The sequence below is a fragment of the Rana temporaria genome, chromosome 1 (assembly GCF_905171775.1).
Source record: "Rana temporaria chromosome 1, aRanTem1.1, whole genome shotgun sequence".
NCBI lineage: Eukaryota > Metazoa > Chordata > Amphibia > Anura > Ranidae > Rana > Rana temporaria.
Genome location: NC_053489.1, coordinates 2,134,406 through 2,195,635, shown reverse-complemented (window position 1 = coordinate 2,195,635; position 61,230 = coordinate 2,134,406). Strand labels below are relative to the sequence as shown.

The 61,230-nt window shown below is 50.6% G+C and overlaps 1 protein-coding gene across 1 annotated transcript; it reads left to right on the top strand.

Annotated features, from left to right (window-relative positions):
* The first annotated feature begins 9,544 nt into the window (after window positions 1–9,544).
* LOC120920458 (E3 ubiquitin/ISG15 ligase TRIM25-like) lies at window positions 9,545–30,610 on the top strand. The gene is made up of 2 exons (XM_040332602.1): window positions 9,545–9,859; window positions 28,516–30,610. Exon 2 carries the CDS (start codon window positions 28,518–28,520, stop codon window positions 30,252–30,254), a length of 1,737 nt encoding a protein of 578 aa, XP_040188536.1. The 5' UTR covers window positions 9,545–9,859; window positions 28,516–28,517; the 3' UTR covers window positions 30,255–30,610.
* Window positions 30,611–61,230: the final 30,620 nt, after the last annotated feature.

The following is a 61,230-nucleotide window of genomic DNA, read 5'->3' as shown; positions in this document are numbered from 1 at the left end:
GACATACATGTGGGGGGGGGCTGATGACTCTGATGGGGACATACATGTGGGGGGGGGCTCTGATGACTCTGATGGGGACACAAATGTGGGGGGGTGATGACTCTGATGGGGACATACATGTGGGGGGGGGCTGATGACTGATGGGGACATAAATGTGGGGGGGGGGGGTGATGACTCTGATGGGGACATACATGTAGGGGGGGGGGCTGATGACTGATGGGGACATACATGTGGGGGGGGGGGGCTGATGACTGATGGGGACATAAATGTAGGGGGGGGGGTGATGACTCTGATGGGGACACAAATGTGGGGGGGGGGGGCTGATGACTCTGATGGGGACATACATGTGGGGGGGGGCTGATGACTGATGGGGACATAAATGTGGGGGGGGGGGGTGATGACTCTGATGGGGACACAAATATCTGTGGGGTCTGATGGGGACACACATGTGGGGGGGGGCCTGATGATTCTGATGGGGACATAAATGTGGGGGGGGGGTGATGACTCTGATGGGGACACAAATATCTGTGGGGTTTGATGGGGACACAAATGTGGGGGTGCTGGTGGCTCTTATGGGGACACAAACATGTGAGGAGGGGGGCTGATGGCTCTAATGGTGACACAAATATGCAGGCGGGGGTGGGCTGTGATGGGGACACCGTGCAGGAAGACTCGGATGAATGATGGGGGGGGGGGGGGCTCTAATGGGGACACCAATTTGTGGGGATAGCCTGATGAGTGATGGGGACACAGATGATTGGGGACACAGATGATTGGGGACACCGATGGGGACACAGATGAATGGAAGGACTGATGGGGACACAGATGGATGGGGACACAGATGAATGGGGACACAGATGGATGTGGACACAGATGAATGGGGACACAGATGGATGGGGACACAGATGGATGGGGACACAGATGGATGGGGACACAGATGAATGGGGGCACAGATGAATGGGGACACAGATGAATGGGGGCACAGATGAATGGGGACACAGATGGATGGGGACACAGATGGATGGGGACACAGATGGATGGGGACACAGATGGATGGGGACACAGATGAATGGGGACACAGATGGATGTGGACACAGATGAATGGGGACACAGATAATTGGGGACACAGATGAATGGGGAGACTGATGGGGACACAGATGAATGGGGAGACTGATGGGGACACAGATGGATGGGGACACAGATGGATGGGGACACAGATGGATGGGGACACAGATGGATGTGGACACAGATGAATGGGGAGACTGATGGGGACACAGATGAATGGGGACACAGATGGATGTGGACACAGATGAATGGGGACACAGATAATTGGGGACACAGATGGATGTGGACACAGATGAATGGGGACACAGATGGGGACACAGATGAATGGGGACACAGATGAATGGGGACACAGATAATTGGGGACACAGATGGATGTGGACACAGATGGATGGGGACACAGATGGATGTGGACACAGATGGATGGGGGCACAGATGAATGGGGACACAGATGAATGGGGACACAGATGATGGGGACACAGATAATTGGGGACACAGATGGATGTGGACACAGATGGATGTGGACACAGATGGATGGGGGCACAGATGAATGGGGACACAGATGAATGGGGACACAGATGAATGGGGAGACTGATGGGGACACAGATGAATGGGGACACAGATGAATGGGGACACAGATGAATGGGGAGACTGATGGGGACACAGATGATGGGGACACAGATGATTGGGGACACAGATGATTGGGGACACAGATGATTGGGGACACAGATGATGGGGACACAGATGAATGGGGACACAGATGAATGGGGACACAGATGAATGGGAAGACTGATGGGGATACAGATGAATGGGGACACAGATGGATGGGGACACAGATGGATGGGGACACAGATGGATGGGGACACAGATGAATGGGGACACAGATGGGGACACAGATGAATGGGGAGACTGATGGGGACACAGATGATGGGGACACAGATGAATGGGGACACATGATGGGGACACAGATGTATGGGAAGACTGATGGGGACACAGATGAATGGGAAGACTGATGGGGACACAGATGAATGGGGACACAGATGGATGGGGACACAGATGGATGGGGACACAGATGGATGGGGACACAGATGAATGGGGAGACTGATGGGGACACAGATGAATGGAGAGACTGATGGGGACACAGATGATGGTGACACAGATGGATGGGGACACAGATGGATGGGGACACAGATGAATGGGGAGACTGATGGGGACACAGATGATGGGGACACAGATGAATGGGGACACATGATGGGGACACAGATGTATGGGAAGACTGATGGGGACACAGATGAATGGGAAGACTGATGGGGACACAGATGAATGGGGACACAGATGGATGGGGACACAGATGGATGGGGACACAGATGAATGGGGAGACTGATGGGGACACAGATGAATGGGGACACAGATGGATGGGGACACAGATGGATGGGGACACAGATGAATGGGGAGACTGATGGGGACACAGATGAATGGGGAGACTGATGGGGACACAGATGAATGGGGACACAGATGGATGGGGACACAGATGGATGGGGACACAGATGGATGGGGACACAGATGAATGGGGAGACTGATGGGGACACAGATGAATGGGGAGACTGATGGGGACACAGATGAATGGAGAGACTGATGGGGACACAGATGATGGTGACACAGATGGATGGGGACACAGATGGATGGGGACACAGATGGATGGGGACACAGATGGATGGGCACACAGATGGATGGGGACACAGATGGATGGGCACACAGATGGATGGGCACACAGATGGATGGGCACACAGATGGATGGGGACACAGATGGATGGGCACACAGATGGATGGGCACACAGATGGATGGGCACACAGATGGATGGGGACACAGATGGATGGGGACACGGATGTAAAGCCTCATGCACGCTGGAAGTTTAGCCCCGCTGCATGATGCTCCAGCGTTTAGGTGCCAGCAAAGAATATAGGAGCACCATCCAGTCCTGCTGTCAGCAGTAAGTCAAATTCTATTCTATTCTTCTTCTACTGTGGATTTATTTATAAATTATGTTTCCGGCCCGCGAATATGTGTGAAATATAGAATGTGGCCCTCGAAGTAAAAAGTTTGGAGACCCCTGCTATAGACCCACAAGGGCCTGCTGAGTACATAAATAACCTGATTGATAGTACAATATCAATTAAAAATTTTTTTTCCTGTAACAGACAGCAGATACTGCAACAGGGATCGCAACCAGGTTGGTAAAACCCTATATATTTCGCCCGGTTGGGCTTCTTCAGGGGTGTGGTTGAGATCAGGGTTTCGATTCTAGTGATGAAATACAAAAAAATATAAGTTTACAAACATTCAAGAACATATACATAAATGAATAGTATTATCGCTCTGCCAGTATACATCACAAAGTGCCAACCTGCTGGTCCGTAGTGGGGATAAAAGGAAGGGGTGCAGACACACCCTGGTCACATCACATGTCAGATGGATAAGACCGGATGACAAAGGTTGACAGCCAAGACAGGGGGAATCCCAGGCAGGGAAAACAATAGCCCAATGTAGGACACTGCCGCGGATGGAGGTCACACAATCCCCGACCACCGGAGAGGCTGGGGGGTACACAGAGGACACAGGAACCAGCTATGAAGAAAGAGTGGTGTTATCAAAACATATTCAATGAAATGCCTACAGGAAATATGTATAAAGGGTAATGAGTAGAATGTTTACTCACAGTGCTTAGATAAGCATACAGAGCATCTGTGAGAATATCCACCTAAGTAGGACGCAGTTGGTTCACCAGACCTATACAAAGCTGGTTCAAAAAACATAATATATGAGAATCAGACGGATAGGGTTTTACCAACCTGGTTGCGATCCCTGTTGCAGTATCTGCTGTCTGTTACAGGAAATTTTTTTTTTAATTGATATTGTACTATCAATCAGGTTATTTATGTACTCAGCAGGCCCTTGTGGGTCTATAGTGTGCTGTATAGCTTGATGCTATATTGTCTTTTTTATTAAATTATTAAAATTTACATTACTAATCCATATATGTTTATTTTGAGCACCGCTACAGTCCCGCCATTGTTCTATCTTCCCTTATCTTCCTTCATGTTGTATTTTTCCCCGGCAGAGGCGCCTCCATCCAGGTGACATACAGGAGAGATCGGCTCCGGGGGAGGGGAGGGGGCGGGGTTTATCTTCAAGGTAAGTTCCAGTCTATTCCTGGGGACAAGTAAACAGGAACACTCACAGGAGACTCGAAGGTCACAAGAAGAGGACGGGGAAGGAAGGAAAAGATAATTCCACTTTTTCCACCACCAGTGGAGACCAGGGGCTAGATTCAGGTGGGGCGCGCATTGTTACGGCGGCGCAGCGTATCGTATTTACGCTACGCCGCCGTAAGTTAGAGGCAAGTGATGTATTCACAAAGCACTTGCCTCCTAAGTTACGGCGGCGTAGCGTAAATGGGGCCGGTGTAAGCGCGCGTAATTCAAATGAGGATGAGGGGGCGTGTTTTATGTAAATTCTTGGTGACCCGACGTGATTGACGTTTTTCCCGAACGGCGCATGCGCCGTCCGTGGAATTTCCCAGTGTGCATTGCTCCAAAGTACGCCGCAAGGACGTCATTGGTTTCGATGTGAGCGTAAATTATGTCCTGCCCTATTCGCAAATTACTTACGCAAACAACATAAAAAATTCAAAATTCGACGCGGGAAGGACGTCCATACTTAACATTGCGTGCGCCTCATAGAAGCAGGAGCAACGTTACGCCAGGAAAGCCTTACGCAAACAACGTAAAAAAATTGCACCGGGCGCACGTACGTTTGTGAATCGGCGTATCTAGGTCATTTGCATATTCTACGCCGAAAACGACGGAAGCGCCACCTAGCTGCCAGCGTAAGTATGCACCCTAAGATACGACGGCGTAATTCAATGCTGAATCTAGCCCCAGATCTTCAGACATTTCCACATTCTGAGTAATGAATGAATGAAGGAATGATTGAGGTGGATGGATGGAGACAGGGTCCATCCATCCATCCATCCCACCCTGTCTCCATCCATCCACCCTGTCTCCATCCATCCATCCCACCCTGTCTCCATCCATCCATCCATCTATCCATCCATCCATCCCCTTGGCCCGTCTGAACCTGCCCCCCGGCCCATCTGACCCTGCCCCCCAGCTCTTCTGATCCTGCCCCCTCGGCCCGTCTGACCCTGCCCCCTTGGCCCGTCTGACCCTGCCCCCTTGGCCCGTCTGACCCTGCCCCCCTGGCCCGTCTGACCCTGCCCCCTTGGCCCGTCTGACCCTGCCCCCTTGGCCTGTCTGACCCTGCCCCCTTGGCCCGTCTGACCCTGCCCCCTTGGCCCGTCTGACCCTGCCCCCCGGCCCATCTGACCCTGCCCCCTTGGCCCGTCTGACCCTGCCCCCTCTCCCTCCTCCCGACAGGAGGAGGGAGAGGAGGAGGAGGGAGAGGAGGGTGAAGAGGGAGAGGAGGAAGAGGAGGGGAGGAGGGAGAGGAGGAGGGAGAGGAGGAGGGAGACGAGGAGGAGGAGGAGGAGGAGGGAGAGGAGGAGGAGGGAGAGGAGGAGGAGGAGGTAGAGATGGGAAAGGGAGAGGAGGGGGAGGAGGTAGAGATGGGAGATGGAGAGGAGGGGGGGAGGAGGGAGAGGAGGAGGAGGGAGGAGAGGAGGAGGGGAGGAGGGAGAGATGGGAGAGGAGGGGAGGAGGGAGAGGAGGGAGAGGAGGAGGAGGAGGGAGAGATGGGAAAGGGAGAGGAGGGGGAGGAGGGAGAGGAGGAGGAGGAGAGGGGGGGAGAGGAGGAGGAGGGAAGGAGGAGAAGGAGAGGGAGGGGGGAGGAGGGGAGGAGGGAGAGGAGGAGGGAGAGATGGGAAAGGGAGAGGAGGAGGAGGAGGGAGAGATGGGAAAGGGAGAGGAGGGGGAGGAGGGAGAGGAGGAGGAGAGGGGGGAGAGGAGGAGGAGGGAAGGAGGAGGAGGAGGAGAGGGAGGGGGAGGAGGGGAGGAGGGAGAGGAGGGAGAGGAGGAGGAGAGGGGGGAGAGGAGGAGGAGGAGGAGGAGAGGGAGGGGGGAGGAGGGGAGGAGGGAGAGATGGGAAAGGGAGAGGAGGAGGAGGGAGAGATGGGAAAGGGAGAGGAGGGAGAGATGGGAAAGGGAGAGGAGGAGGAGGAGGGAGAGATGGGAAAGGGAGAGGAGGGGGAGGAGGGAGAGGAGGAGGAGGAGGGAAGGAGGAGGAGGAGGAGAGGGAGGGAGAGGAGGGGGGAGGAGGGAGAGGAGGAGGAGAGGGGGGGAGGAGGAGGAGGGAAGGAGGAGGAGGAGGAGAGGGAGGGGGGAGGAGGGGAGGAGGGAGAGGAGGAGGGAGAGATGGGAAAGGGAGAGGAGGAGGAGGGAGAGATGGGAAAGGGAGAGGAGGGAGAGATGGGAAAGGGAGAGGAGGAGGAGGAGGGAGAGATGGGAAAGGGAGAGGAGGGGGAGGAGGGAGAGGAGGAGGAGAGGGGGGGGAGAGGAGGAGGAGGGAAGGAGGAGGAGGAGGGGACAATACACAGAGCCCCCTCACACCTGTACACACATATCTATACACACACAGCCCCCCCCCCAGTACACAGAGCTCCCCCCCACACCTGTACACACACGTCCGTTGCTGACCTGGCTTTTGTCCTGACCACGTTTGAATGCTACCTGCCCTGACCTTGGCTTGCCTCTAGACTCTTCTTACCTCCTGCTATTATGCCCAAGACTTTGTTGCTGACCTCTGCCTGCATCCTGACCATTCTGTGCCTGCTGTTCATGCCTACATCTCACCGTCCGTTGCTGACCCGGCTTGTCCTGACCACGTTTGAATGCTACCTGTCCTGGCCTTGGCTTGCCTCTAGACTCTGCTTACCTCCTGCTATTCTGCCTGATCCTGTGTTGCCAACCTCTGCCTGCATCCTGACCATTCTCTGCCTTCGGTTTATGCTTACATCTTGCTGTGGGTTGCTGATTCGGCTTGTCCTGACCTGCCCTGACCTTCGATTGCCTCTAGACTCTTCTTACCTCCTGCTATTATGCCTGAGCCTTTGTTGCCAACCTCTGCCTGCATCCTGACCATTCTCTGCCTGCTGTTTATGCCTACATCTGACCGTCCGTTGCTGATCCGGCTTGTCTTAACCATGTTTGAATGCTACCTGTCCTGACCTTGGCTTGCCTCTAGACTCTGCTTACCTTCTGCTATTCTGCCTGATCCTGTGTTTCCTGCATCCTGACCGGTCTCTGCCTGCTGTTTATGTCTGTATCTGACCATGCTTTGCTGACCCGGCTTGTCTTTATCATGTCTGAACACTACCTGCCTTGACCTTGGCTTGCCTCTAGACTCTGCTTACCTCCTGCTATTCTGCCTGATCCTGTAGTGTCAACCTCTGTCTGAATCCTGACCATTCTCTGCCTTCTGTTTATGCCTGCATCCTGACCATTCTTTGCTGACCCAGCTTGTCCTGACCATGTTTGAATGCTACCTGTCCTGACCGTGGCTTGCCTCTAGACTCTGCTTACCTCCTGCTATTATGGCTGATCCTTTTTGTGCCGACCTCTGCCTGCATCCTTGTATACACTTGTGTGTATAAATGCAGTCCCACTTTTGTGTATGAATGCAGTCCCACTTTTGTCTATGAATGCAGCCCCACTTTGTATATTAATGCAGCCCCACTTTTGTATATAAATGCAGCCCCACTTTTGTATATAAATGCAGTCCCACTTTTGTATATAAATTCAGTCCCACTTTTGTATATAAATGCAGCCCCACTTTTGTATATAAATGCAGTCCCACTTTTGTATATTAATGCAGCCCCACTTTGTATATTAATGCAGCCCCACTTTTGTATATAAATTCAGTCCCACTTTTGTATATAAATGCAGTCCCACTGTTGTATATAAATTCAGTCCCACTTTTGTATATAAATGCAGTCCCACTTTTGTCTATGAATGCAGCCCCACTTTTGTATATAAATTCAGTCCCACTTTGTATATTAATGCAGCCCCACTTTTGTCTATGAATGCAGCCCCACTTTTATCTATGAATGCAGTCCCACTTGTGTGTATAAATGAAGTCCCACTTTTGTGTATGAATGCAGTCCCACTTTTGTCTATAAAATGCAGGCCCACTTTTGTATATAAATGCAGCCCCGCTTTTGTATAATAATGCAGCCCCACTTTGTATATTAATGCAGCCCCACTTTTGTCTATGAATGCAGTCCCACTTGTGTGTATAAATGCAGTCCCACTTTTGTGTATGAATGCAGTCCCACTTTTGTCTATAAAATGCAGGCCCACTTTTGTATATAAATGCAGCCCTGCTTTTGTATATAAATGCAGTCCCACTTTTGTATATTAATGCAGCCCCACTTTTGTATATTAATGCAGCCCCACTGTATATATAAATGCAGCCCCACTATATGTATATTAATGCAGCCCCACTTTTGTATATTAATGCAGCCCCACTTTGTATATTAATGCAGCCCCACTTTTGTCTATGAATGCAGTCCCATTTGTGTATATAAATGCAGTCCCACTTTTGTATATGAATGCAGCCCCACTTTGTATATGAATGCAGTCCCACTTTGTATATGAATGCAGCCCCACTTTGTATATGAATGCAGCCCCACTTTTGTATATGAATGAAGCCCCACTGTGCATGGCACTCACCATGGCATTGCCTCGATCACACACAGCAGGTATCTCCTCTCCCGACGTGTGTCATGGAACAAACAGGAGCTGTAGGTCTGTGTTCGGCAGGGCAGTGTGCTCTAGCAAGGTCCCCCCCTAGACGGGCTTGTGTGAGACAAAACACTGATTCAATCAGTGTTCCATCTCCATCTACTATCACACGAGCAGGTCTAGCACAGGCAGCACAGCCGAACACAGACCCAGATCTCACACACAGCGAGAGATGCCCGGTGTCATACACGCAGGAGAGAGGGGGAGCGCTGCAGTCAGCTACAGCTCAAAGCAGCCTCAGGACAGGCAGCCTACCGGGCTGGGCCAGTCCGGCCCTGGTGATGAGAGAGAGAGAGAGTGAGAGACTCGGCAGCGGCAGCTGCAGGCACCGCAAAGCAGTTTTAAAAAAAAAATTATAAAAATATATATATATATTTTTTTTTTAAAGCCAATGTGACATGATTGTCTCGAGGGGGGAAATTGCCCTGTTGCCCCCCCTGGATCCGCCATTGCCGTGCTCTCGTGGCCACTGTCGCAGCATCGGTGGTCCCCGAGCCGTGGCTGTACCAGAAGCCTCCCTCTACACGTCAGGCTCTACCACAAGGTACGTGACGGTATTTCTTTGTGTTGTGTCTCATTGTCCCTCCTGCACACCCACCTTCTCCAATAAATGGCCGCCCGTTGGGTTCTGTGTGGCCCCCCTCCATGTCCTCTCGCTCTGCGCTCCTAGTTCCTCACATGGTGTCTACTTTGGGAGCCCAGGAATAGTTGTCAGTTTACATTTTTCCTGTACTAGTGTATTATTGCAGGGAGGATGATGTTTTATTGGCGAGCCACCAAGGAGGAGGAGGAGCCCAACGTCTGGCAGGAACCCAGAAGAACGCCGTGGAAGAAGGGGGCGGAAGCTGCAAGTCTCAGTCTGCCGGGGAAGACGGAACAAGTGGAGCAACAAAAGCACATTACTGCTCTGTGAGTTGTAGGACTGTGTCTGGATCTGGGAGAGCTGACCATTCTGGGCTTTTCCGACTGTCCGGCCCGATCTGCAAAGAGAGCGTTCGCTACGGGGGCTGGAAACAGGGCGGGGCCACCCTCCGAACAGGTAAGCGGGATCGCGTTCCTATCTGGTGGCTCCTTCAGGGATTATTGCTCCACATACCTGCTAATTATATGATAATCACTCTGGTATCGTAGTGGGAGGCACTCTGCAGTGCCTGGAAAAAGTATTCATACCCCTTAAAAATGTCCACATCTTGTCATGTTACAACCAAAGACGTAAATGTATTTTTTGGGGATTTTATGTGAGAGACCAACACAAAGGCCCGGATTCACGTATCGCGTAGAATCGCGTATCTTTGTGCGGGCGTAACGTATCCTATTTACGTTACGCCTCCGCAATTTTTACAGGCAAGTGCCGTATTCTCAAACGAAAGTTGCGGCGGCGTAGCGTAAATAGGCCGGCGTAAGCCCGCCTAATTCAAATGTGGTAGATGTGGGCGTGTGCTATGTCAATCTTATGTGACCCCACGTAAAAATGACGTTTTTTACGAACGGCGCATGCGCCGTCCGTGAAAGTATCCCAGTGCGCATTGCTCCAAATTAACCCGCAAGAAGCCAATGCTTTCGACGTGAACGTAAATGACGCCCAGCCCTATTCGCGAATGACTTACGCAAACGACGTAAAATTTTCAAAATTCGACGCGGGAACGACGTCCATACTTAACATTGGTACGCCGCATCTACGCCTCATATAGCAGGGGTAACTATACGCCGGGAAAAGCCTAACGTAAACAGCGTATCTGTACTGCGTCGGCCGGGCGTATGTTCGTAAATTCGCGTATCTAGCTGATTTACATATTTCTAGGCGTAAATCAGCGTACACGCCCCTAGTGGCCAGCGTAAATATGCAGTTAAGATCCGACGGCGTAAGAGACTTACGCCGGTCGGATCTATTACAAATCTATGCGTAACTGATTGTAAGAATCAGGCGCATAGATACGACCGCTCAGACTCAGAGATACGACAGCGTAACTTGTACGTGAATCCGGGCCAAAGTGTCACATAATTGTGAAGTGGAAGGAAAATGATACAAATAAATCTGTGAAAAGTGTGGGGGGGAGGGGCATTTGTATGGCGCCCCCCCGGAGTCAATACTTTGTAGAACCCCCTTTCTCTACAAGTCTTTTTGGGGGTGTCTCTACCAGCTTTGCACATCTAGAGAGGGACATTTCTGCCCATTCTTCTTCTTCTCTGTAAAATATCTCAAGCTCTGTCAGATTGGATGGAGAGCGTCTCTGATCAGCAATTTTCAAGTCTTGCCACAGATCCTCAATGGGATTTAGGTCTGGACTGTGACTGGGCCATTCTAACACATGAATAGGCTTTGATCTAAACCATTCCATTGTAGCTCTGGCTGTACTTTAGGGTCGTTGTCCTGCTGGAAGGTGAACCTTCCCCCCGGGCTCAAGTCTTTTGCAGACTCTAAGGCCCCGTACTCACGACCAAACATGTCTGCTGAAACTGGTCCGCAGACCAGTTTCAGCAGACATGTTTGGCCGTGTGTTGGCCCGAGCGGACCATTTTGGGACGGATCAGACAGGTTTCCAGCGGACAACTGTTTCCCGGACTTGTTTTAAAACAGTCCGCTGGAAACCTGTCCGCCCGGACATGTACGGTCGTCTGTACAGACCTACCGTACATGTCCTGCCGCCCGCATCCCTCGCATGCGTCGAATGACTTCGACGCATGCGTGGAAGCATTTTTAAGGCGGCCCGCCCACGTCGCCGCGTCATTGTCGCGGCGACACCGCGTCATCGACGCGGCGACACCGCGGACACGCCCCGCGTAATGTTTACGCGCGGGCTTCTGTTCGATGGTGTGTATAGCCATCGAACAGAAGTCCCCGGGCAGTCCCCGGCCAGACATGTCCGATGGAAACGGTCTGCAGACCGTTTTCATCGGACATGTCCTGCCGTGAGTACTCGGCCTGAAGGGTATTGTTCTAAGATTGTCCTGTATTTGTCTCCATCCATCTTCCCATCAACTCTGACCAGCTTCCCTGTCCCTGCTGAAGAAAAGCATCCCCACCACATGATGCTGCCACCACCATGTTTCACGGTGGGGATGGTGTGTTCAGGGTGATGTGCAGTGTTAGTTTTCCCCCCACACACAGTAAAATGTTGGTGTCATGTGACCAGAGCACCTTCCCGCACATGTTTGCTGTGTCCCCTCCCCCACATGGCTTCTCACAAACTACAAACAGGACTTCTTATGTCTTTCTCCAATGTCTTTCTTCTTGTCACTCTTCCATAAAGGGCAGATTTGTGGAGAGACCACTAATAGTTGTCCTGTGGACAGATTCTCCCCCCTGAGCTGTGCAGCTCCTCCAGAGTTACCATGGGCCTCTTGGCTGCTTCTCTGATGAACGCTCTCCTTGCCCGGCCCGGTCAGTTTAGGTGGACGGCCATGTCTTGGTAGGTTTGCAGTTGTGCCATACTCTTTCCATTTTCCGATGATGGATTGAACAGAAGCTCTGTGAGATCTTCAAAGCTTGGGAGATTTTTTTTATAACCTAACCCTGCTTTATACTTCTCCACAACTTTATCCCTGACCTGTCTGGTGTGTTCATCGGCCTTAATGATGCTGTTTGTTCACTAAGGTTCTCTAACAAACCTCTGAGGGCTTCACAGAACAGCTGTATTTATACTGAGATGAAATGACACACAGGTGGGACTTTATTTACTAATTAGGTGACTTCTGAAGGCGATTGGTTCCCCTAGACTTTAGTTATCAGAGTAAAGGGGGCGCCATACAAATGCCCCTCCCCCCACACACTTTTCATATATTTATTTGTATCGTTTATCACTTTCCTTCCTCTTCACAATTATGTGACACTTTGTGTTGGTCTATCACATAAAATCCCAATAAAATACATTCACGTTTTTGGATGTAACATGACAAAATGTGGAAAATTTCAAGGGGTATGAATACTTTTTCAAGGCACTGTATAGTACCATTGATCCTATGTGAAGAATAGGCACTCAAGGAAGGCATGACGTTTCTCGTGCATACATATGCGCATGCGCAGACTGGCAACTGGCCGGGCAGATGTGCGTAGTCGTAGGCGTAGGCCCACTCGCACGTCCAGGTGTCACTAGTGCTGGTGCTATTAGACAGGCTGTGGTGCGGACTCATCGCTGTTTGCTTTGCAGCTTCTGTGTTGATTCCTGTGCTGACCTCTCATCCTGACCCCGGCTTGCTTCTGACCTGCGTTTTCCTGCTACCTGCCCCGACCTCGGCTTGTCTCTGGATTCTGCTTCTGCCCCCTTTTTTTTATTCCTGATCTATCTCCTGTTGCTGACTTGGCTTGTGACCCGACTATCCCGCTGTCTGCTCTCTATGCCTGATCTGCTAGACCTAGTGGCGGCTGGTGCTCAAAATTTTTGGGGGGACGCAAACAAACTGAAAAAAAAAACCCATCAATTGCCGCCACTGTGCCCATCAAACGCAGCCACTGTGCCCATAAAACGCAGACACTGTGCCTACCAAATGCAGCCACTGTGACCATCAAACGCAGCCACTGTGACCATCAAATGCAGCCACTGTGACCATCAAATGCAGACACTGTGCCCATCAAACAGACACTGTACCCATCAAACGCAGCCACTGTGCCATCAAACGCAGACACTGTGCCCATTCAACGCAGACACTGTGCCCATCAAACGCAGACACTGTGCCCATCAAACGCAGATACTGTGCCCATCAAACGCAGCCACTGTGCCCATCAAACGCAGTCACTGTGCCCATCAATCGCAGCCACCGTGCCCATCAAACGCAGACACTGTTCCCATCAAACGCAGACACTGTGCCTATCAAATGCAGCCACTGTGACCATCAAACGCAGCCACTGTGACCATCAAACGCAGTCACTGTGCCCATCAAACGCAGCCACTGTGCCATCAAACGCTGCCACTGTACCCATCAAACGCAGACACTGTGCCCATCAAACAGACACTGTACCCATCAAACCCAGCCACTGTGCCATCAAATGCAGACACTGTGCCCATCAAACGCAGCCACTGTGCCCATCAAACGCAGCCACTGTGCCATCAAACGCAGACACTGTGCCCATCAAACGCAGACACTGTGCCCATCAAACGCAGCCACTGTGCCATCAAATGCAGACACTGTGCCCATCAAACGCAGCCACTGTGCCCATCAAACGCAGCCACTGTGCCATCAAACGCAGACACTGTGCCCATCAAACGCAGACACTGTGCCCATCAAACGCAGACACTGTGCCCATCAAACGCAGCCACTGTACCCATCAAACGCAGACACTGTGCCCATCAAACAGACACTGTGCCCATCAAACGCAGCTACTGTGCCCATCAAACGCAGCCATCAATTGCCGCTACTGTGCCCATCAAATGCAGCCACTGTGCCCATCAAACGCAGCCACTGTACCCATCAAACAGACACTGTGCCCATCAAACGCAGCCACTGTGCCCATCAAACGCAGTCACTGTGCCCATCAATCGCAGCCACCGTGCCCATCAAACGCAGACACTGTTCCCATCAAACGCAGACACTGTTCCCATCAAACGCAGCCACTGTGCCATGAAATGCAGCCACTGTGCCCATCAAACGCAGCCATCAATTGCCGCTACTGTGCCCATCAGATGCTGCCCGGCACTTACCAGTCTAGGAGCGGGTCAGCGGTGGTCTCCTGCACGTCCCCCGTGTCTTCTTCCATCCTCTCTTAGGCGCCTGACGTTTCAGCCAATCAGGTGACAGGTACCAGACCCGGCAACCTGATTGGCTGAGAGGCGGATTCAGTGTTAGCAAAGCGAATTCCTTGTGAACAGCGAATGCCCAGCATGGCGCCCGCTGTTCACATTTTTGGGCGCCTATTAGAGCCTAGGGCTCCAATCAGGTGCTTCCAAAGAACACCCCCGCCGGTGTAATTCAGGTGCCCGAAAAAGGGGCGGGACACCTGAATAGGGGTTGGCATCAGCGACCATTGATAGATTCATGCAATCCACAGAGAGGGGGGGGCGGCGCTCCTGCGCCCCCTTTATGGACGCACCGCCACTGGCCCGACCGTTACCGCCCCGGCTCGTCTGACCCTGCGCCCCGCTCGCCCATCCTGCTACAGCTCTTCAATCCAGCAAGCTCTCATCTGGCTCCTGCTTCCAGCTGCTTACCCAACCAAGCTCAGTGCCAGCTCATCTGCCAACGGCCAGACCTGCTGCTGCCACACCCACCTGCCGAAGGCTGCCATGCCGGCTACAGGACTGCATGGATCTCATATATAAGAGGACCTGTCATGCTTTTTTCTATTACAAGAGATGATTACATTCCTTGTAATAGGAATAGAAGTGACCCATTTTTTTTTAAAACAGTGTAAAAATAAATAAAATAAAGTAAAATAACTAAGAAAAAAAAAAAGCGCCCCGTCCCGACGAGCATACGCATACGTGAGCGGCGCCCGCATATGAAAACGCTGTTTAAACCACACAAGTGAGGTATGGTCGCGATCATTAGAGCGAGAGCAATAATTCTAGCCCTAGACCTCCTCCGTAACTCAAAACATGCAACCTGTAGAATTTTTTAAACGTCGCCTATGGAGATTTTTAAGGGCAAAAGTTTTACCGCAATTTTGAAGCGTGACGTGTTGGGTATCAATTTACTCGGCGTAACATTATCTTTCACATTATAAAAAAAAATGGGGATAACTTTACTGTTGTCTTATTTTTTAGTTAAAAAAAGTGTAATTTTCCCCCAAAAAAGTGCGCTTGTAAGACCTCTGCGCAAATGCGGTGTGACAAAAAGTATGGCAACGACCGCCATTTTATTCTCTAGGGTGTTATAAAATAAAATGTATAATGTTTGGGGGGTTCTAAGTAATTTTTTAGCAAAAATCTTTTTTTCTTAGTTTCTGCCAGTAATTTTTTTTTTTCTCCTTCACCGATGTGCACTGATGAGGCGCCACTGAAGGGGCACTGGTTAGGTGGCACTGATGAGGTGGCACTGAAGGGCACTGATTAGGTGGCACTGATGAGGCGCCACTGAAGGGGCACTGGTTAGGTGGCACTGATGAGGTGGCACTGAAGGGCACTGATTAGGTGGCACTGATGAGACGGCACTGAAGGGCACTGGTTATGTGGCACTGAAGGGCACTGGTTAGGTGGCACTGATGAGGTGGCACTGAAGGGCACTGGTTAGGTGGCACTAATGAGGCGGCACTGAAGGGCACTGGTTAGGTGGCACTGATGAGGCGGCACTGAATGGCACTGGTTAGGTGGCACTAATGAGGCGGCACTGAAGGGCACTGGTTAGGTGGCACTGATGAGGCAGCACTGAAGGGCACTGGTTAGGTGGCACCAGGGGCGGACTGACCACTGAGTTACTCAGGCGCCGCCCGAAGGGCCCCATGTCACTAGGGGACCCCACCAGGGTTGCCAGGCTCAGTAAAACCAGGGACAGTATGTAAAAATCTATGGCCCAGATTCAGAAAGAATTGCGCTCTATTTGCGGAGGCGCAGGGCAACGATTTTGCCCTGCGCCCCCGCAAATATTTTGCGCTGCCCTCGATTCACGGAGCAGTACCTCCGTAAATTGCGAGGGCGCGCCGGCAAAATGATTCCCGCCGGGGGCGGGAATCATTTAAATTAGGCGCGCTCCCGCGCCGAGCGTAGAGCGCATGCTCCGTCGGGAAACTTTCCCGACGTGCAATGCGCCAAATGACGTCGCAAGGACGTCATTTGCTTCAAAGTGAACGTGAATGGCGTCCAGCGCCATTCGCGATTCACTTACGCAAACAACGTCAAATTCGAACGTCGCGACGCGGGAACGCCGGGTATAGTTTAGCATTGGCTGCCCCTGCTATTAGAAGGGGCAGCCTTACGCTAAACACGCCGTACGGAAACGACGTAACTTGCGTACGCAGGGGGCGCGCGACATTGTGAATCGGCGTAAGTATGCAATTTGCATACTACACGCTGACCACAATGGGAACGCCACCTAGCGGTCATCGCAAGAATGCAGCCTAAGATATGCGGGCATAAGAGCCTTATGCCACGCAGATTTTAGGCTGCAGTCGGCGTAACGAGTTCGCAGGTGCAATTGCTTACTGAATCTGGGCCTATGTTCTTTTTACATCTGTCCCTGATATGTCCGAAAATGACATGCTTTTGATGTGAAATCCCGAGATTTTAGCTGCTCCGCCTCTGCACTGCCTCCTGGCGTGGTGGCCATCTGTAAGCCCAGGGGCCCCATAGTCTTCTATTGCCCAGGGGCCCCATGAGTTGTCAGTCCGCCCCTGGGTGGCACTGATGAAGCGGCACTAAAGGTCACTGGTTAGGTGGCACTGATGAGGAGGCACTAATATGCCACACTGATGGGCACTGACTAGCATCACTAATGGTCAACGATTGGTAGAGCTGCACGATTCTGGGAAAAACAAAAAATTCTTTAGAATAAAGATCGTGATTCTCGCGGCGTAACGTCGTCATCTTTCACATTATAAAAACAATTGGGCTACTTTTACTGTTTTATTATTATTATTCAATAAAGTGGATTTTTTCCCCCCCAAAATATTGCATTTGAAGGACCGCTGCGCAAATATTGTGATTGTGTTATTTGAACCGGTTTGGCGAGTGTGAGTAATGATGGTTTGTACGCTGGAATTAGCATAACAGCGATGCGATCCGAGTGCCCGAGGCCGGGGGCGGGGCTCAGCCGTGAATGGATGAGAAGCCAACTTACATAAACCTAAAAATCCTGCCATAGAGACACGCAGAGGGGTGGATTCAGTAAGCAATTGCGTCTGCGTATCCATAGTTACGCAGCGCAATTGCTTAGTTGTGCCGGTGTAACGACTTTTCTGTGGGGTGGATTCAAGAAGCAATTGCGCCTGTGTAACCATAGTTACGCAGCGCAATTGCTTACTTGCCCCGGCGTAACAACTTCTCCTGATTCAGGCTCCTCGTTACGCCGACTGCAGCCTAAGATATGCGCAGCATAAGGCTCTTATGCCCGCATATCTTAGGCTGCATTCTTGCGATGGCCGCTAGGTGGCGTTCCCGTTGTGCTCAGTGTATAGTATGCAAATTGCATACTAACGCTGATTCACAACATTACGCGAGCCCTGCGTACGCAGTTTACGTCGTTTCCGTACGGCGTCTTTCGCGTAAGGCTACCCCTGCTATTAGCAGGGGCAGCCAATGTTACGTATACCCGTCGTTCCCGAGTTGCGAAATTTCAAATTTACGTAGTTTGCGTAAGTGATTAGTGAATGGCGCTGGACGCCATTCACGTTCACTTTGAAGCAAATGACGTCCTTGCGACGTCATTTGCCGCAATGCACGTCGGGAAAGTTTACCGACGGAGCATGCGCTCTACGATCGGCGCGGGAACGCGCCTAATTTAAATAATTTCTGCCCCCTACGTGATCATTTAAATTGCGCCCGCTTACACAATTTACGGAGCTACTGCTCCGTGAATCAAGGGCAGCGCAGTAATTTTGCGGGGGCGCAGGGCAAAAAAGTTACCCTGCGCCTCCGTAAAAAATGCGCAATTGTACTTGAATCTAGCCCTGTATTCAGAAAGCTCGTTACGCCGACTGCAGCCTAAGATATGACTGGTATAAGGCTCCTTATGCCGTCGTATCGCAGGCTGCATTCTTACGATGGCCGCTAGGTGGCGTTCCCGTAGTGGTCAGCGTAGAGTATGCAAATTGCATACTCACGCCGATTCACAACCCTACGCGCGCCCTGCGTACGCATTTTACGTCGTTTGCGTTTGTCGGGTTCCGCGTAAGGCTGCTCCTGCTATTAGCAGGGGCAGCCAATGCTAAGTATACCCGTCGTTCCCGCGTCGCGATGTTTGAAAATTACGTCGTTTGCGTAAGTGAATCGTGAATGGCGCTGGACGCCATTTACGTTCACGTTAAAGCAAATGACGTCCTTGCGACGTCATTTGCCGCAATGCACGTCGGGAAAGTTTCCCGACGGAGCATGCGCAGTACGTTCGGCGCGGGAACGCGCCTAATTTAAATGATCCACGCCCCCTACGGGATCATTTAAATTACGCGCGCTTACGCCGGCCATTTTTACGGAGCGCCTCCGCAAATTACGGAGCTACTGCTTCCTGAATCAAGCGTAGCGCAAGTAATTTACAGAGGCGTAGCGTAAAAACGTAACGCTGCGCCTCCGTAAGAAGTGCGCAGCAGTACCTGAATCTACCCCAGAGACACTATGGCCTAGATTTACGTAGGGCGGCATAACGTGGTGCGGGCGTAGCGTATCTTATTTACGCTACGCCGCCGCGTAGAGAGGCAAGTGCTGTATTCACAAAGCACTTGCAGCCTAAGTTACGGCGGCGTAACGTAAATGGGCCGGTGTAAGCGCGCCTAATTCAAAGTAGGCAGGTCGTGGGCGTGTTGTATTTAATTTAAGCGTGACCCCATGTGGATGCATGGCCGAACGAACGGCGCATGCTCAGTATCACGTTGTATTTACGCCCAAATATACGCTGGCTCAATGGCTGTGACGTGAACGTAACCTACGCACAGCCCCATTCGCGTACGACTTACGTAAACGTAGTAAAAAGATACGCTTGTTCCGACGTCCATACCTTGCATGGGCTGCGCCACCTAGAGACCAGCTTTATCTTTACGCCGGCGTATGTCTTGCGTAAACGGCGTAACTAATTGCGACGGGCGTACGTACGTTCGTGAATCGGCGTATCTTGCTCATTTACATATTCGACGCGGGAATCAACGGAAGCGCCACCTAGCGGCCAGCGTAATTATTGCACCCCAAGATACGACGGCGTAGGAGACGTACGCCGCTCGTATCTTGGCCAAATCTATGCGTAACTGATTCTATGAATCGGGCGCATAGATACGACGGCGGCCATTCGTAAAATCTGGAGATACGCCGTCGTAAGTCTTTGAGAATCTGGGCCTTTGTTTCCAATATTATACTTAGTCCCCCCTTTATATCAGCCCCCCCCCCCCACACCAGAAACCCCTCCTTTGATATAATGAGTCCCCTCCTTTCACAATACAGTTTTTTGTTAAATACTTGTAGCGCCCCGCCCCCACTGACCAGGCGCTACGCTGAATTTAGTGGGTGTCTGGGCCGAGAGTTGGGCTCAGACTTTAACCACTTAAGCCCCGGACCATTATGCAGGTTAAGGACCCGGCCAGTTTTTGCGATTCGGCACTGCGTGGCTTTAACTGACAATTGCGCGGTCGTGCGACGTGGCACCCAAACAAAATTGGCGTTCTTTTTTCCCCACAAATAGAGCTTTCTTTTGGTGGTATTTGATCACCTCTGCGGTTTTTATTTTTTGCGCTATAAACAAAAATAGAGCGACAATTTTTTAAAAAAAGAGGGCTAGATTCAGGTAGCTACGCTATAATTTACGGCGGCGCAGCGTAGTGTATTTACGCTACGCCTCCGCAAATTACAAGAGCAAGTGCAGTATTCACAAAACACTTGCTCCGTAAGTTGCAGCGGCGTAGTGTAAATGGGGCCGGCGTAATTCAAATGTGGAAGGGGGCGTGTTTTATGGTAATATGTGATGACCTGATGTGATTGACGTGATTTACGAACGGCGCATGCGCCATCCGTGTACATATCCCAGTGTGCATTGCTTCCAAGTACGGCGTAACGACGTATCGGTTTCGACGTGAACGTAAATTACGTCCAGTCCTATTCGCGAACGACTTACGCAAACGACGTAAATAATTCAAATCGCGACGCGGGAACGACGTCCATACTTAACATTGGCTGCGCCTCCTAATAGCAGGAGCAGCCTTACGCCGAAAAAGCCTTAACGCAAACGACGTAAAAAACAAACGCCGGGCGCACGTACGTTTGTAAATCGGCGTATCTAGGAAATTCGGATATTCTACGCCGACAACAACGGAAGCGCCCCTAGCGGCCAAAGTTATATTGCACACAATTCTACGCCGCCGCAATCAAGTTATGTCGGTGGAGGAAGCCTATTTTTTCAGCGTAACTGCCTTTGTGAATCGGCGTAATGCTACGCGGGCGCGGAATTCAAATTACTGAGGCGTATCTGGAGTATACGCCGCCGCAAAAGGTACCTGAATCTACCCCAATATTTTTTACTTTTTTCTATAATAAATATCCCCCAAAAAAGATATATAAAAAAAAAATGTCCTCAGTTTCATAACTGCGACATTATGGCGGACACATCGGACACGTTTGACACATTTTTGGGACCATTGTCATTTTCACAGCGAAAAATGCTATAAAAATGCTCTGATTACTGTGAAATGGGGTTAAGCGTGCCCTAAGGGTGGGATTCTTACTGTAGGGGGGCGTGGCTGTAGGCGTGGCGTCACTGATCGTCGTTCCCCATATCAGGGCACACACGATCAGTGTCACTGCCACATAGAAGAACGGGGAAGGTGTGTTTACACTCACCTCTCCCCGTTCTTCAGCGATCGGGTCTGCGGGTCCCGCGGGCGTGATCACGGAGCCTCGGACTGGGTCACGAGAGCGCCGCCGGCGCGACTGGGCTCTTAACCACTTCCCGACCTCCTCATGTACATTTACGTCGGCAGAATGGCACGGACAGGCACATCAACGTACCTGTACGTGCCTGCCTAGACGTGGGTGGGGGGTCCGATCGGGACCCCCCCCCGGTACATGCGGAGGTCGGGTCCGCTCGGGGAGCGATCCGGGACGACGGCGCGGCTATTTGTTTATAGCCATTCCGTCGCGATCGCTCCCCGGAGCTGAAGAACGGGGAGAGCCGTATGTAAACACGGCTTCCCCGTGCTTCACTGTGGCGGCGTATCGATCGTGTGATCCCTTTTATAGGGGAGACACAATCGATGGTGTCAGTCCTACAGCCACACCCCCCTACAGTTGTAAACACACACTAGGTGAACCCTAACTCCTACAGCGCCCCCTGTGTTTAACTCCCAAACTGCAACTGTCATTTTCACAATAAACAATGCAATTTAAATGCATTTTTTGCTGTAAAAATGCCAATGGTCCCAAAAATATGTCAAAATTGTCCGATGTGTCTGCCATAATGTCGCAGTCACGGAAAAAATCGCTGATCGCCGCCATTACTAGTAAAAAAAATAAAAAAAATAAAAATGCAAAAAAAACTATCCCCTATTTTGTAAACGCTATAAATTTTGCGCAAACCAACCGATAAACGATTATTGCGATTTTTTTTACCAAAAATAGGTAGAAGAATACGTATCGGCCTAAACTGATGAACAAAAAAAAATTATATATGTTTTTGGGGGATATTTATTATAGCAAAAAGTAAAAAATATTGCATTTTTTTTTAAATTGTCGCTCTATTTTTGTTTATAGCGCAAAAAATAAAAACCGCAGAGGTGATCAAATACCACCAAAAGAAAGCTCTATTTGTGGGAAAAAAGGACGCCAATTTTGTTTGGGAACCACGTCGCACGACCGCGCAATTGTCAGTTAAAGCGACGCAGTGCCGAACTGTAAAAACCCCTTGGGTCTTTAGCCAGCATATTGGTTCGGGGCTTAAGTGGTTAAAGGCAATGTACAGGTACGTGCCTGTGCCTAGCCGTGCCCTTCTGCCGACGTATATCGGCGTGAAGGGGTCCTTAAGTCGTTAATGATTTACGCTAAATCAGCCTCTGTTCTGGCTGTGGCCGTGCCTGAAAGGATTTTCCCACTGTTGCCTGTAGGTGGCGATACCACCACAGGCCAATGTTGGAACACGGGTAGGCTACAGTGTATTGAGTGTCTTTTCCCGGGAACAGCCCAGTGGGAGTAGTTCCCCGCTGGGCATGCTAGGAAAGGGTACTTAAGAGGCAGACGCCAATTTTTGGGGTCCTTCGCCTCGTGGCCCTCCTGGCGCGAGGTACGTGTCGTTGTGATTTTCAGTCTCTGGGCCACGTTGGCCCAAGGCTGCCTTTTTGCTAAGTAGGCACAGCTATCCTGGTTGGGGCCTACTACTGCAAAGAAAACCAGAGCTGTCCGTCTACTAGAGGAAGCTACTTAATGGAGGAAACCAGGGGAGGACCTGCCAAGGAGGAGACCAAGCGGAAGGCTAATGTCTCGTGATAGGCCTGGTGACCCTATTAAGGGGGATCTACAGATCAGGTTACCCTACAGTTTTGCCGGGTCAGCTTAAAGGCTCTTTAACTGTAAGGCTGAAAGTTCGGGGTGTAAAATCCTGTGGCAGAGGATTCCGGACTGTTCATTTTGCTCAAAACCAGTCTGTGGCAGAGACTGTTGCTGATTACTGTCCGTGCTCCATTCCGGCTGCTAGGCCAGGTGAGAGGGGCCTATCCGGGTGAGCAATGCCCACTTGAAAGGACGTGGTGAATGACTATTGGGACTTAGAAGTTTTTCTTCAGTGATCTGTACTGTGCACCTGAACTTCCCCTCCCCCTTCATCCTTCTACTTGACCAGTGTAGTCCAGAGGTACCCAACCTTATTTCTTACCGTTATACCACTTCTACTCCACCCCCCCATGCTTATCCTCTAGAATAATGAGACCACACCTTAGTTTTGGAGTAAAAATGGCCATAACAGCCTATTTATGTAACGTACACTGTAACGTAAAAACTCCAACTCAAATATAATCAAATATATATATACTTAATTAACACAATCTGTTGGTCTTTTCTGGCAACCCCCCAAACTCCAACACATCCATAACCAATACACTGCGGACCCATATAGCACATTAGGCCTCCAGCCATATAGTCTACTCGGAGACAACCCCCGCCCGCAGTGCAACCATTACGGTATTCCAACAATCTTTCAGCTGGAATACACCGGAGGGGCCCATACTACTGATTAGCCCCCCACCCCTTTTCATCACATTCATTACTGCCACCGTAAAAGACCAACAGAAAACACAGCCCCCAAGGATGACACCTCCACCTTAAGGGCCCCTCCACACCCGCAGGGCCCGTTGGATCACTTCCCGCGAACCCAGGGCCCAAAGATCAATCCCCACGTCCGAGAGAGGAACCCCATTCCTCCTCAAAAAAAAACGCCCAAATTTGACTCCAGCTCCAAATGCCTAATGACCAAACCCCCTTGGCGTGCCATAAACCTCCCCACCACCCGATTAACACCTATCCTGGCCCTGTTCATTCTTGCCACGGACCGAGCCCTGCGCCACTGTGTCCGGGCCACAATGTCCGACCACAGCAGGACAGTAGACGGAAAGGCCGCACGGAGGTTTATGATGTCCATTTTGACATCCGCGATCAGATCCCTGAACTTACGCACACCCAAATCGTTGCCCCTGCATGTATAATGAGCACATCGGGTGGTCTATCCCGCCGTGCGTAACGTTCCACGTCTAACAAAAACTCTACCCCCCATCATGCCTGGCACCACCAAACGGAAGCCTCCCTCCTTGAGATACCCCATTGTCTGCCAGCAGGTCTCACATCTGCTCTCCCGGCCCCCAACAGACATACGAGTGGCCAAGTATCCAGACGAGGCGTGCAGATCCTCCATCTGAAATGAGCAAATAAGACCCAATAGCACCCAGGTGATAACAACAGTAATACCCAAATCACAACCACCCTGCAAGGGTGACCCGCCCCCGTGCCTGTTCCCGGTGGCAAAACGGCTTCTTGTCTAATTTTTTTTATCAATCAACAACTAAATGTGTCAATACATAGGAAGGAATCTCCCAATCCTCCGCACCGCCGCTTCATCCGGGCCACACCTGGCAGCTTCAGTAGCCACCCCGATGCGAAAGGAGTGAGAAGCGAAAGCAGCACCCCCCAACCCGGCTTTCTGTAGCACTTCCGAAACACAGACACAAATTGGAACCGCCACAGCGGCCCCACCCCTGCCGGTCTAAATCTCACAAACTCCCTGACCGCCGACACCGGGCACACTCTTGACCCGGTAAGGAAAACAGTACCACGTCCACCCCTCTGCCTCTCTGGTCAGTTTTAAACTTACGCAACCTAACACACACCTTGTCCTCTGCCACTTGTACATCCTCCTCCAATTGCAGACAACCCACGTTCGATGTTCCTGGATACAAAATACACAATCCTCTATCTCACCTCGGGCCCATGGCTCGCGGCCCCCCAACTCGGTTCCCAAATCCAACCCCTCTCTCCATACCTTTGCGAAAGCCGTCCTTGTGGCCTTGCTTAACGACTGCCGGATCCATCCTGTGGCGATTCCAATGCCAGCTCCCAGATCCAGCCCAGGCAAGGCACCCCTTCTGCCTCCGCCGTCGGGGCCGGCTCTCTAAACTTGTCCCACTGAAATCGAGACAAGGAGTCAACAAGGAGACAGCTGAAGCACCGGCTAGTCGCTCAGCTCTTCCGGTGGGATGGGAGAGTCTGAGAAAGCCTTGAAAGGCGGCGGGAGGGGGGATGTCCCTTCCTGCTGTTTGTAAAAAGCATGCCAGCAGCTAATTGGCCGCTAGGATTGCTTTTACAAGAAAGTATAACCACACAAATTCCAGTGATGTACCATTAGGTCTGTGACAGACCTAGCCAGGACAGAGGACTGAATGCTGATTATGGGCCCTGGATTTTAAGGAAACAATACTCTTTGTGAGGTGTATGCCTGGGGACCTTGGAGTAATGTTATTTTGGACTCAAGTCCATGTCGCCCCAAAGCACACAGACTCCGGGAACCCTCTATATGCCATATTATAGTGATGGCTTCATAATGTTGGGGCTCATAGAAGATGCTGATGCCGTCATCTCCAGCCACCTGTCTGTCTGTTGTCTGCTATAATGTGTTTATTGTATATAGGTCTAGTGTGGGATCTAAGTCTTTCATCCATTGTTGTTTGTGTTAATTAACTCTGCTATTTTGTGAAGGAGTTCTGTGTTGATTTGTGATAATGTGTATTGTAGTTAGGGAGCTAGGAGACAGCAAGGCTAGGAACTGAAAGGTCATGCCTCTGAGTCTAGGGTTGCCACCTTTTCATCAAGCCAAACCTGAACACTTTAGCGGCGCACAGCAATTATAATTTTTTCCGCAGTTTACACTATAGGATTGTAAAAGACCTGGGACACCTTTGGGTGCCATAAGAAGTAGTATTGCAGCGCATGTAGTGTCATGTGATGAACAGTGGGTGTGACCAAATTGTGTTAATAATGGGAGAAGCTTAAGGAGTGTAGTTATATCAAACAAGGTCAGTCTGTCCCCCAGTACATCCCCCCCCCAGGTCAGTCTGTCCCCCAGTACATCTCTCCCCCAGGTCAGTCTGTCCCCCAGTACATCTCTCCCCCAGGTCAGTCTGTCCCCCCCGTATATCTCCCCCCAGGTCAGTCTGTCCCCCCCGTACATCTCCCCCCAGGTCAGTCTGTCCCCCCAGTACATCTCCCCCAGGTCAGTCTGTCCCCCAGTACATCTCCCCCCAGGTCAGTCTGTCCCCCAGTACATCTCCCCCCAGGTCAGTCTGTCCCCCAGTATATCTTTCCCCAGGTCAGTCTGTCCCCCCAGTACATCTCTCCCCCAGGTCAGTCTGTCCCCCAGTACATCTCCCCCCAGGTCAGTCTGTCCCCCAGTACATCTCTCCCCCAGGTCAGTCTGTCCCCCAGTACATCTCCCCCCAGGTCAGTCTGTCCCCCAGTATATCTTTCCCCAGGTCAGTCTGTCCCCCCAGTACATCTCTCCCCCAGGTCAGTCTGTCCCCCAGTACATCTCCCCCCAGGTCAGTCTGTCCCCCAGTACATCTCCCCCAGGTCAGTCTGTCCCCCCCAAGGTCAGTCTGTCCCCCAGTATAATCTCCCTGGGTCAGTCTGTCCCCCAGTATAATCTTCCTGGGTCAGTCTGTCCCCCAGTATAATCTCCCCGGGTCAGTCTGTCCCCCAGTATAATCTTCCCGGGTCAGTCTGTCCCCCAGTATAATCTTCCCGGGTCAGTCTGTCCCCCAGTATAATCTTCCTGGATCAGTCTGTCCCCCAGTATAATCTTCCCGGGTCAGTCTGTCCCCCAGTATAATCTTCCCGGGTCAGTCTGTCCCCCAGTATAATCTTCCCGGGTCAGTCTGTCCCCCAGTATAATCTTCCTGGATCAGTCTGTCCCCCAGTATAAACTTCCCGGATCAGTCTGTCCCCCAGTATAATCTTCCCGGGTCAGTCTGTCCCCCAGTATAATCTTCCCGGGTCAGTCTGTCCCCCAGTATAATCTTTCCAGGTCAGTCTGTCCCCCAGTATAATCTTTCCAGGTCAGTCTGTCCCCCAGTATAATCTTTCCAGGTCAGTCTGTCCCCCAGTATAATCTTCCTGGGTCAGTCTATCCCCCAGTATAATCTTTCCAGGTCAGTCTGTCCCCCAGTATAATCTTCCTGGGTCAGTCTATCCCCAGTATAATCTTCCCAGGTCAGTCTGTCCCCCAGTACAGTCCCCCCCAGGTCTATCTGTCCCCCAGTACAATCCCTCAGGCCAGTCTGTACCCCAGTTAAAGTGCCCCCCCCCACCAATATAATTAAAAGCACTGGAAGTCAACAGGAGTGGGAAGGGGGATAGGAGGACTGGTGCTACAGGGCTGCCACTGCTGTGTCCGGGTTTCAGGTGGACTAAACAGTCAGGGTGAATCCTGGACAGGTGGCAACCCTATCTGAGTCACCTAGGCTGTCTAAAGGATTATATAATTAGCTCACGTTAATTAGGTTTCTGGTTACAGTTTGTATTGGCATCCTTGTGTATATATTTGTGTGAGGTCTCAAATAAAAGGCTATTCCTGATGTACCCCAAGACTGGTGTTGTCTGGTGACTGGGTGGGATAGTGCTGGTTCTGGACAAAGGAAGCATGGACGGCCGACATAGTCCTGGGTTTGTCACAAGGTCGCTGGAGCTGAAGTGGTTGAGTTACTACACAGGTCTATACATGTGAGTGATTGGTAGCACAGCACTGTTATCATTTATATTGTTATATGCATGACTGTTTAGTGTTATTATAGCCGCATTCATAGAGAGTTACGCCGGCGTATCAGTAGATACGCCGTCGTAATTCTGAATCTACGCCGCAGTTAATTTAAGCGTATTCTGGAAACCAGATACGCTTAAATTAGGCTAAGATACGAGCGGCGTAAGTCTCCTACGCCGTCGTATCTTAAAGTGTAATTTGTAGGCTGGCCGCTAGGTGGCGCTTCCGTTGAGTTCGGCAGAGAGAATATGTAAATGACTAGATACGCCGATTCACGAACGTACGTGCGCCCGTCGCAGTAAAGATACGCCGTTTCCGTAAGAGATACGCCGCCTAAAGGTAAACATGCCCCCTAGGAGGCGTAGTCAATGTTAAGTATGGCCGTCGTTCCCGCGTCGAAATTTGAAAATTTTATGTCGTTTGCGTAAGTCGTCCGTGAATAGGGCTGGACGTAATTTACGTTCACGTCAAAACCAATACGTCCTTGCGGCGTACTTTGGAGCAATGCACACTGGGATATGTACACGGACGGCGCATGCGCCGTTCGTAAAAAACGTCAATCACGTCGGGTCACGAATAATTTACATAAAACACGCCCCCCATCCTCATTTGAATTAGGCGCGCTTACGCCGGCCACATTTACGCTACGCCGCCGTAAGTTAGGAGGCAAGTACTTTGTGAATACAGTACTTGCCTCTCTGACGTAAGGCGGCGTAGCGTAAATACGATACGCTACGCCGCCTTAAAGATGCGGCACTCTACTTGAATCTGGCCATCAGACTTTGTACATTGTTTTCTTATGAAATAAAGCTGACTAATCTTCTCGCTTTACTCTTCTGTCCTCAGTGATGGCGTCTTCTCGTCTGAAGGAGAATCTGGAATGTTCCGTCTGTCTGAACATTTATACGGATCCTGTGACCCTGAAATGCGGACACAACTTCTGCCGGGTCTGTATTGATAGCGTGCTGAACACACAGGAGGGGTCCGGAGGATATTCCTGTCCCGAATGCAGAGAGGTCTTCCAGGATCGGCCTGCACTGCACAGGAACATAACACTGCGTAACATAGTGGAGAATTTCCTGTCCACCCATCCAGATCCGGAGGAGTCCGGGGTCTTCTGTACTTACTGTATTCACACTCCTGTACCTGCCGCAAAATCCTGTCGGAGGTGTGAAGCTTATTTGTGTGACAATCACCTGAGAGTCCACAGCAAGTCGCCAGAACACGTCTTATGTGACCCCACCTCTTCCCTGGAGAACAGGAAGTGCTTAGTCCTCAAGAAGATCCTGGAGTATTACTGCACTGAGGACTCCTCCTGTATCTGTGTGTCCTGCAGGCTGAATGGAGAACATCGGGGACACCAGGTGGAGGCTCTGGACGAGGCCTCTGAGAAAAGAGAGGAAATCATAAATAACGCTGCACGAAAACTGAGGGAGGAGATGGACAATATTGTCCAGAGTCTGCAGGAACACAGGAGGGAAGTACAAGGAAAAGCAGACGGTGAAACCAAGAGAGTCACCGACCTGTTCAGAGACCTTATGAGGGATCCACAGAAACCAGACACAGGGGACTTGTGTGATACTGAGGATGGAGATGACGAGGAATCAGACACAGCGGACATGTGTCATACTGAGGATGGAGATGATGAGGACAAAGAGAGACACAATAAACTCCTCCATGATGGAGGGGATATGGATGTGGCGGGGGTCTCACACACAGGTTTATCTGAGACTGTGACAGGAGTCACTTTGGGTGGGGGGTTTGTGCATCTCAGCTTACCCTGTACCATGTCTGGGGTAAATGTAGAGAAATATCCAGGCACACATGTCCATCCATGTTCTACTACAGAGGGCAGAGGTCACATCAATGCTGAACCATTCAGTAGACATCCCCACCCCACCCCCACCATACAACCATCCAGTATACGTCGCCAACCCAACCCCACCATACAACCATCCAGTAAACGTCCCCAACCCTCCCCCACTATACGATACTCACATTGCCAGGCTGAAGGACCAAATAATGGGGGTGTACAGCAAACATCGGGGGTTACAGGCATATTACTGGATGTGAGCACAGCTGCTAACGATCTGGAGATATCAAGTGACAGGAAAACTGCCTCCTGGACATTTCATCGCCATCCCGGCCCAGAAACACCGAAGAGATTTCAGGATTTTTCTCAGGTGATGAGCCGACAGAGTTTCTCCTCAGGGCGACATTCCTGGATGGTGGATGTTGGGAGATCAGGTGAATGGGGAGTCGGGATGTGTTACCCTAGTATAGACAGAGGTGGAGATCAGTCACTGATTGGATATAATAAGAAGTCCTGGGCTGTGGGGAGGTGGTGCGATCGGTACTTAGCAATACACGACAGTAAGAAGACCCAATTACCCAACAAAATCTCCAGTTGCAGAGTCAGGATAGAGCTGGATTATGAGGCCGGGCGGATCTCCTTTTATGATCGGGGTGACCCGATCCGACACCTCCGCACCATCCACACCACCTTCACTGAGCCCCTCCATGCTGTGTTATATGTATGGGGAGTGGGAGGTGGTCTAGAGATATCAGGGGGGAACCCAATGTGAGAAACCCACCTGAATACTGGAGGTCTTCATGGGGCGAATAGTACGAGGCAGAGGACAACATTACAAAGCTACAGGCTTCAGGAGCCATCATCTTCATCCTAAACCTCACTTCACCACCTGGAGTGTCACTGACCAGGAGCAAGCATACCTATTACATATTTTGCATATCAAAAGTTTCTTTTTCTCTTTTTCATTTTTTTGGAGACATATTACCGAAAGTATTGGGACGCCACACCACATTGATGCCGTAATTTATGCAAAAGAAGCCCCGACCAAGTATTGAGTGCATACTATACTGTACATGGCCATACGTTTCAGTAAGCCAACATTTCTGTATTAAAAATCCTTTTTTTTTTTATTGGTCTTATTTAATATTCTAATTTTCGAAGATACCGAATTTGGGGTTTTTACTAGCTGTCAGCTATAATCTTCAAAATTAAAAGAAAGAAACGCTTGAAGATTATCACTCTGTGATACAGATACACCTGTACATGGCAGGGGGGAGCCAGTACTGGGGGTATGTGTTAGATTTGACAAAGGTCTTTTTTTAAGTCGAAAGTGGAGTATAAGAGCGAAATACCTTTTTAGTTGGTGATGGTCCCAGTAAGGTAATGCCACACCGGATTGGGAATTACATACAGGGGGCCAGATTCTCGTAGATCAGCGTATCTACGAGCGGGGCGTAGCGTATGCCATTAACACTACGCCGCCGCAACTTACTGGAGCAAGTGCCGTATTCTCCAAGCACTTGCTCCGTAATTTGCGGTGGCGTAGTCTAAATGGCCCGGCGTATCCCCGCGTAAATCAAAGGGGGCGGCTTGTATTTAAATTAAGCGCGCCCCGAGCCGAACGAACTGCGCATGCGCCGGCCTTAAACGTAGGCCACTGCGCATGCTCCGTAGTACGCCGCAAATACATTGGTTTGCGACGTGAACGTAATTAACGCACAGCCCTATTCGCGACGAGTTACGTAAACAACGGAAAAACCCGACGCCCTCCCGACGGCCATACTTAACATGGCATACGGCGGACTGACGTAAGGTTACCCCTCATATAGCAGGGGTAACCTTACGCTTACGGAAACGACGTAAACTACGGCGAAGCGGCGCAAAAACGTTAGGGAATCGATGTATTCGGCTCATTTGCATATGCAACGCTGAAATCGACGTAAAAGCCACCTAGCGGCCAGCATAGTATTGCATTTAGGATCCGACAGTGTAAGTGACTTACACCAGTCGGATTCTAGCCTAATTCTGGCGTATTTTGTTTTGAGAATACAAATCAATGATACGCCGGCGGGATTTTCGAATTACGCCGGTGTATCTGTAGATACACCGGCGTAATTCTTTTGAGAATCTGGCCCAGGGTGTTAGTAAGGTTAGAGATACAACGCCAGATTCACAAAGAGATACGACGGCGTATCTCCTGATCCGCCGTCGCATCTCTGAGATCCGACGGTCGGATCTATGCGACTGATTCATAAGAATCAGTTCCGCATAGATCTCCCTAAGATCCGACTGGTGTAAGTGACTTACACCGTCGGATCTTAGGCTGCAATATCCCGCCGGCCGCTAGGTGTCGCTTTGTTTTTTTTACGCGAGGAATATGCAAATTCCGATTTCCGCCGATTCAGAAACGAACGCCCGCCCGTCGCTTTTTTTTACGTCGTTTGCGTTCGGCTTTTTCCGGCGGATAGTTACCCCTGCTATATGAGGGGTAGCTAATGTTAAGTATGGCCGTCGTTCCCGCGCCGAGTTTCAAATTTTTACGTCGTTTGCGTAAGTCGGTCGGGAATACGGATGGCCGGAATTTATGTTGCCGCCGAAAACAATGACGTCCTAGCGACGTCATTTGGAGCATGCGCACTGGGAAATATCGCCGGCGGGGCATGTGCAGTTAAATCGGCGCGGGAACACGCCTGATTTAAATTGTACACTCCCCCTAGCCGCGGAATTAGAATTCTGCCGGGGGAGTTACAATCCGCCGGCGCAAGTTTGGAGGTAAGTGCTTTGTGAATACTGCACTAGCCTCGCAAAAGTGCGCTGGCGGATCGTAAATCACATAGATTACGCGGATCTAAAGATCCGCTAATCTGTGTGAATCTAGCCCACAATGTTTCAGCCATGTGTAAGTGAACAGAGTGGTCGGTGGGTCACCAGCCCCGCACTTACCCCATTTAGGTTGCGGGTAGTACTTCCTCTGGGCGTCTCCTCTTCAGCATCAAGGCGGCTTCCACTGTGTGTCTCCTCCCTCCTCCTCCTAGGTGGCCATTAGGATCGCTTCTCCTCTCGGCTAACTGGGTGGCGGATCTCAGGACTCCGGTAGGGGAATCAGGAAGACAACAGCGAAAATGAATTAATTAGGTCCGGCGCCCTGCATGTAGGTTAGAGGCCGGGCACATGGATTAGGGAGGCGGCACCCCTGCGCCCCATATGGATGGGCCACCACTGTAGTTGGAACTCCTGTTGAATAATAACAAAGGATTTGATCTAAGGAGTCAGTAAAAAGGTCTCGGAGGTTAGTAATACCTTGGTCCAGCCATTTCTTTAGTGACATGTCAGGGATTATAAGGGTGAGTATTTCTAAGGGGATGATTGGAGATAATTCTCTATAAAAAATGGAACCACTTGCCGCCCGCCCACCACCAAATGATGGAGGGATGATACGCTCTCGTTCTGGGAGGATGTCATCTGGCTGTGCACCCAAACGGCCACTTCTGTGTGCCCGCGGGGCGTGCGGTGCCGCGATCGCTGTCGCGCCTTGTTGCTAGGAAATGGAGCGACCCTGATCTCACGCCAGCGGCTCTTTAATCATGTGATCAGCTGTGTCCTATCACATATAAACAAGGAAGTACGGGTAATCGGCGCTCCTCTCCTTATACTGACAGAATGTGTGGCAAAGAGAGACGATCGGCGGCATCTCCTCGCAACGCTGAAAGCTGAAAAATGGCCTGGGCAGGAAGGTAAGTGGTTAAATACACAATATTCCATCAGACACGTGATTTCCTCTCTGAGGCCTGGTACACACGATAGGATTGATCCGCGTATACGGTCCGCCGGACCGTATCCGCGGATAAATCCTCTGAGGATTTTGATCCGATGGAGTGTACACACCATCGGATCAAAATCCGCGCCGAATTCCCATCGCGGTGACGTGTCGCGCCGTCGCCGCGATGATGACGCGGCGACGTGCGCGACGCTGTCATATAAGGATATCCACGCATGCGTCGAATCATTACGACGCATGCGAGGGATGGGTTCGGACGGATCGATCCGGTGAGTCTGTACAGACCAGCGGATCGATCCGCTGGAGCCGATTCCAGCAGATAGATTTGTTAGCATGTCTACAAATTTTTATCTGCTGGAATTCGGAAATATCCGCGGATAAATATCCGCTGGAACGTACACACCAGGGGATCTATCCGCTGAAACCGATCCGCTGAGATTTTTCAGCGGATGGATCCTCTCGTGTGTATGGGGCCATAGAGATCCTTCATACTATAGAACATCCTCAATGTTTCTCTTTCCTATAAATAGTGGCCCAGATTCAACAAGCAATTGCGTCTGTGTAACCATAGTTACGCAGCGCAATTGCTTACTTGCGCCGGCGTTTCGAATGCTCCTGATTCAGGAGCCTTGATACGCCGACTGCAGCCTAAGATATGACTGGCATAAGGCTCTTACACCAGTCATATCGTAGGCTGCATTCTTACGATGGCCGCTAGGTGGCGTTCCCGTAGTGGTCAGCGTATAGTATGCAAATTGCATACTAACGCTGATTCACTACCCTACCCTACGCGAGCCCTGCGTACGCAGTTTACGTCGTTTGCGTTCGTCGGGTTTCGCGTAAGGCTGCTCCTGCTATTAGCAGGGGCAGCCAATGCTATGTATACCCGTCGTTCCCGCGTCGCAAAGTTTAAATTTTACGTCGTTTGCATAAGTGAATCGTGAATGGCGCTGGACGCCATTCACGTTCACTTTGAAGCAAATGACGTCCTTGCGACGTCATTTACCGCAATGCATGTCAGGAAAGCTTCCCGACGGAGCATGCGCACTACGCTCGGCGCGGGAAAGCGCCAAATTTAAATGATCCACGCCCCCTACGGGATCATTTAAATTACGCGCCCTTACGCCGGGCAGTTTTCCGGAGCGCACACGCAATTTACGAAGCTACTGCTCCGTGAATCAAGCGTAGCGCAGGAAATTTACGTAAAAAATGGGCAAAGCTACCTGAATCTGGCCCAGTCTTTCTTTTCCGCATTTCCTTCATTTTGAACTTTAAGCAACATCTCAAATTATCGTAAAATTTCCCACTAATAAAAAAAGGTGCGACCAAGAGGAATTTACCTTCAAAACTCAACCTATAAAATGACACGTTTATGGTCTCTGCTGAGTGTACCAGTGAAGAATATCATACATAGCAAACAATAAAAACCTGTTTGAGAGACAAACACACTGGGGTAGATTCAGGTACATTTGCGCATTTTTTACGGAGGCGCAGCGCACCGTTTTGCCGCAGCGCCTCCGTAAATTACCTGCGCTACGCTCGATTAACGGAGCAGTAGCTCCGTAAATTGCGTGGGCGCTCCTGAAAAATGCCCGGCGTAATCGTGCGTAATTTAAATGATCCCGTAGGGGGCGTGGATCATTTAAATTAGGCGCGTTCCCGCGCCGAGCGTAGTGCGCATGCTCCGTCGGGAAACTTTTCCGACGTGCATTGCAGTAAATGACGTCGCAAGGACGTCATTTGCTTCAAACTGAACGTGAATGGCGTCCAGCGCCATTCACGATTCACTTACGCAAACGACGTAATTTTCAAATTTCGCGACGCGGGAACGACGGGTATACTTAGCATTGGCTGCGCCTGCTAATAGCATGGGCAGCCTTACGCAAAACCTGACATACGCAAACGACGTAAACTGCGTACGCAGGGCGCGCGTACGGTTGTGAATCAGCGTTAGTATGCAATTTGCATACTCTACGCTGACCACAACGGGAACGCCACCTAGCGGCCTGCGTAAGAATGCAGCCTAAGATATGACGGCATAAGGAGCCTTATGCCAGTCATATCTTAGGCTGCAGTCGGCGTAACGAGGTTCCTGAATCAGGAGCATTCGATACGCCGGCACAAGTAAGCAATTGCGCTGCGTAACTATGGTTACGCAGACGCAATTGCTTTTTGAATCTACCCCACTGTAAAATGTATTTGTATCCTATATATTGTATATAATATATAGGTAGATTCAGTAAGAGTTAGGCCGACTTATCAGTAGATAAGCCAACCTAACTCAGAATCTACGCCGCCGTATGTTTAAGCGTTTTTTCAAACAGAGATACGCTTAAACATATCTAAGATAGGACGGCCCGCGCCGTCCTATCTTAGGTTGCAATATTTTGGATGGCCGCTAGGTGGCGCTTCCATTGCGGCCGGCGTAGAATATGTAAATGAGTTTATACGCGGATTCACGAACGTACGCCCGGCCGCCGCAGTCGATTTACGCCGTTTCCGTAGCGCATTACAGGCCTAAAGTTATTCCATCTATTAGGTGGAATAACAATGTTAAAGTACAGCCGCCGTTCCCGCCGCGAGATTCGAATTTTTTAACGTCGTTTGCGTAAGTCGTCCGCGAATCGGGATTTACGTCGTTTACGTCCACGTCGAAATCAATAGGCCCGTACGGCGTACGTAACCGCAATGCACACTGGGAAATGTAGTCGCCCGGCGCATGCGCAGTGAAAAAAAAACGTCAAAAACGTGAGGTCAAGCCTCATTACCATCAAACACGCCCCCCTCCAAGTCATTTGAATTCGGCGCCCTTACGCCGGCCCGCTTTAGGCTACGCCGCCGTATATTAGCAGGCAAGTATATTGAGAATCATTACTAGCCTAGCTAATTTACGGCGGCGTAGCCTAAACAGGCTAAGATACGCCGCCGTAACTTTGCACTATTGTACCTGAATCTACCTAATACAGGATGTGCCCAAAGTTTATATTTTTTTTTACCCAAAATTCTTGTTAATGGTAACAAAATCTAATTAGAATTCAAACTCGCCCTGCGTCTTATACCACATAGATACAAGTCACGTTCACCCCAGATATTCATATGTATCATACGGTCTCTATAGGGGATGGAATACCAACATGTACAGCCACCTAATACTAAATTCCCATTCCGAAAGTGAAACGGAAAACGGAAGGACATCAATGGCAGTCCTCCACAATGAAATAACGTAGTTATATTTTTGCGAGCAAAAAAAGGCCTCATGACCTCCAGAAGGTTTTACCCCCTAAACACTCCAAAACACATTGGGCTAGATTCAGGTAGCTGCGCTTGATCTTACGGCGGCGCAGCGTATCGTATTTAGGCTACGCCGCCGCAACTTACAGGAGCAAGTGCAGTATTCCCAAAGCACTTGCTCCGTAAGTTGCGGCGGCGTAGCGTAAATGGGGCCGGCGTAAGCGCGCGTAATTCAAATGTGGAAGGGGGGGCGTGTTTTATGTAAATCTATGATGACCTGACGTGATTGACGTTTTGTACGAACGGCGCATGCGCCGTCTGTGTACATATCCCAGTGTGCATTGCTCCCAAGTACGCCGCAACGACGTATTGGTTTCGACGTGAACGTAAATTACGTCCAGCCCTATTCGCGAACGACTTGAGCAAACGACGTAAAAAAATCAAAAATCGAAGCGGGAACGACGTCCAAACTTAACATTGCGTGCGCCACCTAATAGCAGGAGCAACGTTATGCCGTAAAAAGCCTCACGCAAACAGCGTAAAAAATTACCGCCGGGCACACGTACGTTTGTGAATCGGCGTATCTAGGTAATTTGCATACTCTACGCCAAAAACAACGGAAGCGGCACCTAGCGGCCAGCGTGAGAATGCACCCTAAGATACAACGGCGTAAGAGAATTACGCCAGTCGGATCTTAGACTAATGTCGGCGTATCTTGCGTTCTGAATACAGAAAGAAGATACGCCGGCGCAGCTTTGAATTTACGCGGCGTATCTATGGATACACCGGTGTAAATCATTGCTGAATCTAGCTCATTTTGTTACTGCTCCCGAGTATGGGGATACCACATGTGTGAGACTTTTTCGGGACCTATTTTCATACAAGGGCCCAAAATCCAATGAGCACCTTCAGGCTTTCAAAGGGCAAAATGGACATGCTGAGACCATAGAAGATTTTATTTTTTACCACAAGTGTTTAGAAAATGGCAAAAAAAAATCAACATTCTGCTACTTCTCCCAAAGTATGAAGATACCACATGTGTAAAGCCTCGTACACACGCTCGGTTTACTCGGCAAGAACCAGCAAGAAAACTGCTGGCAGAGCTTTCTTGCCGAGTGAACCGAGCGTGTGTATGAGGCCTCCTACACACGACCGAGGAACTCGTAAATGAAACATCGTTTTCCTCGACGAGTTCCTTGTTAGGCTTGTCGAGAAACTTGACAAATACAGATTGCATCCACACAGTGTCAGCTGGTGCTTAATTCTGGTGGAGAGGGGTGGTCCCACGAACTCGACGTCCGCCGGTGTCCCACAATCGTGTCACCGAGCTGCAGAATTGGGGGAGGCCTGTGTAAACAAGGCATCTTCCAGTTCTGCCTAGTGACAGGACACTGATCATCTGCTCCCTGTGATCGGGAGCAGTGATCAGTGTCGTGCAGGGCCGCCACTAGGGGGGTACAGGCAGTACACCTGTAAGGGGCCCGCAGGTCCCCAGGGGCCCGGATGGCAACCCCCTTCTTTTTTTTTTAGGGGTCCGGAGGTCCCCACGGGCCCGGAGATCCCCAGGGCCCTGGATGACAACCCCCCTTTTTTAAAAAAAAAATCATTTTTTTTATATATTTTTTCATTTCAATTATTTTTTTATATATATATTAAAAGGCTCAGAGGTCCCCAGGGCCCCATGTGGCAAACCCTCTTTTTATTTTTTTTATCTATTTTTTTATTGTTTTATTAAAGGGCCCAGAGGTCCCCAGGGCCCTGGATGGCAACCCCCCTTTTTTTATATAAATGTTTATTTTTTTATTTTATTTTTTTATATATTTTCTTTATTTATTTTTTATTAAAGGGCCCAGAGGTTTATTTTTTTTATTATTTTTATTAAAGGGCCCAGAGGTCCCCAGGGCCCTGGATGGCAACCCCCCTTTTTTTATATAAATGTTTATTTTTTTATTTTATTTTTTTATATATTTTCTTTATTTATTTTTTATTAAAGGGCCCAGAGGTTTATTTTTTTTATTATTTTTATTAAAGGGCCCAGAGGTCCCCAGGGCCCCAGATGGCAACCCCCCATTTTTTATATAAATGTTTATTTTTATTTATTTATTTTTATATATATTTTTTATTTATTTTTTATTAAAGGGCCCAGAGGTTTATTTTTTTTTTATTTTTATTAAAGGGCCCAGAGGTCCCCAGATGGCAACCCCCCTTTTAAAAAAAAAATATATATATATACTATTTGTGGGGGGAAAAAGGACGTCAATTTTGTTTGGGAGCCACGTCGCACGACCGCGCAGTTGTCAGTTAAAGCGACACAGTGCCGAATCGCAAAAAAAAGTGGCCCCGGTCATTGGGCAGCCAAATCCTCCGGGGCTGAAGCCGTTAAACACATCTGGTATCATGTCTGGGGTACATGTACAACCCACCCCAACCGTACAACGCTCACACCACCAGGCTGAAGGGCCATTTAGAGCAGGAGGTCTTCAAACTACGGCCCTCCGGTTGTTCAGGAACTACAATTCCCATCATGCCCCTAGTCATGTCTGTGAATGTCAGTGTGTTACATTGCCTCATGGGATGTGTAGTTCTGGAGGGCCGTAGCTTGAGGATCCCTGATTTAGAGGGACTATACAGCAAACATCGGGGGTTACAGACGTATTACTGGATGTGAGTACAGATATCAGATGACAGGAGAACTGCGTCCCGGTCATTATATGAGAATGGTCTCTGGAAACACCGGCGAGATTTCACCTCAGGTGATGAGCAGTCAGAGTTTCTCCTCCTTCTCCCCGGTTGGTGGAATTAAACTGCTGTACTTCACTTCTCCACAAGATGGCGGCCTTGTATCATCAACAGGTATGAAGTTAAAAGAACGCACAGGACGCTTTACCGGGGGAATGCGCACGTTTTTCCTAACCACTTGTTGTCGGGGGAATTTCTCATCCCCACACACACACACGTGATATTCACACAGCCAATCATCAAATGCAAGTTTTCACTACAAATTAAAATGTTAAATGAATTTTAATTTGGTAAAATATAAACAACGGGGGAAATTGAGCCGACAGACAACAAATATTCACATATGTGTATCTATATATACACACATAGGGGGGCCAGATCCACATAGCGAGTACGCCGGCGTATCTACTGATACTCCGGCGTACTTTCAAATTTGCCGCGTCGTATCTTTAGTTTGAATCCTCAAACCAAGATACGACGGCTTCTGGGTTTCGATCCGACAGGCGTACGCCTTCGGATCGTAGGTGCAATACTTCGGCGTCCGCTGGGTGGAGTTTGCGCCGTTTACCGCGTCGGGTATGCAAATTCGCTTTTTACGAGGATCCACGAACGTAGGCGCGGCCGTCGCATTCTTTTACGTCGTCTCTAGTCGGCTTTTTCTGGCGTATAGTTAAAGCTGGTATTATCCGGCGTATAGATAGACTTGCTATGTTAAAGAATGGCCGTCGTTCCCGCGTCGAAATTCGTTTTTTTGGTTTTTTTTGCGTAAGTCGTCCGTGAATAGGGATGGACGCAAGTCACGTCTAAGTTCAAAAAATGACGTCGTTGCGACGTCATTTCGCGCAAAGCACGGCGGGAAATTTTGAAACGGAGCATGCGCAGTTCAATCGGCGCGGGGACGCGCTTCATTTGACCACTTAAGGACCGCCTCCTGCACATATATGTCGGCAGAATGGCACGGCTGGACACATGTACGTACAGGTACGTACAGGTACGTCCTGTACTAGTACCCAGCCGTGGGTTGCGGGCGCGCTGGAGTGCGGCGATCGCTCCCCGGAGCTGAAGAATGGGGAGAGCCGTATGTAAACACAGCTTCCCCGTGCTTCACTATGGCGGCGCATCGATCGAGTGATCCCTTTCATAGGGAGACACGATCGATGATGTCAGTCCTACAGCCACACCCCCCTACAGTTGTAAACACACACTAGGTGAACCCTAACTCCTACAGCGCCCCCCTGTGGTTAACTCCCAAACTGCAATAAACAATGCAATTTAAATGCATTTTTTGCTGTGAAAATGACAATGGTCCCAAAAATGTGTCAAAATTGTCCGAAGTGTCCGCCGTAATGTCGCAGTCACGAAAAAAATCGCTGATCGCCGCCATTAGTAGTAAAAAAAAAAAAAATTATAAAAATGCAAAAAAACTATCCCCTATTTTGTAAACGCTATAAACTTTGCGCAAACCAACCGATAAACGCTTAATGCGATTTTTTTTTTACCAAAAATAGGTAGAAGAATACGTATCGGCCTAAACTGGGGGAAAAAAATGTTTTTTTTTATATATTTTTGGGGGATATTTATTACAGCAAAAAGTAAAAAATATTGCATTTTTTTCAAAATTGTCGCTCTATTTTTGTTTATAGCGCAAAAAATAAAAACCGCAGAGGTGATCAAATACCACCAAAAGAAAGCTCTATTTGTGGGGGAAAAGGGACGCCAATTTTGTTTGGGAGCCACGTTGCACGACCGCGCAATTGTCAGTTAAAGCGACACAGTTCAGAATCGCAAAAAGGGACAAGGTCCTTTAGCAGCATTTTGGTCCGGGTCTTAAGTGGTTAAATGAATCACGCCCCCTTCCCGCCGATTTGAATTCCGCCGTCAGAAATACACTATGCCGCCGTAACTTACGGCGCGAAATCTTTGAGGATTTGAAAGTACGCCAGGTAAGGTACGGCGGCGTAGCGTTTCTCTGATACGCGGCGCAAGTGTAAATGTATGTGGATCTGGCCCATACTGTATATATACACTATTTATACACACACAAATATACAATTTCTTTTTTATTTTTCTTATCTTTTATCCACCGTATATTATTATAATGTGTCCTATATGTAATGTTTCATTTTATTTCCATATATATACACACACACAATATATATATTTGATCTTTTTATTTTCTTACCTTTTATTTACAGTATATTATTACACATGTGCAGGGCTTTTTTTCAGCAGGAACGCGGGGGAACGCAGTTCCGGCACCTCCAGCTCTGAATGTACATAATGGCAAGTGGTGCTGGGGTCTACTGGAGGGTCTATTAATGCTGGTTGCTGGGGGATCTATTGTTGCTGGAGGGGATCTATTTTTACAGGGGGAGGGTCTATTCTTGCTGGGGAGGTCAGTTGTCGCTGTAAGGAATCTATTGTTGCTGGGGGGAGGGGGCTCCTATGCTACTGGGAGAGAATCGTTGCTGGGAGACATCAACTGTTGAGGGAGGGGTCTATTATTGCTAGCTGTTCAAAGTCCATTGTTGCTGGGGAGCTCCATTGTTGCTGGGGGAGCTCCATTGTTGCTGGGGAGCTCCATTGTTGCTGGGGGAGCTCGATTGTTGCTGGGGGAGCTCCATTGTTGCTGGGGGAGCTCCATTGTTGCTGGGGGAGCTCGATTGTTGCTGGCTACAGGGGAAATTTCACTTCCTAACATATACAAATTACTTAGCACCACAAATTGATACTTGGTTCTGTATGCATTACTGAGAGGTGGGTAGGGAGCGGAACCAGAGAATGGTGCTCAGAGGTAGGTAGAGAGTGGAACCAAGGAATTTTGCTCAGAGGTTGGTAGGGAGTGGAACCAGAGAATGGCGCTCAGAGGAGGGTAGGGAGTGGAACAAAAGAATGGTTTTCGGAGGTGGGTAGGGGGTGGAACCAGGGAATGGTGCTCGGAGGTAGGTAGGGGGTGGAACCAGGGAATGGTGCTCAGAGGTAGGTAGGGGGTGGAACCAGGGAATGGTGCTTGGAGGTAGGTAGGGAGTGGAACCAAGGAATTTTGCTCAGAGGTTGGTAGGGAGTGGAACCAGAGAATGGCGCTCAGAGGAGGGTAGGGAGTGGAACCAAAGAATGGTGCTTGGAGGTAGGTAGGGAGTGGAACCAAAGAATGGTGCTTGGAGGTAGGTAGGGAGTGGAACCAATGAATTTTGCTCAGAGGTTGGTAGGGAGCGGAACCAGAGAATGGCGCTCAGAGGAGTGTAGGGAGTGGAACCAAAGAATGGTGTTCGGAGGTAGGTAGGGGGTGGAACCAGGGAATAGGTTGGCAGAGAGTGAAACCAATGAAGGGTGCTCAGAGGTAGGTAGGGGGTGGAACCAACGAATGGTGCTCATAGGTGGGTAGGGGGTGGACACAACAGGTGACTTGGAAATAGGGAGTTCCTGCACCTATTCTCTGAGAAAAAAAAGCCCTGTATATGTGTACATATACACAACATGACTATCACAGACCATAGTGGTTTCATTCAAACTGTGCCCCTTTTCTTCTACCTTTCTTCCAGCGCAGGAACAGCCGGGTCTTCAGGGAAGACCCGGGGCGGAGCCGGGGCAGGGTCAGGGGCGGAGCTTAGGTGCAAGGAGGAATCCTCCTCCGGCTCGCTCTGAATGCTGGGGCTCCACTCTCCTCTATCAGCTATGACTAAGCATCTATCCATGATGGTGAAACATGTTAGCTTTTTTGTCCCCTATGTCCACTTTCTACCATTGATTGCAGTGTTGCATGAATTTTTGGATGTTATACAGCTTTGGATTTTATCCTTTGTTCATTTTGTTTCAATAAATCGCCTATCAGAGAGCAGCAGTCCAGGAACATTTCTTTTTTCCACGCTCCACTCTCCTCCTCGTGGTGATGTCACTGGTTGTTAGACGGCAGGCAGGCCGCGCCTAGCAACCAGTTGTTTTGGAAGTGAACCAGGCAGCGTCTAAGAGTGAAATTAAATCGTCTCGGACAGATCTAGCACAGCGAGCAGTGAGGGACAGCTGCAGTTTTTAGGGGGCATCAGATCGGCCAAGGGGGCAATTCCGGGACATTGTATTGTCCCGGAATGAAGGTGCCCGGGACGCAGGACAGACCTCCCACAGCGGGACTTTCACGGGCAATCTGGGACAGTTGAGCAGGGCTGTCTTAATGAGAGGGCACACCTGGGCACTGCCCAGGGGCCCCAGCTGCATGGGGGGCCCCTTCACTTTGCCCAAAGCAGCTGGTCCTTGAGCCCACGCTGCCCCAAAATTGGGGGCCCCCATTATAGCACTGAGAGTGATAGATACACAGGGGAGGCAGTCTGCCTCCTACCTACTTGATGTAAGGGGCCCGATGGTCCCCAGGGGCCCGGCTGTCACCCCTCCCGTTTTCTTTATTTTTATTTTTTATTTTTTTTGCATTTCACCTGTAAGGGCCCCCCCCCCGCATTACTTTGCCCAGGGGCCCAAGATGCTATTAAGACGGCCCTGCTGTTGGGAGGTATACCCCTATAAGAGGGTCCAGGGAAGCTGTCATTTCAAAGCCACTGTATCTAATATTTAGGGACTCATTAAAGACAGGAATAGTACCACTGGATTGGCGCAGGGCCAATGTGGTGCCCATATTTAAAAAGGGAACAAAGTCTTTACCAAGTAACTATAGACCTGTTAGTCTAACTTCTATAGTTGGGAAGATACTGGAACGTTTAATAAAAGACCACATGGATGAGTTCTTGCTGGAAAAAAACTATTTAAGCAGCAGACAGCATGGATTCATGAAAGACAGAAGTTGTCAGACAAACCTGATTTCCTTTTATGAAGAGGTAAGTAAAACCCTGGACAGAGGCGTGGCTGTGGACGTGATATATTTGGATTTTGCAAAAGCGTTGGATACAGTTCCGCACACACGGCTCATGTGTAAGGTAAGGTCTACAGGATTGGATATATCAGTTTGTAAATGGATAGAAAACTGGCTGAAAGACAGAATTCAGAGAGTCGTGGTTAATGATTCTTACTCTGAATGGTCCAAGGTTATCAGTGGTGTACCCCAAGGTTCAGTGCTGGGACCCTTACTTTTCAATATCTTTATAAATGATATTGGGTCTGAGATCAAAAGTAACATTTCTGTCTTTGCAGATGACACCAAGCTATGCAGTGGAATAACGTCCTTACAGGATGTCTCCAATTTACAAGCCGACCTCAATGCTCTGTCTGATTGGGCGACTGAGTGGCAGATGAGGTTTAATGTTGATAAATGTAAATGTATACACTTAGGGACTAAGAATATGCATGCATCATACATACTAGGGGGAGTACAACTGGGGGGATCTGTAGTGGAGAAGGATCTGGGGGGTCCGTAGTGGAGAAGGATCTGGGGGTTTAGTTGATCATAAGCTCAATAATAACATGCAATGCCAAGCTGCGGTTTCCAAAGCGAGCAAAGTCCTTTCTTGTATAGAGAGGGATGGACTCCAGAGACAGAGATATAATTTTGCCCCTGTACAAATCATTAATAAGACCTCATCTGGAATATGCAGTTCAGTTTTGGGCCCCAGTTCTCAAAAAGGACATCGGGGAACTGGAGAAAGTGCAGAGAAGGGCAACCAAACTGATAAGAGGCATGGAGGAGCTCAGCTATGAGGAAAGATTAGAGGAACTGAATTTAATCTCTCCTGAGAAGAGGAGAATAAGGGGGGATATGATCTCCATGTACAAATATATAAGGGGTCCATACAGTGAACTTGGTGTTGAGTTATTCACTTTACAGTCAACACAGAGGACAAGGGGGCGCTCTTTACGTCTAGAGGAAAAGAGATTTCACCTCCAAATACGGAAAGGTTTTTTCACAGTAAGAGGTGTGAAAATGTGGAACAGACTCCCTCCAGAGGTGGTTCTGGCCAGCTCAGTAGATTGCTATAAGAAAGGCCTGGATTATTTCCTAAATGTACAGAATATAACTGAGTACTAAGATTTGTAGGTAAAGTTGATCCAGGGTAAATCCGATTGCCTCTCGGGGGATCAGGAAGGAATTTTTTCCCCTGCTGTAGCAAATTGGGTTTCATGCTCTGCTGGGGTTTTTCGCCTTCCTCTGGATCAACTGTGGGTATGGAGTTGGGTGTATGGGATTGTACTGTGTTTTTTATTTTGTTTTTTTTATTTTTTGTGGTTGAACTGGATGGACTTGTGTCTTTTTTCAACCTGACTAACTATGTAACTATGTAAGTACCGATACTTTTTTTCAAGTACTCGCCGATACCGAATACCGATACTTTTTTTTAAATGTGTCCCCACAAATGCAGCCATGTCCCCCCACAAATGCCTACCACTGACACCAAGGATGGGGCACAACTCCTCCCACTGATGTTGGGCCCTTTTCTACTCTCAATGGCCACAGTCCGGCCCCCCTAATGTCTTAGAGACAGTAAACTGCCCCCCTGTTTGGAAAGTTTGGAGACCCCTGGCCTATAAGATTACAAGTCCCAGCAATTCTATCCAGTGACAATACAAATCCCAGTGCTGCTACTCAGCACATGTAGGACTACAAATCCCAGTTTTGATACCCAATAAGGGTAGGACTACAACTCCAAGTATTTCTATCACCTGTTTGTAGGACTACAAGTCCAAACATTTCTAGCCAATGTTTGAAGACCTACAAGTCCCGGCAGTGCTATTTATTGTTTGTAGGTCTACAAACACTGGCACACCTTTATCAGCCTTCAGTGGGCAGGGAAGGGCGTTCCGTACAAAGTCCTGTTCCATTGCAGGTCTGTTCCAGGACTCACTTGAGTCACCCCATTTTTCCTCATTTGTCCTTTGCCTCTTTCGGTGACTTAACAACTGGAACGTTCCATCTGTTTGAACTTTTACTCGGATCCTGTAACTCTGAGAACTGGACAGAACTTCTGCCGGGTCTGTACTGATCGTGTGCTGGATACACAGGAGGGGTCTGGAGGTTATTCCAGTCCTGGGAATAGTGCAAAGTTCAGGAATCGCTCTTTTCTGTGGAAGAGCAGAAGATTTCATAACATAGTGAAGAATTCCCTGACTGCTCAACCCAAACAGGAGAAGATGGTGAGGTTCTGTACTTACTGTATCCGCTTCCCTGAACGTGCCGTTCAATCCTGTCTGCTGTGTGAAGCTTATCTGTGTGACGCTCACCTGAGAGTCCACAGCAAGTCACCAGAACACGTCTTATCTGACGTCTACACCTCTATGGAAAAGAGAAAATGTTCCGTCCATAAGGAACCACTGAAATTTTACTGCACCGATGACAACGCCTGTGTCTGTGTGTCCTGCAGGCTGGATGGAGAACATCGGGGACACCAGGTGGAGACTCTGGAGGAGGCCTCTGAGAAGAAGAAGAAGGAACTGAAGGACGTTCTGGCAAAACTGATGACGAAGAGAGAGAAGACGGAGGAAAGAGTACAGAGTCTGCAGGAACACGGGAGGAAAGTACAAGGAAAAGCAGACGATGAAACAGAGAGAGTCACTGTCCTGTTCAGAGACCTCAGGAGACATCTGGAAGACCTGGAGAAGAGAGTCCTGAGAGAAATATCTGGGGAGGCAGAGCGGATCTCCATCTCTATTCTGGATATTATCCGGGAGCTGGAAATAAAGAAGGAGGAGCTGTCCAGGAAGATGGAGGACATTGAGGAGCTGTGTAACATGATGGACCCACTGACTGTCCTCCAGGAATCAGAGACTGGTGACTTGTGTGATACTGAGGATGACGAGGACAGAGAGAGACGTGATAAGCTCCTCCATGATGGAGGGGACCTGGATGTGGGGGGGATCTCGCGCACATTGCACACAGGTTTATCAGATATAATAATATGGATAAATGCGGGGATCCACATACAGAACCCTGCAGACATATTATTGGATATAAACACGGCTAGTAATAATCTACAGATATCAGATGACCGGAAAACGGCATCCAAGACAGATATCATCCAGAATCGTAGAGAAACTTGGGAGAGATTTGATTATTATCAGGTGATGGGCAGAGAGAAGTTCTCTTCGGGGAGACATTATTGGGTGGTAGATGGTTCAGGCTCAAATAACTGGCTGGCGGGGATGTGTTACCCCAGTATAGAGAGGAAAAAGGGAGGAGAGTCAACAATTGGGTGGAATAGTAAGTCCTGGGCTCTACACAGATGTAATGATCAGTGTTCATTCAAGCATGATAGAAAGGTGGTCCAGTTTCCCGTCAATTTCACCACCAGTGATAGATTCAAGATAGAACTGGATTATGAGGCCGGGCGGATCTCCTTTTATGATCTGTGTTACCCGATCCAACACCTCCACACCTTTACCACCACCTTCACCGAGCCCCTCCATGCTGCACTAAATCCAGGCTTTGGTTCTGTCAAGATCTGTGGGTGGAGCCGGGACCCTGAGAAACCTGCCCAGAGATTGGTGACATCACAATGAAGGGAGAAATCTGATTGGGGGGGAATGCTAAGCCGGTAGATGAAACGGTGGGTGGGGGTTTCCATAAGATAATCATCTAATATTTTTATCTTCTTTCTAATTTACAGACTGGGATCACGTCTGCAGAACATTTCTCTAAAATTGTCCGCACATGGCTGGCCAAAGTAACTCTCATGAAGCTACCTCTAGACTTGTTTCTATTGGTTGCGATTAGGAGGGAGAAGGACCAGTGGCGTCATCTCCTGTGGGGTCCCCCTGGGGTACCCCATGTCATGAACAACTTTAGGATGAATGATCAGGAAGAGTTTTGCACAGCCTACCTGTTCATTCATAAACTGAAGAGCATAGTAAAGACAGGTAACTATGCTTCAGTGAAGAATGGACACAGAAGCAATTGGTACCAATACCCCAAGGGAAGGGGACGGTAAGTTACATATTTACCGGCCCCTTCCACGCTCTCCATCCTGAAGGTCCCCCGATGTGTAGCTAGCAGGAGATGGAAAGAAGGGAAGCTATCAGCACTGGGGGAGGGAGGAGGCGGGGCACATGGAAGGGTGGCCAGGCACTAATGCTAATGCACAAGGGGTGATTAGGGTGTGCCAAGGCACCCTGTGCCCTCAACCATCTGTCACATTGTATCTGAGATCTGGAAGGGAGGAATTATACTGAGAAACACAATAACAGGGGGAAGTAAAACAAATTGTGTTGGGAGGGAGATTTGAGGGGTTCATAGATATTTTCTGGGAGAGGGGATTTGGGGGAGGATGATTTATGCTGGGGGGGTGTCTAGAAGAGGATTTGTGCCGAGAGGAATAATTTGGTGGTGGATTTGTGGTGGGGGGCATATTAGGATGAAGAGAATTTTTGCAGGGTGGGAGTAATTGGGAGAGGAGGTTTATGCTGGGAGGGGTTGTGCTGGGGTCTTTTAGGGAGGAAGAGGATTGTATTGGGGGGTTATGGGAAAAGTGAGATTTTTTTGCACTGTTGCTTCCTCCAGTCGTGGGGGTCGGTCGGTGATGTTGCTCCGGGGGTCTCCACTCCACAGTACTCTGTACTGCAGCCAGCAGGCGTGCCCAGGCCAGTCACGTAGTGTCCAGACAGGCAATATCCAACCGTGGCGATGGGAGTTGTAGCACGTAGGCTCAGGCTGGCTGCGCTGCTCTCCTCAGTCTGACTCCACCCCCCGGGAGCAGGGAACTTGAGCACACAGCCGCCGTTGCGGACTACAACTCCCATGAACAACAGCGGCATGAGTCACGTCACCTGGGCTAGCCCCGCTTACTGGCTCAGAGACTGACAGTCGTAGTGAGTCATTCAAGCAGGCGGACACTCAGACAGCCGCGGCGCCGGCCGGCGGCCATTATTTGGTTATTAAGTGACAGTCAGACAGTACTTAACTTGGGAGGGCACACAGTAAAATTGGAGGGGTCGTGGCCCCCTCAGGCCCCACCCTGGTGACGCCATTAGCATGTATGTACCAGGGTCTCGTTGTTCCTGTCCATGGCCGTTCCAGATTATCCTGTTATCCCAAAGACATACATCTCATACATCTATACAAAATGTGTCCACCAACCATCCTCAGAAATTCAACCTTCATTTGAAATTGGCGTCTTGGGAAAGGAAGTGTGGATGTGATTGGTGGCTTTGGGGTAATACAAAGAGTTCATATTGTGTGATTTGAGAACAATATAAAAGTAATGCTGTCTCCACCATCTCTGTGTAGGTAAACATGGAACACGCCCTTTCTCCTCTCTATTTACACAAAGTGCAGTAAACCCATCAACCAATCACACTGCTGGAAGTCTGAATTTAATTGTATGACTGTTGTGGAATTATTGAACTTTGTACATTCTATCTTATAAATAAATTGGACAGAGTTGAACCTTCTCACGTTACTCTTCTGCTCTCTGCGATGGCGTCCTCACATCTGAAAGTGTTGCTGGAATGTCCCGTCTGTTGGGACATTCATAGGAATCCCGTAACCCTGAAATGCGGACACAACGTCTGCCGGAACTGTCTTTATCACGTTCTGGATGCACAGGAGAAATCTGGAGGTTATTCCTGTCCGGAATGCAGAGAGAAGTTCCAGGAGCGACCGTCGCTGAGGAGGAACATAACGCTGTGTAAGGCCCCATACACACGATAGAATTTATCCGCGAATACGGTCCAGTGGACCGTTTCCGCGGATAAATCCTCTCGAGGATTTCGGCGGATTTCAATGCGATGGAGTGTACACACCATCGCATTGAAATCCGCGCCGAAATCCTCTGGCAATGACGTGTCGCGCCGTCGCCGCGATTATGACGCGGCGACGTGCGCGACGCTGTCATATAAGGAATTACGCGCATGTGTCGAATCATTACGACGCATGCGGGGGATCCCTTCGGACGGATGGATCCGTTGAGTCTATACAGACCAGCGGATCCATCCGTTGGGATGGACTCCAGCAGATGGATTTTTTCTGCATGTCAGCGAATATTCGATCTGCTGGAATCCATCCCAGGGGAGAAATATCCGCGGAAATAGATCCGCTGGCGTGTACACACCATAGGATCTATCCGCTGAAACCCATTTGCTTGGATTTATCCGCGGATGGATTCTATGGTGTGTACGGGGCCTAAGAGTTCATCCATCAAGACCACACCTCCAACCCACTTCAGCCATACAACGCTCACAGCGCCAGGCTGGAGGAACAAATATTGGGGCTCTAGCACAAACACCAGAGCTGCTGGAGGCGACAGACATATTACTGGATGTGAGAACTGCTGGTGATTGGATACATATATCAGAAGACAATAAAACTGTATTTGTGTCATTTCCGAATCGCCCAGAAACAGCAGAGAGATTCCAATATAACCAGGTGATAAGCAGCCAGCATTTCTTGTCAGGGCGACATTACTGGGAAGTAGATGTTGGGGGGTCACAAAGGTGGATAATCGGGATGTGTTACCCCAGTATAGACAGGAGAAGGCATCAGTCAGTGATTAGATATAATAAGAAGTCCTGGGGTTTGGAAGGGTGGAGGTGGGTAAATAATCAGTACTCAGTGATCCATGACAGTAGGGAGATTCAATTACCCATCAATGTCTCCAGTAACAGAGTCAGGATAGATCTGGATTATGAGGCCGGGAGAATCTCCTTCTATGATCTCAGTAACCCAATCCAACTTCTCCACACCTTCAACACTACCTTCACTGAGCCACTCAATGCTGGAGTATGTGTATGTAGAGGTTGGATAAGGATATCTTGAGGCATTCTGATGTGACAAATTTGCCCATGGACTGGTGACACCACAGGGTGGAGAATCTGATTGGTGCAATACTTGGCCTAAAAAAAACTCCATTAATGGTTTATTTACCAAGCTGCAGGCTCCAGAACTTCACCCTAAACCCCACTTTTCTGCCTAGTGCAGGGTTTCTCAACCAGGGTTCCACGAAGCCCTAGGGTTTCTCCAGAAGGTTGCTATGGGTTCCATTGAAGCCTAGGGTTCCTCGAGAGGTTGTTATGGGTTCCTCCAGAGTTTGTTATGGGTTCCATGGAAGCCTAGGGTTCCTCCAGAGGTTGTTATGGGTTCCATGGAAGTATAGGGTTCCTCCAGAGGTTGCTATGGGTTCCATGAAAGTCTGGGGTTCCTCCAGAAATGGCTATGGGTTCCATGGAAGTCTAGGTTTCCTCCAGAGGTTGCTAGGGGATCCTTGAGCAATGAGCAATGTCTGCCTCTCAGATAAGTTACCACTGACACCATTCATATTTTTAGCTATCTGTAACGGGGTATTACTTCCCAATGACCACATGTGTAAGGAGCATTCTTCCAACTGACCAACACACTAATTTAACACTGATTTATCAAGCTGCAGGCTCCAGAGCTTTCAACTTCATCCTAAAACTCACTTCACTGCCTAGTGCAGGGTTTCTCAACCAGGCTCCATGGAAGCCTAGGGTCCCTCTAGACAGGGCCGGTGTCAGGGACTCACCTTCCAAAATCGTCAGCCCAGCATTGGGCTGAGACAGCGGCGTGCATCAGCGGGACGCGCGCGTGCGTCAGCGGCGCGCGCGCGCACGTGCGCAGCGGGAGCGCGCGCGTGCACGTGAACCCTCCTTGGCGCCAAAACGCCTTTAAAAGCTCAGTCCTTGCTTCCTGCAAGTTGCTGTCTGATCTGCAGTCCCTGATTGAACTTGAACCTGAGAACCTGCTTACCTGATTTGAACTTCTGATTGAACTTGTGACCCGGCTTGTTTGACCATCCGTACCTCTCCGATCCTGACCTCGGCTTCCATTGACCACCTCTTCTGATTGACCTACTATTGCCAGACCTTCCTGCTTGTACCCTGATTACTCTTCTGCCTGCTGCATCTGATTACCTGAACCATCTGTTGTGACCCGGCTTACCTGACTCTGCTTCCGTCTGCTATCATTGATCCAATCACCTTCCAGCCTACCCGTCCAGAGGAAGTCAGCACCTGCTTCACCTACCCAGCACGCCGGCACTCCTACCCCGCCAGGCTCCTGAGTCTGCTGTTCCCAATCCGGCAGCTCACGAGCCGGAGCTGTAAGAGAGGCCTTCTCCTACCATCGGGCTCTGGCTACCAGGTACGTGATACATAACAGTATCAGACAGCCATGACAGAGCCCTCAGGAATGGCCCCGGCCATGGAGGAGATTTGCAAACACCTCGCATCCCTCACACAAGCTGTAAAGAACCTACAGGACGGCTACATGCGACTGGAAGGTCAAGTACAGAACCTATCCGGAGACACAGCTTCTACATCCGCTGCCAGATCATCTCCATCGGCCTCTGCTCCATCCGTAGTAATGCTACCACCCGAACCCAGAGTTCCGATGCCAGAGCGATTCACCGGGGATCGTTCCAAATTCCGGGATTTCCGTAATGCCTGTCAATTATATTTTGCCCTTCAACCAAGGACTTTTTCCCTAGAAGCCACTAAAGTGGGATTTGTGGTTTCTCTTCTTCAAGGAGAGCCCCTAGCTTGGGCACACCGATTATTGGAAGAAAATGGCACCAACACAGAGACTTTACTAGCCTTTTTTCGGGTCATGGCACAAATGTATGATGATCCTCAGCGGACTACCACTGCCGAGGCCGCCCTGCTCGCACTTCAACAAGGCCGCCGAGCAGTGGAGGATTATGTCGCGGACTTTCGCCGCTGGAGTGCGGACACTCAGTGGAACAGCGCAGCTCTGCGACACCAGTTCCGCCTGGGACTTTCAGAGGCCTTAAAAGATGAACTGGCTCGCATCGGGGTTCCTGATACCTTAGAAGATTTGATCGACAAGGCTATTCAGATTGATCGACGCCTACGGGAACGACGGACCGAACGTTCTTCTCATTTAAATCGTCCAGTTTGGGTCACTACCAAAGCACCCATGCCTGCATCCCGATATCAACCACCTGTCTGCCCAAGTCCTACCAGCTCTCCTCCAGATACTTCTGAGCCTATGCAACTCGGAGTCATGCGACCCACATTGCCTCCAGAAGAACGAGCACGCCGTCGTCAACTGAATCTATGCCTATACTGCGGTGAGCCCGGTCATTACGTCGCCAACTGTCCCACCAAGATGCGTAAGTGCCATCCCTCTGTTTCTCTCAACGTTTCCGCTCTCCCAGTCAATACAAACCACCTTGCTCTCTCTCTGTCTTTTCAGCTCCAAGGAAGAACGATTCCGGTCAACGCAATTATTGACTCCGGGGCCTGCAGCTGCTTCATTGATGCCGCCTTTGCCAACCTACACAATATTCCTCTTCGAAGGAAGAACTTCAAACTTTCCGTTTTTCTAGCTGATGGATCCCACATTAAATCAGGACAAGTAACACAAGAAACCCTTCCTCTACCCGCTACTACTTCCGCTCATCATAAAGAATTATTAATTTTGGATGTGATCTCCTCTCCTCTTTTTCCTGTGATTCTTGGCATTCCCTGGCTCCGGATTCATAACCCTCAGGTTGATTGGTCCTCTGGAACTTTGCGATTTCCTTCTCGGTACTGTCAAGAATATTGTTTACCTAAAGTGCCTAGTTTTTCTCCCACTCTGCTATGCCTGAACACCGATCCCAGTTTACTCCAGTCCGTCCCGGAACATTATCACGAGTTCCTCGATGTGTTCAGCAAAAAGGGGGCCGACTCCCTACCACCTCACTGTCCTTATGACTGCCCGATAGAACTGCTTCCTGGGGCTGAGATCCCTTTCGGGCGCATCTTTCCATTATCCGAGAAAGAACAAGATGCTCTGAAAATTTACATTGATGAAAACCTAAACAAGGGATTCATTCGGCCATCCACCTCACCGGCGGGTGCTGGAATATTTTTTGTTGCCAAGAAGGATCAAACCCTTCGCCCATGCATCGACTATCGGGAGCTCAACAACATCACGGTTAAAAACCGATACCCGTTGCCCCTAATACCTGAATTATTCCAAAAACTAAGATCCGCCACCATTTTCACCAAGCTGGACCTGAGGGGGGCTTATAATTTAATTCGCATCAGAGACGGTGATGAGTGGAAAACTGCCTTTCGCACTCGGTATGGCCACTACGAGTACCTCGTCATGCCTTTTGGGTTATGCAACGCTCCTGCTACCTTTCAGCATTTCGTCAACGACGTGTTTAGAGACTTTTTAGACATCTTCGTCATCGTCTACCTGGATGATATACTGGTTTTCTCTGGCTCGTTAGACAAACATCGGGAGCATGTCTGCAGAGTTTTAAACCGGCTCCGCCTGCACGGCTTATACGCAAAGGCAGAAAAATGCGAATTTGAGTTACACACCATTCAGTTCCTGGGTCTGGTGATCTCCCCGACGGGAATCGAGATGGACCCAAAGAAAGTGTCTGCCATTCTGGACTGGCCAGTACCTCTAGATAAAAAGGGGGTACAAAGATTTATAGGATTTGCAAATTTCTATAGACGCTTTATTAAAGGTTTTTCTTCCATCGTGGCTCCCATTACACAACTCACCAGACAAAATTTCCGTTTCCACTGGAACTCCGAGGCTCAGAAGGCCTTCGACACCTTGAAGGGACTCTTCACTTCTGCTCCGATCCTCAGTCACCCCAACCCGGTTCTACCTTTTCTCCTTGAGGTGGATGCTTCGGAAGTCGCTGTAGGGGCCGTTATATCTCAACGACTTGGGAACAAGGACTTAGTACACCCGGTGGGCTTCTTCTCCCGAAAACTCTCCCCTGCGGAGAGAAACTACGACGTAGGTGATCGTGAATTATTGGCCATCAAGGCCGCATTAGAAGAGTGGAGATACCTGTTGGAAGGTGCTGCACATCCAGTACTAATTTATACGGACCATAAAAACCTGGAATATTTAAGAACTGCTAAACGATTGAAACCTCGACAGGCCCGCTGGGCTCTCTTCTTCTCCCGTTTCTGTTTCCACATCACCTACCGTCCTGGATCAAAGAATGTCAAGCCAGACGCTCTGTCCCGAATGTTTGACAACCCAAAGGACACCTCTACCCCTGACACCATTCTTCCAGAAAACAGCTTTCTGCTATTACATGCCGATCTTATATCATTACTTAGAGGAGCGTCATCTGAATCTTCAAAACCTCCCAATATTTCTCTAGAGTCCAGAGATGGATTATTTTGGAAAGGAAGCCAAATTTTTGTACCTGAAAAGACCCGAGTCGAAGTTTTAAAACATCTGCACGACCACCCACTGGCAGGACATTTTGGGGTTCGCAAAACCCTGGAACTAGTACGCCGCACCTTCTGGTGGCCCGGCTTGGAGGATTTTTGCAAGTCCTATATCCGATCTTGCCCTATCTGTAACCGGAACAAGACACCCCGAAACCAAGCTTGGGGCCTACTGAAACCACTACCTGTACCCGATCGACCATGGAAAATGATCGCCATGGATTTTATTGTAGAACTTCCCTGCTCTGAGGGTTGTTCTGTCATTTTTGTGATTGTGGACCGTTTGACCAAAATGGCCCATTTTCTTCCTTTAAAGAATACACCTTCTGCCATTGAGACTGCTCGTGTATTCATTAAAGAAATCGTCAGACTACATGGGGTGCCCTCCAACATCGTGTCAGATAGAGGAGTTCAATTTACCTCTCGGTTCTGGAAAGCTCTCTGCAAGACGCTACAGATTGAACTTGCTCTATCCTCGGCCTATCATCCTCAGACCAATGGGCAAACTGAAAGAACCAATCAGACTTTGGAACAGTACATCAGGTGTTTTACAACGTTCTCCCAAGATGATTGGGTGTCTCTGTTACCCCTAGCAGAATTTGCGTACAATAACGCCAGTCATTCTGCTACGGGGCAATCTCCCTTTTTTGCCAACTATGGTTTCAACTTAACCTTTTTACCAGACTTTCTTTCAGAGTCCTCAGTTCCGGCTGTACAGAGCACTATGGAGTTCCTCAACCGCAATAACCAACTGTTACGGGAGACGGTGACCAAGGCCCAGGCTGACAGTAAGAGGTTCTTTGACAGGAAAAGGAAAGGTGAGCTAGATCTGAGACCGGGAGACCAGGTATGGCTTTCTACGAACAATCTTAGACTAGCCTGTCCATCCAAGAAATTGGGACCAAAATTTTTGGGACCCTTTCCGGTCAAAAGAAAGATCAATACAGTTTCATATGAACTATCCTTATCTGATTCTCTTAAAGTGCATCCTGTGTTCCATGTCTCTTTGTTAAAACCCGCAGTTCCAGATCCTTTTCCTAATAGGGGGTCCAAACCTCCCGAACCGATCCATGTCGATGGCAACGAGGAATTCGTGGTAGAGACTATCCTGGATTGTAGGAAAAGACAAGGACAAAACCAATTCCTGATCAAGTGGAAAGGTTATGGACCAGAAGACAATTCCTGGGAACCCGAAGGTAATATCCATGCCAAAAGACTAATACGTGCATTTTTTCTCGCTCACCCTGACAAAATGGCCCGACTGGGCATCCGGAGGTTGCCCCTTGGGGGGGGGGCAATGTCAGGGACTCACCTTCCAAAATCGTCAGCCCAGCATTGGGCTGAGACAGCGGCGTGCATCAGCGGGACGCGCGCGTGCGTCAGCGGCGCGCGCGCGCGCACGTGTGCAGCGGGAGCGCGCGCGTGCACGTGAACCCTCCTTGGCGCCAAAACGCCTTTAAAAGCTCAGTCCTTGCTTCCTGCAAGTTGCTGTCTGATCTGCAGTCCCTGATTGAACTTGAACCTGAGAACCTGCTTACCTGATTTGAACTTCTGATTGAACTTGTGACCCGGCTTGTTTGACCATCCGTACCTCTCCGATCCTGACCTCGGCTTCCATTGACCACCTCTTCTGATTGACCTACTATTGCCAGACCTTCCTGCTTGTACCCTGATTACTCTTCTGCCTGCTGCATCTGATTACCTGAACCATCTGTTGTGACCCGGCTTACCTGACTCTGCTTCCGTCTGCTATCATTGATCCAATCACCTTCCAGCCTACCCGTCCAGAGGAAGTCAGCACCTGCTTCACCTACCCAGCACGCCGGCACTCCTACCCCGCCAGGCTCCTGAGTCTGCTGTTCCCAATCCGGCAGCTCACGAGCCGGAGCTGTAAGAGAGGCCTTCTCCTACCATCGGGCTCTGGCTACCAGGTACGTGATACATAACAGCCGGACTGGCCAACCGGGATACCGGGAAATTTCCCGCCAGGCTGCCTGCCCTGGGCCGCTTTGGGCTAAGCTGTGGCTGCAGCGCAGAGATCCGCTCCCTCCTCCTCGGGCAGCGAGTGTTAAAAATGTTGCCGCGCTGCTGTGAGAAAAGTCCCGCCCTCCTAGACCAGCTCGATGTATATGCACGGCGCACCTACAGCAGTGTGTACCGGAGGTGGAGAGGGAATATGATTGTCTGCTGTGGATTGTGCGGGGGCGCGGGGAGGGAACTATCGCATGCAGTACACTGACAGTTCCCTCCCCCGGCTCCTCCAGCTGCTGAGCCATTCGGCGGTTCAGGGCTCTGATGCTTAGGTGCTGGCCCGCCTCCCTCACTTACAATGGTCGGGACTCGAGAGGGGGTGTGGCCCCGCCTGTCACGTGGGGGCGGAGCTACCGGCCTCAGGGATGATCGCAAGGTCCCACGTTCTGGGCAGAACAACATGGATGAAGGTACAAAAAAAAAAAAAGGCTCTAAAAATGTTTTACTTTTTATGTAGCTGTCCCCTGTGTCACCCAGTCCCCTGTGCCACCCAGTCCTGTGTCATCCAGTCCCCTGTGTCACCCAGCCCTGCGTCACCCAGTCCCCTGTGCCACCCAGTCCTGTGTCACCCAGTCCCCTGTGCCACCCAGTCCTGTGTCATCCAGTCCCCTGTGCCACCCAGTCCTGTGTCACCCAGTCCCCTGTGCCACCCAGTCCTGTGTCATCCAGTCCCCTGTGCCACCCAGTCCTGTGTCACCCAGTCCCCTGTGCCACCCAGCCCTGTGTCACCCAGTCCCCTGTGCCACCCAGCCCTGTGTCACCCAGTCCCCTGTGCCACCCAGCCCTGTGTCACCCAGTCCCCTGTGCCACCCAGTCCTGTGTCACCCAGTCCCCTGTGCCACCCAGTCCTGTGTCACCCAGTCCCCTGTGCCACCCAGCCCTGTGTCACCCAGTCCCCTGTGCCACCCAGCCCTGTGTCACCCAGTCCCCTGTGCCACCCAGCCCTGTGTCACCCAGTCCCCTGTGCCACCCAGCCCTGTGTCACCCAGTCCCCTGTGCCACCCAGCCCTGTGTCACCCAGTCCCCTGTGCCACCCAGCCCTGTGTCACCCAGTCCCCTGTGCCACCCAGCCCTGTGTCACCCAGTCCCCAGTGCCACCCAGCCCTGTGTCATCCAGTCCCCAGTGTCACCCAGTCCTGTGTCACCCAGTCCCCTGTGTCACCCAGCCCTGTGTCACCCAGTCCCCTGTGCCACCCAGTCCTGTGTCACCCAGTCCCCTGTGTCACCCAGTCCTGTGTCACCCAGTCCCCTGTGTCACCCAGCCCTGTGTCACCCAGTCCCCTGTGCCACCCAGCCCTGTGTCACCCAGTCCCCTGTGTCACCCAGTCCCCTGTGTCACCCAGTCCTGTGTCACCCAGTCCCCTGTGTCACCCAGCCCTGTGTCACCCAGTCCCCTGTGCCACCCAGTCCTGTGTGCCACCCAGCCCTGTGTCACCCAGTCCCCTGTGTCACCCAGTCCCCTGTGTCACCCAGTCCTGTGTCACCCAGTCCCCTGTGCCACCCAGTCCCCTGTGCCACCCAGTCCCCTGTGCCACCCAGCCCTGTGTCACCCAGTTCCCTGTGCCACCCAGCCCTGTGTCACCCAGTCCCCAGTGCCACCCAGCCCTGTGTCATCCAGTCCCCTGTGCCACCCAGCCCTGTGTCACCCAGTCCCCTGTGTCACCCAGTCCTGGGTCACCCAGTCCCTTGTGCCACCCAGTCCTGTGTCACCCAGTCCCCTGTGTCACCCAGTCCTGAGTCACCCAGTCCCCTGTGTCACCCAGCCCTGTGTCACCCAGTCCCCTGTGCCACCCAGTCCTGTGTCACCCAGTCCCCTGTGTCACCCAGTCCTGTGTCACCCAGTCCCCTGTGTCACCCAGCCCTGTGTCACCCAGTCCCCTGTGCCACCCAGCCCTGTGTCACCCAGTCCTGTGTCACCCAGTCCCCTGTGTCACCCAGTCCCCTGTGCCACCCAGTCCCCTGTGCCACCCAGCCCTGTGTCACCCAGTCCCCTGTGTCACCCAGTCCTGTGTCACCCAGTCCTGTGTCACCCAGTCCCCTGTGTCACCCAGCCCTGTGTCACCCAGTCCCCTGTGCCACCCAGCCCTGTGTCACCCAGTCCCCTGTGCCACCCAGTCCTGTGTCACCCAGTCCCCTGTGCCACCCAGCCCTGTGTCACCCAGTCCCCTGTGCCACCCAGCCCTGTGTCACCCAGTCCCCTGTGCCACCCAGCCCTGTGTCACCCAGTCCCCAGTGCCACCCAGCCCTGTGTCATCCAGTCCCCAGTGTCACCCAGTCCTGTGTCACCCAGTCCCCTGTGTCACCCAGCCCTGTGTCACCCAGTCCCCTGTGCCACCCAGTCCTGTGTCACCCAGTCCCCTGTGTCACCCAGTCCTGTGTCACCCAGTCCCCTGTGTCACCCAGCCCTGTGTCACCCAGTCCCCTGTGCCACCCAGCCCTGTGTCACCCAGTCCCCTGTGTCACCCAGTCCCCTGTGTCACCCAGTCCTGTGTCACCCAGTCCCCTGTGCCACCCAGTCCCCTGTGCCACCCAGCCCTGTGTCACCCAGTCCCCTGTGTCACCCAGTCCTGTGTCACCCAGTCCCCTGTGCCACCCAGTCCCCTGTGCCACCCAGCCCTGTGTCACCCAGTCCCCTGTGCCACCCAGCCCTGTGTCACCCAGTCCCCAGTGCCACCCAGCCCTGTGTCATCCAGTCCCCTGTGCCACCCAGCCCTGTGTCACCCAGTCCCCTGTGTCACCCAGTCCTGGGTCACCCAGTCCCCTGTGCCACCCAGTCCTGTGTCACCCAGTCCCCTGTGTCACCCAGTCCTGAGTCACCCAGTCCCCTGTGTCACCCAGCCCTGTGTCACCCAGTCCCCTGTGCCACCCAGTCCTGTGTCACCCAGTCCCCTGTGTCACCCAGTCCCCTGTGTCACCCAGCCCTGTGTCACCCAGTCCCCTGTGCCACCCAGCCCTGTGTCACCCAGTCCTGTGTCACCCAGTCCCCTGTGTCACCCAGTCCCCTGTGCCACCCAGTCCCCTGTGCCACCCAGCCCTGTGTCACCCAGTCCCCTGTGTCACCCAGTCCTGTGTCACCCAGTCCCCTGTGTCACCCAGCCCTGTGTCACCCAGTCCCCTGTGCCACCCAGCCCTGTGTCACCCAGTCCCCTGTGCCACCCAGTCCTGTGTCACCCAGTCCCCTGTGCCACCCAGCCCTGTGTCACCCAGTCCCCTGTGCCACCCAGCCCTGTGTCACCCAGTCCCCTGTGCCACCCAGCCCTGTGTCACCCAGTCCCCAGTGCCACCCAGCCCTGTGTCATCCAGTCCCCAGTGTCACCCAGTCCTGTGTCACCCAGTCCCCTGTGTCACCCAGCCCTGTGTCACCCAGTCCCCTGTGCCACCCAGTCCTGTGTCACCCAGTCCCCTGTGTCACCCAGTCCTGTGTCACCCAGTCCCCTGTGTCACCCAGCCCTGTGTCACCCAGTCCCCTGTGCCACCCAGCCCTGTGTCACCCAGTCCCCTGTGTCACCCAGTCCCCTGTGTCACCCAGTCCTGTGTCACCCAGTCCCCTGTGCCACCCAGTCCCCTGTGCCACCCAGCCCTGTGTCACCCAGTCCCCTGTGTCACCCAGTCCTGTGTCACCCAGTCCCCTGTGCCACCCAGTCCCCTGTGCCACCCACCCCTGTGTCACCCAGTCCCCTGTGCCACCCAGCCCTGTGTCACCCAGTCCCCAGTGCCACCCAGCCCTGTGTCATCCAGTCCCCTGTGCCACCCAGCCCTGTGTCACCCAGTCCCCTGTGTCACCCAGTCCTGGGTCACCCAGTCCTGTGTCACCCAGTCCCCTGTGTCACCCAGTCCTGAGTCACCCAGTCCCCTGTGTCACCCAGCCCTG

Excerpts from the sequence above, each read along its gene's own strand:
- LOC120920458 (XM_040332602.1), top strand. The coding sequence starts at position 28,518 with ATGGCGTCTTCTCGTCTGAAGGAGAATCTGGAATGTTCCGTCTGTCTG.